At 40.2% G+C, this 60,948-nt stretch overlaps 2 protein-coding genes and 1 non-coding gene across 3 annotated transcripts; 2 read left to right on the forward strand and 1 right to left on the reverse strand.

Annotated features, from left to right (window-relative positions):
• The first annotated feature begins 510 nt into the window (after positions 1 to 510).
• Positions 511 to 10,529, forward strand: LOC133781421 (uncharacterized). The gene is made up of 14 exons (XM_062220395.1): positions 511 to 731; positions 1,104 to 1,628; positions 1,697 to 2,842; positions 2,924 to 3,251; positions 3,349 to 3,604; positions 3,702 to 3,918; positions 4,053 to 4,402; positions 4,489 to 4,911; positions 5,197 to 6,382; positions 6,548 to 6,895; positions 7,062 to 7,299; positions 7,385 to 9,867; positions 9,980 to 10,086; positions 10,194 to 10,529. Exons 1-14 carry the CDS (start codon positions 600 to 602, stop codon positions 10,459 to 10,461), a joined length of 8,007 nt encoding a protein of 2,668 aa, XP_062076379.1. The 5' UTR covers positions 511 to 599; the 3' UTR covers positions 10,462 to 10,529.
• Positions 10,530 to 33,220: 22,691 nt separating this feature from the next.
• LOC133787706 (small nucleolar RNA R71) lies at positions 33,221 to 33,327 on the reverse strand. The gene has a single exon (XR_009872709.1). It is a non-coding gene; the product is annotated as a small nucleolar RNA R71 (small nucleolar RNA).
• Positions 33,328 to 55,330: 22,003 nt separating this feature from the next.
• LOC133783621 (UPF0481 protein At3g47200-like) lies at positions 55,331 to 56,212 on the forward strand. Its single transcript, XM_062223270.1, has one exon. The coding sequence runs from the start codon at positions 55,331 to 55,333 to the stop codon at positions 56,210 to 56,212; it is 882 nt and encodes a 293-aa protein (XP_062079254.1).
• Positions 56,213 to 60,948: the final 4,736 nt, after the last annotated feature.

Here is a 60,948-nt window from a genome sequence, read left to right on the forward strand (position 1 = left end):
TGTTTTGGTGATGTATTTTGTAATACACTTTCTTTATAATATTTAGCTAAAACTTACAAAAATATCTTACATTAGCTCTTTTATATATATATATATATATATTTATAATAGCTATGCACAAACTCTAATTAATTTATATCTATATTTACATATCTTTTATATAATATTTTAACATTATTATTTTCCTATATAAGTTTTTTTTCTCATTTAGTATATATTTATTATTATTATTATTTTATTTTAAATAATAAAATATGTTTAAAGATATAGTATTTAAATGATGTAGATAAATATATAAAGAAGACGATGTATGATATAATGTAAAATTTTGAAGAAAAATAGAAAAATGTTTGTTTTAGAGGGGTATTTTAAAAGATTGATGAGAGGATTAATTGAGAGTGTTCTTATTGGCTATGCATTGATGGTTGATAGAAAAAAAGTCTATATGCAAAGTTATAAAGTTCTTGGAAATACAATACGCTACTTACTGCTTTCTCTTTTTCTTTTCTGCACAAAACCAATTCTATCTAGTTTACTCTCATCTGTAATATTTTTATATATTGAGTGGGTGAGTGAGTTATCTTATACCTATACTTGTGATGATGAAAGGAGAAGCTTCACAATCTCAGAATAATAATAAGAAATTATTATCTGCTGCTGATCGTTATATAGACACTCTGTTCTCTTGGTCTCTTGAAGATGTTTTCAATGAAAATCTTTTCATCAACAAGGTTTGTTTGTTTTGGTTTCATATATTATTTGCCTGATCATAGTTATACGTTTGGTGATCTATGTATGAGCTCTTTGTCTTATTTGTTTTAGGTTTTTGGGAAAATACAGAGTTTGATCAGAGTTCATTCTAAAGCTTTTTCCCACTGTCCCATTGTCCATTTTAAGCAAAAAGTTGAATGTGTACAGTTTGACTGCAATTGAAAAAAATGATTTTCTCAACTCTATTTGCAGAGTTTTGGGTGCTTCACTGCACCATTATTTGGCTTCTGAAGAGTAGTGTGGCTGCTCCAATCATTTTGTACACTTCCAAGAAGCTTTTTCATTCATAAAAACATCCATTAATTCATTCATTTTGATTTTATTTTTTGTAGATTGAAAGGATTCCCGACTCATTTCAATCAGTCAAGCATTATTTGGGGTCTTATGTGAACCCTTTATTGGAAGAAACACGAGCCGAACTGCACTCAACCATGGAAATCCTATATGGAGCGCCTTTCGCTGAGGTAACAGCTTTCGAAGAAGCTAAACCATATGGGAAGAACAAGTATAAACTTGGAGTTAATGACTGGAGAAACAAACACAGCAAAGGTGGCAAGGAGCCTTACAGGACTTTGCCTGGAGATTATTTTGTCTTAGCAAATGGCAAACCAGAAACTGTTTATGATCTCCAAAGGGTAGGAAGATCTTGGTCTTTTCTATCACTCATTGATCTCATTGGGGATGATAGTACGACATTCACAGTGAAGTCATCAGCAGAGCTTAGACATGATATTCATAAGAAGCCACTGTTCATCGTTTTCTTGGCAAATTTGACCCCTCTCAAAAGAATATGGGAAGCACTGCACATGTCGTGCAATGTGGAGTTTCTAGATAAAGTTCTATGCATTGATTCTGAGGTGAGTTTTTTTCTTTTTTCTTCACATACTAATGTGGAATATATACTGAAATTTCTTTGTGATAACAGGCTAAGAGAGAGTACTGCGATGGCTGTTTCAGATTAAGTAATGGAATATGGGATGAAAAATTGGTTAAGAAGTTACCTTTTGAGCTGAATATGTCCCAGACCAAAGCAGCTCTCTCTTGTCTTCATATGATCGATTGCAGGAGAAGATCTTCTTTGGAACTTATATGGGGTCCCCCGGGGACAGGGAAAACGAAAACTACCAGTACTCTTCTTGTCACCCTATTGAGAATGAACTATAAAACTCTTGTGTGTGCTCCCACGAATGTTGCAATTACTGAAGTAGCATCTCGTGTTCTGAAGATGGTATTGGATACATGTGGTGATGGCCCGTTCTGTTCATTGGGAAATATTCTTCTTTTTGGCACTAAGGAGAGACTGAACATTGGTTCAGATCTGAAAGTTATATACATGGATGACCGAGTTGAAAAGCTTGAAAAGTGCTTCAGATCATTTGGTTGGAGATATAGCTTGACTTCCATGATAGATCTTCTTGAAAATTCTGTTTCTCAGTACAATAACATTTTGGAAAGTGAGTCAACCAAAGACAGAAATGGTTGTGAAGTTGGCAAGAAAAAAGTTCCAGCATTTCTTCAGTATGTGAGAGAAACATTTAACATGGCTTTTTCAGAACTCAAAGAGTACTTCTCTATCATCTGTACACATACAGCGAAGAATTACATTTCGGGGAAACTATTTCAGCATATGGTCTCCCTTGTTGGCTCACTTGTTTCTTTTCAGTCATTGCTATGCAAAGAGAGAGTGGTTTCTGAAGTAGTGGAAAAACTATTTTCTTGTGCAGAAGTAAATGATGCTGATGATATATCATTGAGGCTCAGTATGAAGAGAAAGGAATGTGTTTCAAGTATGAGAACTCTTCGCGATTCCCTTAACAGGCTCGAATTTTCTTGGTTTAAGGACGAAAAAACAATAAGGAGATTCTGTTTGGAAAATGCTTCACTAATTCTTTGTACTGTATCAAGTTCTTATAAGCTGCATCGTTTGAAAATTAAGCCAGGGATTTTGATCATTGATGAAGCTGCACAACTGAAGGAGTGTGAATCAACCATACCTCTTCAACTTCCTGGTGTAAAGCATGCTATTCTTGTTGGTGATGAATGGCAATTACCAGCAACTGTCAAAAGCAAAGTAAGAACTTATTTATTGTTCTTATTACTAAATTACACAAATCCTAGCTAAGTTTTTACCTTTTGTATGTTTGTTGTATAGGTTTCTGAGAAAGCTGGCTTCGGAAGAAGTTTGTTTGAAAGGCTGAGTTCACAAAATCATCCAAAGCAACTCCTTAATATGCAATACAGAATGCACCCATCAATAAGCATTTTCCCAAATTCACTGTTCTATCGTAGCCAGCTATTGGATGCTGCTAGTGTTAAGATGAAAAGCTATGAAAGGAGTTATCTTCCAGGTCCAATGTTTGGTTCATATTCTTTTATAAATATAATTGGTGGAAGAGAGCAGAAGGATGGCGATGGACGCAGTCGAAAAAATTTGGTTGAGGTAGCTGTTATCATGAGAATACTACAAAAATTGTACCAAGGTATATAAATTTCAAGGTATTAAAGAAAAATATATAAATTTGCATGAAATTTATTATAATGAATAACTCATTTTTCTTTGTTTTGTATGTTTTTCAGCCTGGTTTAAGTCCAAATATGAGCTCAGTATCGGTATTGTGTCTCCATATGCTGCTCAAGTTGTTGAAATTCAAACCCAACTTGGGTATAGGTACAATGAAAAGAATGGCTTTCAAGTAAAGGTGAAGACAATTGATGGCTTTCAGGGTGGGGAAGAGGACATAATAATAATGTCTACTGTACGCTGCAGTGGTTCTCATTCACTGGATTTCATATCCAAACCACAGAGAATTAATGTTGCTCTAACAAGGGCTAGGTATGTATGACTAGGTGATGTAAAATCTTCAATTTTTCAGTAAGGTTATTATAACTTCATAGCAGCAAATAACTATCGATCCTTTTCATGATTTCAGGCACTGCCTCTGGATTTTGGGTGAGGAAAGAACTCTGGTTAAGAGTCTTACTGTTTGGACACCTATTGTCATTGATGCAAAAAATAGAAAATGCTTCTTTAATGCTGACAGAGATGATGATTTGGCCAAGGCTATAACAGAGGTCAAGAAAGAGTCCGGTCAATTTGATGATATGATCCATAATGATGGTATACTTTTCAAGCGTTCAAAGTGGAAGGTACTGCGTTTTCACATGCCTTTACTGCTACTCTGTCTCTTTTTGAGTCAATATAGTTTAACATAGTATTTACTCTATTTGGCTTCTACATCTATACTAAATGAGCTTCTTTTGTACATCTCCAAATATTGTAGGTTTTTTTCAGTGAAAAATTTCTAAAGACATTCAAAATCCTTGAAGTAGTTGAAGCGAAGAAACCAGTTATTAAACTTTTACTTAAGCTTTCTGATGGCTGGAGACCAAGGGGGTCTAGTGTATCACTCTGTGCAAACTCTTTGCAAATTATGAGTCATAAGGTTGAAGGTTTTTATGTGGTCAGCACTGTTGGCATAGCAAAAGAGCATTCAGAATACATACAAGTTTTGAAGATCTGGGATTTGTTGCCTTATCAAGAAATTCCAACGTTAAAAAACCAGCTTGATATTGTTTTTGACAAGTACACAGAAGAATTCATCAACAATTGCAATGAAAGGTGCTTGGAAGGGTATGCTAACTCCTTTAGTTTGTGTTTAAGTAGTAATACTTTTCTATTCTTTGATTTGGTTTGATTTTTCTGGTTTTTGTCCCTAGAAAATTGGATATACCAAAGAGCTGGCCGCTCTCTTCGAACATTGGTTGGTTTGAGGATCTCCATATGATGCCAATGAAATTCTACTCCCTATCAAATTGTGTAGTGAATCACATGCTGTCTGACCGCGATGGTAGAGAACTGGATCTCCCTTTTGAAGTACCAGACCAAGAAAGAGAGATAATCCTTTTCCCTACAAGTACATTTGTATTGGGACGGTCAGGTACTGGAAAAACTACTGTTTTGTCAATGAAGTTGTTCCAAAAAGAATATATGCATCGCCTGAAAATGGAAGGACTTTATGGAGCGAAAAGAAATAGGATTCGAAATGTTGATAAAAAGAATGTTGTTTTACGCCAGCTTTTTGTGACAGCAACTCCTAAGCTTTGCGATGCTGTCAAGCAATGCATTTCCTACTTGAGAAGGTGTGTAAAAACATTCAAATGACAATATTTTACACATTTTGTATGAAAAATATCAATACCAAAACAAATTCTTAGGGGCTCGAAAGTATTATTTCTAGGATCTTGATCTAATAAATACTAACATTATGATATAGAGAGTTTGAGTATTTTGCATGTAAATATGAATATTAAACCAATCAAATTTGATAGATAAATAATTTAAAAGCACATAGAAATTAAAGTAATCTTTACTTGTATGTGTTTTACTTTGCTGTAAATATAATGTTTCCATAAATTTTCTTGCAGTGGTAGTCCTTCAGCTGAAAGTGGTCTGATTGATGAGGAGAATATTGATAATGAAGACTCAGGATTAAATAACATCCCAGACTCCTTTCATGGCATTCCCCTTAATTCATATCCTCTTGTCATAACATTCCATAAGTTCTTGATGATGCTTGATGGAACACTGAGAAAATCTTATTTCCAAAGATTCCTTGACATAGATGAAGTTTCTCAGTGTCAAATACCCAATTCAAGATCAAATATATTTCATTCCTTGTTAAGGACCAAGGAAGTGGATTATAAGAGATTTTGTTCACAGTATTGGCCTTCTTTTGATTCCCAATTAACGAAAAAGCTTGATCCTTCTTGTGTCTTTACTCAGATAGTTTCTCATATCAAAGGCAGCCTGCAAGCCTTGGAAACAAATGATGGTAAACTCACAAGGAAGAGCTATGTAATGTTGTCAAATGGATGTGGCTCTAGTTTAAGGACGAAGGAAAGAGAGATGGTATATGATATATTTCAGATTTATGAAAAACTGAAGTTGGAAAGTGGTGAATTTGATTTGGCTGATTTTGTAAATGATCTTCATTTTCGACTCAGACAACAAGGATATGGTGGTGACAAAATGAATTTTGTATATATTGATGAGGTGCAAGACCTCACAATGAGTCAAGTTGCTTTGTTCAAGCATGTATGCAGTAACTTGGAAGAGGGTTTTGTTTTCTCTGGAGATGTTGCAAAACCAGCTGCTGGGGGAATCGGTTGCAGGATTCAAGATATGCGATCTGTTATTTGTAACAAGTTTTTTTTGAAGCAGCCCATGATGAACATGAAAGGAAAAGGAGGACATATCACCAACATGTTTAGTTTGACTCGAAACTTTCGTAGCCATGGTGGTATTCTAAAACTATCAGAAAGTGTTATTGAACTGATGTATCATTTCTTCCCTCTATCTATTGATATTATTGATCATGACACCTATATGGTCCCTGGTGAGGCTCCAATTTTACTTCAATCTGAGAAGAGTGAAAATGCAATCATAAAACTTTTTGGGAAAGGTGACAGCTTAAGCAAAAATGCCAATGGTTTTGGTGCGGAGCAGGCAATTTTGGTCAGAGATGAAACCGCTCGACAAAGTATACGGGACATTGTTGGAAAGCAAGCTCTTATCATAACAATACTTGAATGCAAGGACTTAGAGTTTCAGGTAACTGCTATATCTAATATGTCCTTGTATTATCTATGAAAGTATTGATTTTCTAGCACTATTTTTCCTGGTTTTTTTTTTCTAAATTGCCTAGCAGAAATTTCTTGTGAATTACTATAGTCTCTGTATGTTATTCTGGTGAAATAACATTATGACCCGTTGTAGGATGTACTGTTGTACAACTTTTTTGGATCGTCCCCTCTTAGAATGCAGTGGAGTGTTATATATAAGTACATGAATGAGCAAGATCTGTTAGACTCCACATCACTGCATTTCCCTCTTTTCAACGAGAGCAAACATAGGATTTTGTTGGCTGAGCTGAAACAATTACATGTTGCCATTGCTTGCACAAAGAATAGGCTGTGGATTTGTGATGACACAGAATTTTCCAAACCCATGTTTGACTATTGGATGAAGAAGAGCCTTGTGCAAGTTCAGCAGCTGGACGATTCACTTGCTCTGTCAATGCATGTCCCAAGCAGTCCACAAGAGTGGAAATCGAGGGGTCTAAAGGTTTGTTTGTTTGATGATGTGAATGTGTGTTATTCTTCTTATTGTCATTCATCATCTTTATAATCAAGACTTATGTTTTATCTATCACTGGTTGCTTTTTCATACATATGCAGAAAGCAATTTTCTCAATCATTTAAATTGAATAGTTTAGTATGCTTTTGGACAGATATACCATGCGCACAGCTATGAAATGGCTACACTTTGCTTTGAAAAAGCACATGACACACTTTGGAAAAGGAAGTCCAAAGTTGCTGATCTTCACACCACAGCTGACCGTATGCGTGCTTCCAATCCTGAAGTAGCTAAATCTCTCTTTAGAGAAGCTGCTGAGATATTCCAAACAGTGGGAAAGTTTGATTCTGCGGCGAGTTGTTATAGAAATTCAGGAGACTATGAGAAAGCAGGTATAGAAATTCCCATGCTCTTGCTTAATTCCCATGAGATTTAGTAATTTTATCTAAATGAATTGCCTATTATTGGTTGGTGCAGGTATAATTTATTTGGACAAATTTGGCGAGTTTGGGCTGCAGAGAGCTGGGGAATGCTTCTCCCTGGCAGGTCATTACCAGCAAGCTGCTGATGCCTATGCCAAGGGAAATTTGTTCTCAGAGTGTCTGAAAGTCTGTGCCAAAGGACTCTTATTTGAAAAGGGCTTGGAATACATACAATCCTGGAAACAGCAAGCCAAACAAGGCTTTGGTGTGACTGGTAGAGGCACAGAAATAGAAAAAACTGAACAAGAATTCTTGGAGAGTTGTGCTCTGTACTATTATAAGCTTGAAAACAAAAAATCTATGATGAGATTTGTTGAAGCTTTTAATTCCATGAATTCAATCCGTAAGTTCTTGCGGTCATTGGGTTGTTTTGATGAGCTTATGTCATTGGAAGAAAGATCAGGAAATTTTGTGGAAGCTGCAGAAATTGCAAAGCTCAGAGGAGATATACTAGCTGCAATAGATCTTTTTGAGAAAGCTGGGAAATTTAAAGAAGCAGCAACACTTATTCTTTCCCATGTTCTTTCCAACTCACTCTGGTCATCTGGTAAACAAAATGATAGTCTTCTTCTAACAAAAGCCAAGTCACTTGCCATGAATGAGACAAAAGATTTCTATGATTTTGTTTGCACAGAAGCTGATATTATTGCAAATAAGAAGAGTGTCCTTGCAGTGAGAAAATATGAAATGATTGCTTCTCAAAGACATAAGAGTGTCAGAGGAGAAATCCTATCTGTTTGGAGAGTTCTTGATGCTCATCTTGATACAAAGGTCATAGAGTATTTCTGGGAAGTACATGATGATCATCTGTTGCATTCACAACATCACATGATTTCTAAAATCTATGTTACAGTTGAGTCACTAGTCTATTTTTGGAATTTCTGGAAGGATAAAATTCTTAGAATTTTTGAATATCTTGGAAGTCTACAACAGACTAGGGTTGTTGATGAATTCACAAGTTATGGAGAGTTCTGTTTGGAATATTTAGGTGTTTTGAAGCAGCGTCACAATTCGGTCACAAACTATGTCTTGCTCCACTCTGATGCTCATTGGGCTAGAAATGTGGAGCAAATATATGATCGAAGTAATGGAAATTTAGTACTTTATATTGATGTTGACCAATTTGTATCTGCTGCTCAGGCTTATTGGTCTTCAGAAGTACTCTCTGTTGGTTTTAAGGTTCTGCACATTCTAGAAGCCATCCATACCTTTGTGTCTGATAAATATGATTCCTTTTCTAGGAAATGCAGGACTCTTAATCTTATCAATGAGGTTGCGCAATTTCTTTTAGAGTCCAAAAATCTGAATAGAACATGTCAAAATTCAGATGATCTCAAGAAATTGATAAGATTGTCAACTGATTTTTCAGGACACATATTCCCTTTAGATTGGCAGAAATCATTGGCAGAGAACCTTGTTTCTTTCAGAGGAACAGATGTTTGTAATAAGTTTCTGAAACAAATTATTGTTGAACACTGCAACTCGAGGAATAATCTGACTCACAGGCAAATTGGAAACATAGCAGTGTTCGTTCTCGGCTCTAGCAGGCTCAATGATGAACTATTTGAGATGATTATGAAAAGGATGGACCAGAACCTGCCATGGAAGGCATTCTTTGAGCTTCTGCACAGATCAAGAAGATCATACTTTCCAAACTCATCTATGATTTGTAGCTTTCATGGAGTTTTGGTGGATGCATACAATGCAAAATGTAAGAGAGAATGTGACCCAATATCTCCTGGTTTTTTCTTGTATCTTGTTGAACGTTTTGTGATTTGGTCATCTTCATATAAGGGCTACTTCATTGCAACAAAATCAGCATTTGTTGAATGGCTCATCTATGAAGAGATTGATTCCATGACCAAGTCAAGTTCCAATACCTCAGTTGGTTTTCAACTCTCATATCTAGAACTACTTCAGTTTGTGATCAATGTTTTCAAGGATTGCCTTTACGACGAGCAGTATATGATTGATTGGATCAACACATCTCCCTCAAGAGATAACGAGTCCTATTCATTACTTGTGTCTAGAATGGTTTTGATAATTTGTTTGCTTCATGCGAATTTCGGGATGAGTTCAGATTTACTTTCTGATTTGCTGGGAATGACTAGAATCACTAAACACTTGCCTTTAAAATTTTGTGTTGCTCTCAAGTCATATTTAGATAGCTTAGATCCAAATGTACTCGCCGAAGCATTTGAGCAGATTGGCAATTCTATGGTCGTTGCAAGTGTTGGGACACATGTCTCAAAGTCTTCATGTCCGGATGCTTTACATGTGGATGTGGGGGCCAATTGTTGCAAGAATGACATAGTAAGAACATTGTTTCCAAAAAGCATTGAAGTTTCTACAAGAAATTCCACAGTAGGGGAAAATCCACCAATGAATTTATGCTTTTGGGAAATATTTGAAGCCATTAACTTTGAAGGAAATGGAAGAGATCAAGAGAAGCTTACATCAAATGCTCAAACAATCAAGGTAACCTACTAGTTCTACACTAGTTTTGTTTCACATATGAGCATGTAAAGAAATTAGGATGCATTGCAGTGGTTTTTTTTCCCCCCTTATTTTCTTCAATCATCATTTTTAGGTGGAATTGGAAAAATACATTCCCCAACTCGAGGAAAAGATCTCATCTCGAGATATGGTCGACATGGTATATGAACTGAAGCAACTTTCTGTAGCATTGGATGCCAGGTTAGTTTTGGTTTTTACTATACTTTTTGTGTTTGTGATGAGTTTCCTTTTCTCTAGTGTATTTGATCTTGGGGAGCTATTCCTTTCTACTTCTGTTACCTTGTTAGGGACATATCTCTAGCGAAAGAACTTGCTAAGCAGGTGCAATCAAGAAAACTAAGAATGGAAGGTGTCTTGAATAAGTTTTTTCACAAGCATACCACAGATTGTGATCATGAAGGTGTTAAAACCAGTACATCTGAGAAAATTAGCAATTCAGACAAGGGTGAGCCAAAGGTTTCTGAAGGCAGTAACGAGTCGAAAAATTCTGAACCTAGTGCAGCTCCGGAAAGTAAAGCAAAACCAAAAGAAAAGGAAGGTTGTCACATTCTCTGATGCATGATATATGTTGAGCTTGAGTATATATGAACTCTGTAATATACAAATTGTGTGGACAGGTTTCTCTTTTGAAAACAGTTCGAGGGTCTTGCTGATTTTTTGAATCTCAGCTGAAGCTAACTCAGAACTCAGAGGAATCCAAGTAGTGGAACATACTTAAAGAATTGATATCAGTAGCTTTTGTGTGCACATTTTTTTTTATACAACGTTCTAATCTCTTTGCTAGAGGTGTTCGGTCTGTTGTTGTTTTTCTTTACTTTCGAACCTAACCAAACCAATCCATGCATCTACGTGCAGTTTAGTTTGGTTTGGAACCACCGTTTGGATCTAATCTTGTAATATTAATTTGACTTTACAATTGTCTCATTTTTTGCTTAATTTTTTTTTTGTTATTTCTCCAAAGAAATATAATCTCATACTATAACATTCATCTAAGTCTAGCATACTATCTAACTGATATTACTGACATCAGTAATTACAAAGTCTAATATGAGATTCCTCAGTTGACTTTAAATTAGTGCTAGATGATATGTTTTCTTGTTTCATTAGAAAGAAAGTGACCAACTCATCCTTATATCAAAAAGAGCTTTGTGCAAACACAAGAGAACACAAACGAAAACCATAAGACCTAGAAACTTGATAATAAGGAAGTTTTATAAGTAGTTGGAAGTATTACCTCACTTCGTACTTAGGAAGCTCTCCTAATCTGGAAACCAAACACACCTCATAAAATTTTATTAGAAAAAAGATGTGCATGATGTAGTCTGCCAATGCTAAAGATCCCTCATCAATAACAAGTAATACATTTTATAGTCAAAATCAATATATATTCAAACATGTAAACTATTCGGAATTTTCTGAAAATTTGCAGATGCTCTAAATAACTACAATATACACGGTCATAAAAAAAAATCGCGCCAAAAATTATTCACGGGTCGAGATCACTGAGAACCCCACTAGTAGGCTTAAAGTGAAGCATATATAGGAGAATTGTACTATATATATATATACACACGAAGAAAACTTCCAATTTTGTCATACATCAATCGTGGTCATGAAGTCCCATCCACTCACAATCAATCACCAATTCAGAACTAAATACAGAGTATTCTCAGATGCTTCTCAAATTTCTATTTTTGAGAGAATTGGGGAAGAAATTTCAATTTGCAAAGAAAAAACCTACTGTTGTATTTGACAGTGTATTGGAAAACAAAACATCAAGAAAAATGCAGTGCTCCCACTCTCATTCTTCTACACATCTAATCTGTAATAACCAAACCAATAAATATCAGTTGCATGTTTCTTCTTCTACAAATCTTCTTGAAATTCTATGGAATGACAATGCTTAGATTCACTTTAATTTGATTGGCTATGCTAGAGCTATCATACTAGTTAAGCTAGTTTGACACTCTAATTTGTAACAGTTTTTTAAAATCCAGATCCAGGGCCAAATAACATAAGTGGAACTCAAGTGATTATAAGTTCATATTGATATATAAGCAAGTCTCACCAAGAACTGCAGGGCCTTCATGATCCAAGTGATCTACAAAGAAAGATCCTTTCACTGGGTTTGTTGTATAATCATGCAAATTCACAAACAATGGCAACCTATTTGAGAGCTCAGATCAATTTAAATACATTGAAAGAAGATACAATACAATCGAGTGGATCATTTAGTCAAACAAATTAAAAACTTTATGGCACTTTTTAGTATATTTTTAATTTTAATGTACTCGTAGGGTAAGCTTAACAAGTCACTAATTAGAGAGTCATTCTATCAGGAAACTCCAGCAATAAGAACAACTTATGGCTAATAAAAAAATATAGAAAATCAGAAACAATCAATTTCAAATCAGTAAACAATGAATATATACCTCGATGATTTGATTACCATAATAAATTAGAAAACTTCCTGCAGACCAAAGCTGATATATTCTAAGGAATGTTGCAATATTTATATATATATATATATATAAAATATCATCATTTGCTATAGAAACAAATACCAAATCTGAGACAAAGAACATTTCAGGTCTTTACAGAACCAACTTCATAAATCCTAGCATAACTCCCAAACCAATATTATTGAACTCTAATAATATATTAAACATTATTCATTCAATGACATACAAAAAAAAAAAAAAAATTAGTCTTTAGTGTGAAGCTGCTATTTTATTTGCTTTGGATTGATCTTGAAAAGAAGAAGAAGAAAGAAAACGTGGAATTAAGGAAAGAATAAAGAAAAGAAAAGAGGGAAGGAAAGAATAAGTAGAAGAGAACAAATTAATGAATGAAAGATTACTCTTCATTCAAATGGCTTTTCTTACTTTATTTTCTGAAAAAAGATACTTGAACTGCCTTAATTGTTGCGTAGTTCTTTTGCTTTTCTATAAATTAAGATCGTAGCTAGGGAAATCCATGTAACTCATTGTTTTCTTCCCCTTATAGCATATAAATTATATATAAATAGTATTTTGGAGCTACAAATTCAATTGCCAGAGTACACTATGGGTCTTACTTGTTTTGAGGGTGGTTATCCTAAACCTGATGAGGTACAATTCCAATTCATCCAATTTAATTTTGAAGAAATTACATTTTATATGGGTTTTTTAATAAAGTTTGCAAAAATATGGTCTTTTTTTTTCAAAAAAAATTATTCTATGGCTTTTATGGGTTTGCAAAAAATTTCAGTTTTATGAGTTTAGTTTCCCATATTTTTGTATAAAAGATAGTTTATGTTATAGTTTTTGTTGTATCCAGTTTTCGAGCCATGATTAAATGTGACCTCGAAAGCTGGATTCGCAGCGAATGAACTCGTACAGTGTGAAGTATGCTCCAGGATTAAATATCGAGCCTGCAAAACTAAGACGACCTCGATTGTGGTGACCTCGAAATATTCACGATCTCGAAAGGTGGCCTCCGAGATCGATCTATCCTCAGGGATGACCTCGGATCAGGGGTTCCGAGCCTGACGCGCATACGACCTCGAAAGACATATGACCTCGGGAGATGTCGTTAGCTCGGGAGATGTCGTGAGACCTGGGAGAACAAAGCCTCGGAGATATAGGATAATAACTTTGAATATCTACAAGTGTTATCCACAAGAGACGCAGTCTACATTTATTACTGTAAATCCCCTAAAATTGTGGGATATTATTTGGTTAGTTATACGCTCCCTGGTCTTCAGGGGACGTTTCCTTTTATATCTGATTATAGGCATTTAAAGCCATTTAGTTTATTTACACAAAAAGAGTAACTATCCAAAATATGTGGGATAGTATTCTGCATCCTTCTTTATAAATAGAGAGGCCATGCACCATTGTAAAGGACCGAAATTCTGAACCTTGAGAGGAAACTCTGAAGAATTCATGCTTAAGGATTTTCAGAGATAATCTTGAGTTTAATAACAGAGACTCGTGGACTAGGCAGATTTAACTGCTGAACCACGTAAAAATCGTGTTTTGTGTTGTTATATTTTAATTGGTCATTATTGTTTGTTGTTTACGTGCTCTTCTTTCACTGTTGACGAAAAACGGCGTCAACAGTTTGGTGCTTTCATTGAGAGCCTTAAGCATTCATCCCTGAAAAAATCATGGCCACTAACAATCAGAACACACCTGAAGAAAATTACCCAAGACGTCCTGGAAAACAGCCAATGGAGAACCCGGATGTTGAAGAGAGAAGTGGGTCTTCTGATTCCCGGGGACCACCTCCTCCACCAAGAGATGAGGATATGTACTACAATCCTGAGCGTTACGTTCCTATTGTAGAACTTGAAAACCGGCAGTTGAAACAGCTATTGGCAGAGGCCAACAAACGGAATGAAGAGTTGGCAAGGATAGCTGCAGAGGCGCAGGTGGCTCAGCCCCCGCCTCCGCGCGAAAACCAAGTCCCTCCTCCAAGGGACGTGCATGTTCCTCCCCGTAGACCCTGTGGACGTCCACGAAAAGATGCTGCCACAAGGAGGCCGGCTAAACCTCCGGCACCAGCAAAGCCATCCGCTCCACCTAGGCCCCAGAGAAGTACTCGGGCTCGGGCTCCAGCTAACCCGCCGGTGGAAATGCATGCAGGAACTGAGAATAACCGAACCCCTGTAGAGGCTCGGACTCAGATACCTGGGAGCGCACCAAATGCGACCGACCCATCTCGGGCAAATTCTGGACCCTCCAGGCCATGACAAGGGTGGCAACCACCGTCGCCTATACGGTTCCCTTCATCGCCCATAAGATATCCTTCGCCCCCCCGCAGAAACGCTCAACCCGTTCGAGGTCAGGATGAAGGGCGTGTAGGGGGAAGGCAAGGAAACGAAGAGACTTTCCAGGAGCGGAGAGGCGCCCCATCTGAGAGAAGTCAGACGTCTCGGTCTCGCACTGCGGAGACGAGGCGACGTGGGAAGAATCCATCACGAAATAACCAAGCAACGAGTTTTACCAGTGAAGATTACCGGAGATACCAGGTCGGTCAGTAAGCATGACCGAGGTCGTAAGAATACTGGAAGCTGCAAGAATCGTCCCGACCTGCGAAATCACCTGAATCAGAGTCGGGGGAATGGAGATCAAACAAATCCGGACCTGAGGGACTGCTTGAATAGGCGTAGAGATCCCTTGCGGAGATGCGAGCCTGGAATCACGATCAATGACAGTCGATTCCAGACAGTACCTTCTGCGGACCCAGTCCAAGAAAGAATCGATCAGCTTGAAAAAGCCTTTAGGCTTTTGAAGAATGAACGAGGAAATGGTCGATATGAGGACTCTGACGAGGAGCTCGAGCCGTTTGCTCCCCATATTTCCAACATTCAATTTCCTCAAGGGTTTCAGATTCCTCACGTCCCAACGTTTGAAGGAAAGACCGACCCGTATAGTCACCTGAGCACGTTCAACACTATCATGAGAGCCAGTAACGTGGGTTACGAGCTCAGGTGCATGTTGTTTCCAACATCATTGGCAGGACCTGCTAAAAGTTGGTTCGAAAAGTATAAGAGACACTCAATAACTTCTTGGGAGCAGTTGTCAAAAGACTTTTAGAAGCAGTTCAGAGCAATGATGGGGGTCAGACCAGAGGCATCCACCTTAACTAATGTCCGACAACAGCCGGGCGAAACACTAAAAAGTTACCTAACAAGATTTAATCTGGAAGTCGCCCGAGCTCGGGACGTGGATGACAGTGGGCACCTAATGGCTATCCGAGCTGGTGTATTACCGGGAAGTTCCCTTTGGGACGACATGCAAGGGAAATCGGTAAGGTCAATAACCGAGTTTAACAGACGAGCGTAGAGGTTTGTCAATGTAGAGGAAGCGAGGTCGACGCTCAAAGCGACTTCCCAGTCCGAAACTACAACGATAAACATCAACTCTGCCTCAACCTCGGTGGACCTAGCAGCACCAAAGCCTGCCACGGAGAACCCCTCCAAGAGGAAAAAGAACGAAGGAAGTAACCCCGAAGCTGAGGGAGGAAAGAAAAAGAAAGGGGAGAGGTATTTCTCCGTGTAGAGGGTATACACCGAGCTCAATGAGTCTCGGGAAAACATATACCTGGCTAATGAAAGCCAGTTCCCCTTTAGGCGTCCGGACCCAATGAGAAATCAAAAATCCAAGAGGGATTCCAGTAAGTATTGACGGTTCCACAGAGACACCGGGCATACAACCGATGAATGTCGGCAATTGAAGGACGAGATCGCAGGATTGATTTCGAGAGGTTACTTCCGAAAATATGTCAAAAACCAGAGTACTGGTCAGACGGCCGCGAGCTAGAGTGTAGCCGCGCCTCCGGCGACACAAAACAATAACTCCCGAGCTCGGGAAGAAGACAGGCCCCCGCTGATAGATGGAGAGGATGTAATAACCATCTCGGGAGGGCCTCATCTCACAAGAGGGGGCAGGAATGCCCAAAAGAGATATGTTAACGAGCTGAAGATTGGGGACGGGTCTCCTTATGAACCCGAACCTAGGGCACCAAAAAGCCAGAGGATTGAAACACAACCAATAACCTTCACCGAGGAAGACCATGTCTAGTTCCCTCATCATGATCTGCTGGTCATTACTCTTCAACTGGCCAATAAAAGGGTCCACCGAGTTCTCATAGATAATGGGAGCTCAGTCAACATCCTTTATAAAGCAACCCTCGAAAAGATGGGACTCTCCCTTCGCGACCTGAAAGCATGTGCAACTACTTTGTACGACTTTTCAGGAGAAGGAACTGCCTGCATGGGATCCATTGAGCTCCCCGTGACCTTGGGAGACTACCCAATCTTGGTAACCAAGATAATGGAGTTCGTGGTAGTAGACTTACCATCTGCCTACAATGTGCTGCTCGGGAGACCCGCCCTGGTCGGGCTGGGGGCAGTTTCATCAGTAAGGCATCTGGCCCTTAAGTTCCCAACCCCCAGCGGATTCGGGACATTGAAAGGAGACCAATTGGCAGGGAGGGAATGCTACAACATCTCCTTGAGAGGAAAGAAACAGACGAGCGCACAAGCACTCGTCATCGTACAAAACAAAGACGGAACGGTCTTAGAGATTGACAAAGAGATTGATCCGAGGATTGAGGAGAAAGTTGACCTCGAACCTTTAGAGGAGCTCGAAGAAATTCAGCTCGGGGAAGCTGATCCCTCGAAGAAGGTGAAGGTCGGAAAACACCTCCAAGACGAGGCAAAATAGCAATTAATTTGTTTTTTGAAGAAAAACCAGGATGTCTTCGCGTGGTCGCACTCAGACATGGTGGGGATAAGCCCGAATGTAGCAAGCCACGCACTAAACATAGACAAAAGCTTTCCCTCGAAGCAACAAAAGCGAAGACAGCTGGACGAAGACAGAAAGAAGGCGCTAAAGGAGGAGGTTGACAGGTTAAAGGCAAACCGATTCATTAGGGATGCTTTTTACCCTGACTGGGTAGCCAATTCGGTGTTGGTCCCAAAGCCCAATGGGACGTGGAGAACCTGTATTGACTACTCAGATCTCAACAAAGCTTGCCCAAAAGACTGTTTTCCGTTACCGAGGATTGACCAGCTCGTGGATGCCACGGCGGGGCATGGCCTGATGTCATTCATGGATGCTTATTTTGGATATAACCAGATTCCCATGCATGCCCCCGACCAAGAACATACGAGCTTCATCACGGATAAAGGGCTATACTGCTATAATGCCATGCCATTCGGGCTCAAGAATGCTGGAGCCACATACCAGTGGCTCGTAAACATGATGTTTTCAGAACAAATAGGGAACAACATGGAGGTTTATGTTGATGACATGCTTGTCAAGTCTCAAATTAACAAGAACCATGTTGATGACCTCGAAGAGTGCTTCGGCGTGCTCAGGAAGTATAACATGAAGCTAAATCCTCAGAAGTGCACTTTTGGGGTATCTTCAGGAAAATTTCTGGGCTTTATTGTAAACTCTCGTGGAATCGAGGCTAATCCCGAAAAAATAAAGGCCCTGATTGACATGCCTTCACCTCGGAAGCACAAAGATGTCCAAAGCTTGACTGGCAGGATGGCAGCCCTAAGCAGATTCATCTCGAAATCAACGGATCGTGGTCTTCCATTTTTCAACTTATTGAGAGGAGGTAAGAAGTTTGAATGGACAGAGGAGTGCGAGCTGGCCTTTCAGGAGCTCAAAAAGCACCTAGCGGAACCACCCATCCTGTCAAAACCTGAATCAGGAGAAGTATTGTACCTATACCTCTCAACCACCGAACACGCGATAAGCGCAGTGCTTGTTCGAGAAGAAGAGAGGGTGCAGAGACCAGTTTACTACATCAGTAAAAGATTACTGGGGGCAGAGTCAAGATATCCATTGATGGAGAAACTCGCGCTCAGTCTAATTCATTCATCTCGTAAGCTCCGCCCCTACTTTCAGGCACATCCCATCCATGTGCTGACTGATCAACCACTTAGGCAAGTCCTGTCTAAACCAGAAGCTTTAGGTCGACTTCTTAAATGGGATGTTGAGCTCGGACAGTTCGAGATCACCTACCACCCGAGAACGACCATTAAGGCACAGGAATTGGCGGACTTTATAGTGGAATGTACTGGTATAGCCGACGACGAGGTAATAACCACGGCCCACGAGCTGTGGAAACTTTACGTCGACGGCTCATCAAACGAAAATGGAGCGGGGGCAGGGGTCATTCTGATTACCCCCGCAGGGAGTAGATTTCATTCCGCTTTAAGATTTGGCTTTAAAGCGTCGAATAACGAGGCCGAATATGAGGCTTTACTCGTGGGACTTCGTATAGCAAAGGAGCTCAAAGCTAAAGCTATACATTGCTACAGTGGCTCCCAGCTCGTGGTTAATCAAATCTTAGGAGAATACCAGGCTCGTGGCACTAGAATGGCAGCTTATCTGGAAAAGGAAAAATCCGCAATTGAGTATTTCGAGTTTTATGCAATCGAACAGGTTCCCCGAGAACGAAACTCAAATGCAAATGCCTTAGCTCGACTCGCCACATCCGCCGAAAATGAAGAGCTGAATGTTGTACCCATAGAACACCTATCAGCACCTAGCATTAACGAGCCAGAAGAGGAAGATGTGTGTATGATCGAAACAGAGCCGACCTGGATGACCCCGCTAGTTGATTATCTCGAAAATGGAGTTCTTCCAAAAGATCGGAACCAGGCTCGGAAGTTGATGTATCAACTTCCCCGTTACACCATTTTGGACGGAAAGCTATACAGAAGGGGATATTCCATGCCGCTACTTAGATGCGTAACCCCTCCTGAAGCCAAGAAAATCATTGAAGAAATTCATGAAGGGTTCTGCGGAGATCACACCGGAGGGCATAGCCTGTCCAAGAAGATCATACGCCAAGGATATTTCTGGCCTACCATTAAAATGGATTCTTTCGAGTACGTGAAAAAATGCGACAAATGCCAGAGATTCGCCATGATACCCTGAGCCCCACCATCCGAGCTGACCATGTTGACCTCCCCATGGCCTTTCGCGGTATGGGGCATCGACCTCATAGGCTCTCTCCTGACTGGTAAGGGCGAAGTAAAATATGCTGTGGTCGTCGTGGATTACTTCACAAAGTGGACGGAGGCTGAACCACTGGCGACCATAACTTCGAAAAAGATCCTTGATTTCGTAGTAAAAAGCATCGTGTGCCGGTATGGGGTGCCGAGGAAGATCGTATCCGACAACGGAACCCAGTTCGATTGCGACTTGTTCACCAAGTTTTGTGAAAAAAACGACATAATAAAGAGTTTTTCTTCAGTAGCTCACCCTCAAGCGAATGGCCAGGTCGAAGCCGTGAACAAAACTCTCAAGAGTTCTCTAAAGAAAAAGTTGGAGGAAGCAAAGGGACAATGGCCCGAAGAATTGCCCCAAGTCCTATGGGGATATAGAACCACAGCTCGAACATCAACAGGGCATACCCCGTTCTCTCTAGCATACGGCTGCGAGGCAATGTTGCCTATCGAGGTCAAAATCCCAACGATCCGAACTCAGATTTACGACCAAAGTTCAAACCATACTCAGCTCGAGGAAACCTTAGACCTGATTGAAGAAAAAAGAGAAGAGGCTCAGCTGAGAAATGCCGCCTACCAGCAACGAACTACCAAATATTTCAACAAGAGGGTTCGAGTTCGGAATGGGAGATCTGGTGTTGAGACGCGTATTTTTGGCAACTCGAGATCCAGCAGCTGAAGTGCTCGGGCCGAATTGGGAAGGACCATACCAGATAGAGTCAGTCATCCGTCCTGGTGTGTACAAACTTGCGAGATTAGATGGGAGCCTGGTACCGCGAGCATGGAATGGCGAACACCTTAGACCTTACTATCAGTAGTGTAGGAAAAGTGTTGCCTGTAACCATGAATTTCTATTTGTATTAGCTTGTCTGTTTTTGAATTTCATCAAATAAAAGATCTATTTCGTTCAATATGTTATTTCTTTTTATTTTTGCAATAACCTATGGTCACACTCATAGGATATTAAGGGGGCATCATTGGTACATATACCATCAGCTTAAAAAATAAAATAACATACGAAAAATAAAGTATTTGGATATAACCAAATGCGCGAGCTTAGATAGTTCGGACATAATCGAATTATCAAAAACATATAAAGTATATGGATATAACCAAATACGCGAGCTTAGAAAGTTCGGACATAACCGATTTGTCAAAAACAGAAAACGTTTGGAGTTAACCAGATGTGCAAACTTAACAGGTTTGGAACAAACCAGCCAAAAAACTAATCGACGATAAGTAGGAACCAAAACCTATTTCGAAATAAGTCGAGATCGAGGCTGGAATATCTTAAAAAAAAAATAGTTTCGAACTCTTAACCTTGGAGTACAAACCGAGGACGAGGAAAAGTAATTAAGCAAAAAAGATATAACCAAATCATTCACATTACATACCATATAAGTACTTTCGGGTTCATGGTTAAAGTAATATCCGACTTTGATAAATAATGAGGTCGGAAACGGATAATTTGAACAAACTATGCATGAATGCATCGAGTTTCGAGCCTAAATCCACAATATGTTTGTATGAATAAATAAACATAAATGATTCATCCATATAAAATGTGCAAAATATTTCGAACCAAGAAATGTAAAGCATATAAAAGAATGTCAAAAGAAATTGTATCAGCCCCATGGGCATAAATTAAAATTTACAAAAATAAGGGGACGCAGCCCCAATAAATGATTTCCCCAAGATCAGATTTAAGGAAGAGGAGTCTCCTTGGACTTCTCAGCATCAGTCGCACCGGACCCCTTAGGACGAATAGCATGACTATCCTTCTGAGCAGCCTCTCGAGCAGCTACACTTGCCTCAAGACGTGCGTTCCACCGATCAACATACTTGGCCTCGAGAGGACCCAGGAAGCTGGTGTCGAGGTCGGCATTGTCAGCCCAAATTTTGTACATGGCTTGGTCGACCGCTCTCTCCTTCTGCTCTTTAAACTCGTCCAGGAGGCGGGCCTTCTCTCTCTCCATGATGTCGAAGGTAGCAGATTTCTCCTCTTCGAGCTTAGCATTAGCCTTTTCAAGACGAGTCTTCGCCTGCTCAAGCTCGGCATTCGTCTTCTCCAGCTCCTCGAGACGGGTTTTCATTTTTTCAAGTTCGGAATTTGAGTCCTTGAGTTCGTCAGCCATCTTAAGCTGGAGATCCTTCGACTTTTGGGCCAGAGACATGCTCGCGTGCACCTCGTTGGTCAGCTTATAGTTAAGCTGTGCTGAAACGACAAGGGCCTGAAACACAAAGAACGAGTCAGATTGCGAACTGAGGCACAAATAATTTAAAGAGAGTTGCGAAGGCTACCGCGGCAGTGAGTTCGATACTCTTATCATAAAGAGTATTACAGTCCGAGGCCTTGTGCACGAGGTCCCAATGGTCGGCGCCGAAGCCTGAAAAGCTCTGACCCACTCGAGAGAGGACATCCGAGCTGAGCACAGCCCCTTGGACCCCAGCGGCGCCGTCAAGCATGAACTTTTCAATATGAGTTCGGGCCGTCGGCAGCTGAACCTTGGAGACAGGAGGTTTCTTCGGGGGCCGAACGACTGTTATTTGAGTTTCGGTCGGAGGAAGCGAGATGGGTGCGGTCGAGCCAGACGCACCAACCTGGACAATCGGTTCTGCGGTTGTGCTCGGAGTAGTCTGGGCTGTTGGGGTCGTCTCGTGACGTCTGGGGATCTTGGATGGTCGGTCGGACCTCCGCGGGATTCTCGGACGTTTACTCTTCTGAGCTCCGGCTCCCTCATCGCTGAAAAGCACAGCGTCGAGATTGAGATCCATGGCACCTGCGCAGTTCAAATCTAGGTTAGACATAATGATAATAAGCTTGGAATAAAAAAAAAAAAGGAATCAAGTGAAGAAAAGACCTAACTGGAACTCTCCCCCGAACTAGAGCTTGGGGACCATGAAATTCCCCCGTCTTCAGAAGAAGCAGGGGGAGTACCTTCCCTATAGGTGGGTGATAACCTCGAAATGTCCCTATAATCGTTGGTCCCGTACTGGACAGCTATCCCGTTCCACACCTCGTCCGAAGTATACATGGTGTCATATTTCCCGAGCCCACTATCAAACCTATGAACACAGTCGTCTACCCAACTCCATATGTAGAAGTGGTATCTATCCTGTGGGCATGAGACTAACCTATTGGGCTTATGTTTTAATAAGGTGGGGGACCACATTATCGAGGTGGGGAGGGTTTTACCTTCATCCGAATCTGAGCTCGAGGCTTCGTCGTTAGCCTCGATCCCCGACAGCGGACTCCGTATGCGAACTGGAAGCGACGGCCTCGCCTCTCTCCTCGGAGGGAGAGCGTCTGTGGGCAAAGGCACCTGCTCCCAGTGTTCATACTTTTTATTGGACCAGTCAGAGGTGGACTAGTCCTCCCCCAAAAGTCCGCACTTCCGGAGCCTGTCCTCGTGCAAAAGGTATAAGAGAGACCTCCTGCCATATGGGAGTTGGAGCAGGGTCTCTCTATGCTCCTTCATTGTCTCGTTAGGAGTGGGACGCTGAAAATTGGCTGAAAGACAAAACATATTTCAACTGAGTATGGATCTAAGGGCTAAAGTCCCAAGCATAGAAACAAAAATGACGATAATACTTACGAATCCGCCTGAACGAGTAGTGTCGAGACGGGGACAGACCGTCTGTCCAGAAGAAGGCCTTTTTGAAATCAGGCGGATGATTGGGAAGATCTTCAAAGACCTTCTTCTCTTTGGGATAGCTCGAGAGATAATAAAAGCCATCCCCTCCCCGAGCTCGGGAGGGGTTACTTTTAAGACAAAAGAGATATAAAATCTCTTGAGGCGAAGGTCCTTCCCACCCCAGCTCGTGGTATAAGGACCTCAGGGCACACAGCACCCTGTAAGAATTGGTGTTGAGTTGGAACGGGGCCAACCCAACGAAATCCGTGAAGTCCTTGAAAAAAGACTTCAAGGGCAACAGTGCTCCCGCCCTCATGTGTTCCTGGCTCTACGCCGCGTACTTCAGCTTGGCGTCACAGCCCCCAGGGGCGAAACAGCTTCGTTCATGGCCGGCCAGAGCTCGACACTTCAAAGAACCTGACAAACTGAGGCCATGGAAAGCCATGATGTCAGTTATCTGACTAGTTGTGGTAACCGAGCTCTAATAGAGTTCGGCCTCAAACATTTCTCTCCTCGGCTGCGAGGAAGAAGGTTCCCCCATCAGTGAAAACTGGAGTTCTCCTGGATTATACGCGATGGTGACCTTTAATGCAGGGTCGAGGGGAATCGGCCTAGGTCCCGAATTGGATTCTGGATAGAGGGCCTCCCGAAGAGTTCTCCTCTTCTTCTCAATAACCTCGTCTATCTGACGGCGATAGTGAGCTCGAATATCCTCCTGCTCGCGCGCAAGTTCGTACTCCCGTATCCGACGTTGATTCCGAGCGAACAACGTTTCTGGGCTCGGGGTTTTTGGCTCGTAAGGGATTGCCAGCAACGACCCCCACCGTCTTTCCAGATTCTGTGACATCTAGCGAGAAAGAAAAAATGGTGAGGGCCATGCATGCAAGAATTACGAGCTCGATGGGACGAGCTTGGACAGGCTATATATTAAGACCCTTATTGAAGAGTCAGGGCGTGCGTTCCACGAAAAAGAGAGGAGAGTGGATAATTTTTTTTGAAAATCCCGAAAATCAAGGGAAAAAAGAGTGGCGATTAACCAGAAAAGGCAGCCTTGGGTTTCGTGCATTTGTCAAAGACAAGGTTTTTTACCCGAAAGCTTAGTGTACAAGAAACGTCTCTTAAAAATTTCAAAACCCAGAAAATAGGAACCTTACTCAAACATCAAAACTGGGTGTAAACCAGTGATGTAAATTCATTATGGAAGTCTAAAAAGCATAAGAGCCTATCGGATAGAAATCTCCTATCGTATTATGCGAAGAAAATGAACAAGCACATTCCAAAGACACAGCAAGAACACTATGGACAGCAACTGGCAAAAGGGAAAATAAAAATTGCACACTTACACAATAATGGCGATTGCAGAGAGATCGTTGACTGAAGGAGAGGCTGCAAGTAAGAGCTCACGGTCTCGAACAAACCAGGGTTTCTTTGTTTCTTTGGCTGAGAAAACATGCACGGGACATAAGCTTTATAGGAAGGTCTCTGGTTTCATTTTCTTTCTTCTTTTCTTGCTCCTGGTGAACAAAAATAAAAAAGAAGATGATGAATGAGGTCTCACATATATAGCTGGAAAAAGGGAATTAATCCGGGGCGTTGAACGAAATCCTTGTAAAATCCAACGGTCAGGGGTCAATGACAAGATGGCGCCGAAAAGGTGGCAGGCGGATGATCGTGGGCATGTTTCCAAGGTACTCAAGTACCAAAAATGAGCAATACCCAGCTGACGCGTGTCCATTTTCAAGTGTATGACGGTACGGTTCCCAAAGAAAGTAGTTAAAAAGTTTCCTTCTCTTAGGATTCGAACAAATACTTTTGAGGGGGCAAGATGTTGTACCCAGTTTTCGAGCCATGATTAAATGTGACCTCGAAAGCTGGATTCGCAGCGAATGAACTCGTACAGTGTGAAGTATGCTCCAGGATTAAATATCGAGCCTGCAAAACTAAGACGACCTCGATTGTGGTGACCTCGAAATATTCACGATCTCGAAAGGCAGCCTCCGAGATCGATCTATCCTCAGGGATGACCTCGGATCAGGGGTTCCGAGCCTGACGCGCATACGACCTCGAAAGACATATGACCTCGGGAGATGTCGTTAGCTCGGACGATGACGTGAGACCTGGGAGAACAAAGCCTCGGAGATATAGGATAATAACTTTGAATATCTACAAGTGTTATCCACAAGAGACGCAGTCTACATTTATTACTGTAAATCCCCTAAAATTGTGGGATATTATTTGGTTAGTTATACGCTCCCTGGTCTTCAGGGGACGTTTCCTTTTATATCTGATTATAGGCATTTAAAGCCATTTAGTTTATTTACACAAAAAGAGTAACTACCCAAAATATGCGGGATAGTATTCTGCATCCTTCTCTATAAATAGAGAGGCCATGCACCATTGTAAAGGATCGAAATTCTGAACCTTGAGAGGAAACTCTGAAGAATTCATGCTTAAGGATTTTCAGAGATAATCTTGAGTTTAATAACAGAGACTCGTGGACTAGGCATATTTAACTGCTGAACCACGTAAAAATCGTGTTTTGTGTTGTTATATTTTAATTGGTCATTACTGTTTGTTGTTTACGTGCTCTTCTTTCACTGTTGACGAAAAACGGCGTCAACAGTTTTACTCTTAATCAAATTTCTAATATTTAATTAGTTAGCAATTGTGTTTCCATATTTTGGTTTTCTCCTTAATAAATTTTCCTATACAAATTAGGAAAAATATAATCCCCATAATTTTGCACAATAATGATATAAAAACTATATTTATGAAAAATTCCCTTTTAATTTTCTACTGTCGTAAAGTTTAATTAACGAAAGATATTATATTTAGTCTGTATACTTTTAGTGTGAAATATATATATAAATATATTATCATATTAATAGTTATATTTCTAGTTGTTAATTTTTAAATTATTATTTACTCAATCATTTATTAGCTTCAAAATATAAATTTTATTTTCAATTATTTTTCTATTTCACGAATTCAAATTCAGAAATTCAAGCAATTATATATCTTGTAATGTTATGACAGTTAAAAAAAGAGAAAAAAAAATATTTCATTTTTTTTTTATCATTTGGCACACTAGTTTGTGCCTAAGAACCTCAATATCCCGAGATTCCTGGCTTATTATAATAAATGCTTTACTATTTTCTTTTACCTTAAAGTATGTACTTTTTATAAATATTTTTCAAAAGAAAGCTTTCTATAAAAAAATTTGTAATCACTACCTAAAAAAATTTCATATATAAATATATATTTTGAAAAAATATTTATATGAATATAACATAATTATCATAATTTTTTCCATTCAAATAACAATGTTATTTACAAGTATATATTAGTTTTATGTTTTACTTTTACATTATATATTTTTTAGTTGGTGGGTAGGTAACCATTTGGTATCCAGTGTTTTTGCAAAGTATCATTTTGGTACTCTCTGTTTTTAATAATGCTCATATGGTACCCTGTATTTTAAAATCGTACATATTTGGTACCCTAAACTCAAATTTAATTAATAAAATTTTACCAATTTAATCAAACTGCTGTCAATTATGTAAGTTCTAAATTTAAATTTAATTACTTAATTACATATAACTGATGATAGTTTGATTATATTGACAGAATTTTATCTATCAAATATGAGTCTAGGGTATCAAATATGTATAATTTTAAAATACAGGGCACCATATGAGTATTATTGAAAACAGATAGTACCAAAATGATACTTTACAAAAACATAAGGTACCAAATGAGTAAATTCCCTATTTTTTATTGAAAAAAGAATTGACTGTAAATCCTGACTTAGTCATTTAATGGAATGTTTTGAAAGAATAATGTATGGAATAGGAAAAAGTATGAAATTCTATTTCAAAAGTAATTAGTCATACTCTTAGAAATGATATAATATTTTTGCAGACTTTTCCTGAGGAAATTTTGGATATCGAGTAGCCTTCAGACCACCCATTATCGAAAAATGACAATAAACAGGTACAATTGAATTTAATGAATATTTTTTCCTAATTTTATGTTTAAGTTTATATTTGTTATAGTTTTTGAATTTGGGAGTGACAACAAGAGATTATATATTATATCTTTAATGTAATAGTAAATATTATACGTGGATTTTAAATTTAAGTTTCTTGCTAGTTTAAAAAAAAAGTAATTTGTTGTTAATTCAATCTAGATTATATTATATGTTTAATATGATATTATTCTAATAAGTGAGTTTAAGTTTAATTAAATTTTATTTAAGTTATAAAACGTATGCTGTTATTATTTTTAAATAATTATCATTGTAAAATATCTGAAAAATATGATATTTTAATTTGTTTAATTATTTATTATTTTTTAAAAAGTATCATTATAAAATATCTCAAATATATATATATTTAATTTTTTAATTATTTATTTTATTTAAGTTTAAGTGTTTCCAAATGACGGTTAAATATAAAAATATTTCATTTAACATTAAAAAAAATAAAAAAACCTTTAAAACTAAGAATTTCCATTATTATCTACACACTTATCATTATATAGAAGATATATATTTTGCTCACAAGATCATTGTAACATATGTTATAGTGATTAATTTGATTTTCATATTAAGTTTTTTTTTTTTACCAAGTTCCTTTTATGGGGTAGTTTTAGCCCATGCTTTAACGAGACTACTGTTGATTCAATTGTTGTTTATTTTGTCTATTAATTTTTTGGTGGAAGTTTAGATAGTAGAATAGAATGGAAAATTTCAAAAGAAGGATGACTGTTATGGAACGTTTAGATAGTTTACTAAAAACTTAATGAGCTAGTAAACTGATACTAAGCTAATCATTTTTTAAAGAGAAATTGGTGAAAATAGCCTCTTTTTTTTAAGTGGTTTTGCATTCTGGCCTACTTTTGATAATTTTTTACAAAATAGCCTCTGTCTAAAATTCGACTAGTTGTCTAAAATTTTTGACCACCTGTCTAAATTTTTCGACCACCTGTCTAAATTTTTGACTACCTGTCTAAATTATGAGAGACTATTTTGCAAATAATGATTAAAACTAGACTAGAGTGCAAAATGGCTTTAAAAAATAGGCTATTTTGCCAAAAAACCCTTTTTTTAAAATTATTTTGAAATTAGAATCAAAACTTCCATCCCCATGTGTGAGGTAAAAGTTAATATTTATTTTTAAAGATGTAAGAATTTATTATCTCAAAGTTAATTGATTTTATTTTTAGAAATCTATATATTTAATTCCAAAATTAATAAAATCTAAAATTAGAAATTTATTTATTGATGGAATGCTTAACCTTTTATTGTAAGTTACACAAAATATAGGGCCTGTTGACGCGGTTCTTCGGCAACAGGAAATTAAGAGAAGAAGAGAAAGGGATTAGTGCTGAAAGTAGAACCGTCATAGATATGAAATCTTAAGGAAAGAACTAGGTGACTCAAGACACGTTTTTAAGTGGTTCGAAGGTTAAAATCCTTCTACTCCACTAGTCAATATTATTGATACTCTCTGGGTATTTGGTTTACAAAGTATATATTTCTTCAAAGACTATTTTTTCCAACCCCTATCAACTCCCAGGGTCTCCATATTTATAGGAGGAGGCACCTGGAAGTTGGTAGGGAGGTCATCCCGTGACCTTACCATTTGTCATATCAACTCTGTGACATTCATGATTAATTCCTAAACCTGACACATAAGTGTGGTCTAATCAGCATGGAAGGAGATAATGGACCGCACGGCCCAACCCGTCCGTGGGTGTCTGAATACGCACGTTCCTGCTGAGTGTCCGAGAAGTCAGGGGGATATCAGGCACGTGATGTCAGATATATGCACGTTTATCTTGCGTGTGTTGACTTCCCATAGGGTCAGAGCTTCCTGAGCAGCTCGTGACATGAGCAGTTCGTAACCCGAGCTGCTCCCGTGGTGTGGCCTTCAGATGTCACTCTCAGCCTCTGGGGCAACAAATGCGAGCTGGAAACAGGACCCCCTCGAGCTGAGAAGGTCCGTCCTAGAAATAGGATCTCCGGCCTGCGGGCGCCTCGGACTAAACCTGATTAGTCCGAGGCTCGTCCTGCTAAGCAGCCCGTGGGAAAACCAGGGCGTACATCTGCCCCCCAAGCTCCTGCTCGTGGTATATGACATCATATATAGGAGACCACAGTAGGGGCTTTTAGACTTCCCCCACAACCCTTCGCATTCCATTCTTTTCGCAGGCGTCTGATACGTGGAACGTCGTGGGTGGCGACGGTACACTCTACGAGAACCGCATTAAATGGCCTAGCCTACTGTCCAGCCGTCGTTTCACATTTTGAGTGGAGGGTCTCCCAAGAGCCTTTTACACGTGATCCTTCCCTTGTATAAAAAGGGGTGGCCACCCCACGCACGGGCCACCTTATCATTCAAAAAATTCTCAAATTTCCTTCTTCTTTCTCTGACCTTCCAAAGAACGAAACCCTCATCTCAGCTGTTCTCATCTTCTCCGTTCACGAAGCTTAAGCGTACGAGTTTCTTCAAAGCCTCGGAAGCCACTGTACCAACGAAGCTCCTACCAGCGCAGCAATCTCGCTCACCATCCAGCCATACACTGTAAGTTTTTCTGACCCTGTTCATTTTGAAAGCATGCCACTGTAGCTTAGGTAAAATTTTTTACTGTAGCCACATGCAGGGGTTTTCTGGGTTGCGTGGATATGGAGGGTGACAGCCCTTCTTAGATTAGGGCACGCCTGTTGCAGGAAATCGTTTTAGAATATGGGTTTCAAGGTGCTTCTTCAGGTACAATTTCTGGGTAGGACCTTTAGGAATTTTGGGTGCAAAACCGGGTAGCTTAGGGAATATGCCTCAAAAGCGGTTTTGCAATGTTCTGTCTGTTGAAACTTTCCCCCCAAGGCAAATTTTTACTCTGAGCCCCCTGACACACGAATTCCGAGTAATCTGGGATCTGTTGAGGGCGTAGGCGCGTGTTCATTGAACCGCGTGGTACCACTCTCCGCGGGCTGGGCTTACCTCAGCTCGTGTAACTAATACTTGCCCCATCCTCCTGCTTGGGTCGCCTTTTCTAAAGTGTTTTCTTTTGTTCGATAGGCGACCAGATGGCCCCGAAGAGGAACCTGCCCCAGAAGAACGTGGGAAGCTCGGCCTCCCAACAAGATAAAGGAAAGGCGGTGATGCCCAGCTCGCCGATTCCCCACTTTGGGCCGGCCGTGGAGAAACATGCCGAGGTGGCCCCTGACGCATTTTTCGAGGCGGAGAGAATCGTCTCGAAGATAACCGAGCAGGCAAAGATCACCAAAATCTTCATCAATCATAACATTCCCCTGGGGAGGGCCTCCGTGATTGCTCGACCTGCCGCAGAGGGCGAGCGGAGCTGCACGCCGCTCGACGAGTCGTTCGCGGCCTGGAGTGGAGAACACTTCAAGGCAGGGGCCTTCCTCCCCCTGGACCAGTACTTCGCCGACTTCCTGAATTATGTGGGGTTGGCCCCATTTTAGCTCCCTCCCAACTCCTACCGTCTGCTGGCGGGGTTGAGGTATTTATTTCAAAAGCACGAGTGGGAGGTCCCCACTCCTGCTGATATTCTATACTTCTTTTGCCTCAAAGCCAGCCCGGACCAGCGGGGGCGAGGCGACGGGTTCTATTACTTAACCTGTTTCCCTAATACAGCGGCGGTCATCGAGCTGCCGAGCCATCCGAATGACTTCAAGGACCAGTTTTTCATGTCAACTGGGTTCCGCAACTGCGATCATCATTACTTTAATCGCCCTCGTAAGTGATCCTTGACCTTAGCCCGCCTTTTAAGGGTTATCTTATTTTAGCTCCCTCCTTACTCCACTTCTGACTTCAACCAATCTTGCAGCCATCTACGCGAGGACCGAAAAGTCCGCGACCCTCGGGGTTCAATATGACACACTGGCGAGCTTGCCCCCCATTGAGAAATACTACCGCGTGCTCATGACGGATGAGACGATGGTATTCTGCAAGCTGATTTTCCCAAATCAGACTTTGAATTTGAAGAGGCCCCGGGGGCCGCCCCCAGCTCGCGACAACAGACCGATCGTCGCGGAGGAGATCGCAGACGACGAGGGTGAGGAAGAGGGTGACGAAGTTCCTCTCGTGAGGAGTAGGAAGAGGACCTTGGAGGTCGCCCAGATGATGGACGAGGAGAGGGTCCAATCCGGAGCAGCCGCGGGTCCCTCCGGCCAAGGTAATCCTTACTTATTTAAGAATGTAGATAGGGCCACTGCAGACCCCCGACTGGTTAGGTTCAATCCTAGGCAGCTCGTTCATAAGCGTACAAAATATACGCTTATTAATAACATTTTCAGATTGATTTGGTTGTTTTTCTCAAGAGAAAGTTTCTATTTAATCTGTTTGGTGAATTTGTGCAGTGTGTCGCAATAATTCTGATTTGTTCGAGAATGTTGATAAATGTTTGTTTTAGTAGCTGAAAATTGGCTAACCTTTGGAAATATTGTACAGGCGATATATCGCCTGTCTTGGGCGATATATCGCCACTTATGGAATTCCAAAATTTTGGCTTTGCAGAAACGACATCAGAAACTTGCGTTTTTATCGAGAACATTCGCCAGGCGATATATCGCCTGTATTGGGCGATATATCGGCACGAGGACATTTTTGGAAATTTTCATGGAAATTCGTAGGTTTTTGGATTTTTGTAAAAAGAATAAAAAGAAGATCGAAAGGGGACAGAGAGGAAGCATTCTGACGGCAAAGGGAAAGAAACAGAGAAGAATCCACGTTTATTTCGTTTGTGTTTATTTTTATGTTTTTGAATTTTAGATTGTGTGATGAAGTTTAATATTATGAACTAAATTCTTATTTAGAGTATTTTAATGTAGTCACTGGATATTCTATTCGTCTTTAATGCAATTTCTATGAATCTTTGAATTTATGGTTATCTATTGTTCTTATGTTTAATGCTTGTAATTGATTGGCCATCTGTGGCATGATTATTGGTTTTAATTCAATATCTGAAAAGTGAGAATTGGAATAGCTTTAGACAATAGACATAGATTTCAATTTAGAACGAAAGTATCAAATTGGTTTGTGTAGCAATTAGGTTTTTGTTCTTAATGCGGTTTATGTGTTGAATTTATCACAGACATGTAGAGAATTCACAGGTAAACTGAATATTTTATATCTTGAGAAAGAATAGAATTGTCATTAGTAAACTTGCTAGAACCATAGATCAAAGAAACATATTAGTTGTATTATTGATTGAATAGAATTGAAGGTTGATGAAATTAGAATACTCTAATCTTTCGCTTATATTAAATTTCGTTAATTAAATTGTGCTTTCTTAGTTTATTATTAATTGTTAATTGTCATTAAAATTTCATTAGTCAAATAGAAATAAAAGTTTGCTATTGGTAATTATTAGATCAATTCCCTGACGGAACGATAATCTATTTCCACTACTATTACTTGTTTATTCGATTGCGTATACTTGCGCAGTAGTAAAAATTCGCAACAAGTTTTGGCACCGTTGCCGGGGAATTGATATTCTATTAATATCAAAATAGTTAATTTTTATTCTAATTTGGTTGTTTTTATTATTTGAACTAATCCAAGTTGTCGCATTCTGTTTTAATAGGTGAATCTTTTGTATGCGACGTGAAGGATCTGCAAATCTTGTTCCTGTTAATCCTGAAATCGAAAGATCCTGCAGACAAAACAGAAGGAAAAAGAGGTTGGAAGCATCAATGGCTGCCAACCAAAGAGACGGGGTTAACAACAATGATGGTCAGAATCATATCGCTCAGGACCAAAATGTGCGAGCATTAAGAGATTATGTGCTCCCTGCTGTCACAGGAGTGCACTCGTGCATTAGGCCGCCGACTATTACTGCCAATAACTTTGAGATTAAGCCGGCGATGATACAAATGGTCCAGACCTCTGTTCATTTTGGTGGTCTCCCCAATGAGGATCCTAACTTGCACATAGTGAATTTCCTTGAGCTATGTGCAACGTTTAAGTTTAATGGGGTGAGCGATGATGCAATAAGGCTGAGATTGTTCCCTTTTTCACTAAGGGACAGGGCAAAAATTTGGCTTATTTCTCTACAGGCCAACTCAATCAACACATGGGAGGAACTAGCTCAGAAGTTTCTCTCAAAGTTCTTTCCTCCTGCAAAAGCTGCGAAGTTGAGGGGAGAAATCAATAACTTCTATCAGAATGAGGGAGAGTCATTGTACGATGCATGGGAAAGATTCAAAGACCTGCTCAGGAAATGCCCTCATCACGGTATAGAGAAGTGGATGTTAGTCCATAATTTTTATAATGGGCTTTGCGGTACTACTCGCACTATAATAGATGCAGCAGCAGGCGGTGCTTTCATGAGTAAAGGGGCTGATGAGGCATATGAATTGTTAGAGGAGATGGCTATGAACAATTATCAGTGGCCTGTCGAACGAGACACTTCACAGAGAAAAGTAGCCGGGGTACATGAATTAGATGCTATAACTGCTTTAACTGCTCAGGTTGCTTCATTGACAAAGCAGTTGCAACAAAACAAGATCTCAGCTCAAGCCCAGGCTATACAGATGCAATCAGGGTGTGAAATATGTGGAGGGCCTCATTTATATGAACAGTGTACAGCGGCCAACATGTGTGGTAATATGCCAGTTAATCAGGCTCAGGTACAGGCAGTTGGTACTTTTCAGAGGCCTTATCAGAATCCGTTCTCCAATACTTATAATCCTGGGTGGAGAAATCACCCGAATTTCTCATGGAGAAATAATCAGGGCCAACAGTCACAGTTTCAAGGGCCATACCAGCAGCACATGCCACAACAGCCTATGAATCAAGCCTCATCATCACACCAGCCTAGACCGCAAGATCAACCAGAAAAGCCTAATGAATTGCAAGCAGCCTTGTTGACCCTCACTAATACTCAGACTCAATTCATGACTGAGACAAGATCCTCTATTCGAAACCTTGAGACACAAGTGGGTCAGTTGGCCAACATGCTTAATAACAGACCGCAAGGGAATTTGCCTAGTAATACTGTGGTAAATCCTAAAGAGAATTGTCAAGCAATTTCGTTGAGGAATGGTAAGCAAGTGGAGCAGCCCAGTGTACAAAAGTCAGTGGTTCGGAATGAAGAGTTGGGTGAGAAATCAGATAATAAAGCGAATGGGGTTACTGAAGACCACCAGGGTTCAAACAATAGTCCCCCAAACAAGTGTCCTCCCGTTGTTGATAGTCAGCCAGTTCAAGTTCCATATCCTCAGAGGCTTAGAAAAACTACACTGGATAAACAGTTTTCTAAGTTTTTAGAGGTATTCAAAAAGCTGCACATCAATATTCCATTTGCTGAGGCATTAGAGCAGATGCCTAGTTATGTCAAATTTATGAAAGAGATTCTGTCAAAGAAAAGAAAGATGGAGGAGTATGAGACGGTGGCGCTCACTGAAGAGTGCAGTGCGATATTGCAGAGGAAGTTGCCCCAAAAGTTGAGAGATCCGGGGAGCTTTACTATACCGTGTACAATTGGAAAGTTTGAATGTAAGCATGCTTTGTGTGATTTGGGGGCGAGTATAAATCTGATGCCTTTGTCTGTATTCAGAAGACTTGGTTTGGGGGAGGTTAGTCCTTCAACAGTCACTCTACAATTAGCAGATCGATCAGTGAAACACCCCAGAGGAATCATAGAGGATGTTCTTGTGAAGGTGGATAAATTCATTTTTCCGGCAGATTTCATAGTTCTGGATATGGAGGAGGATATGGATGTACCAATCATTCTGGGCAGGCCATTTTTAGCTACTGGGCAGGCTTTGATTGATGTTCAGAAAGGTGAGCTGACACTGCGAGTTCAGGGCGAAGAAGTGGTATTCAACGTGTTTAAGGCCTTAAAGTTTGCAAATGTCAATGACAACTGTTTCAGAGTTGACCTGGTAGAGAAAGCGGTGGCTGAAATTAATCTCACAGAGGATTCACTTCAGAAGAGCTTGACAATTGGGGATATAGATGCTGAGTTAGACAGTGAGGTCCAAGAGAGTGTACAGTGGTTGAATTCTAAAGGGCCAATTTATAATCGAAAATATGAAGATTTGGGCCAAGGACCTGAGAGACCATTACCATCAGTTCAGAGACCTCCAGAGTTGGAATTGAAATCATTGCCAGCACATCTTCGATATGCTTTCCTGGGTGAGAAGGAGACTTTACCAGTTATTGTGTCTTCTTCTCTTTCTAATGAGGAGATGGAAAAATTGTTAAGGGTGTTGAGAACCCATAAGTTGGCAATTGGATGGACATTAGTAGATATTCAGGGGATAAGTCCATCCACAGTTATGCACAAGATCTTGATGGAAGATGACAGTAAGCCCTCTATTGAAGCACAACGTCGATTGAATCCAGCAATGAAAGAGGTGGTAAGGAAGGAGATCTTGAAGTGGTTAGATGCTGGGGTGATTTATCTTATTTCAGACAGCAGTTGGGTGAGTCCAGTTCAGGTAGTCCCTAAGAAAGGAGGGATTACAGTGGTGAAGAATGACAATAACGAACTTATCCCGACGCGTACAGTTACTGGTTGGAGGATTTGTATAGATTATCGTAAACTGAATAAAGCAACCAGAAAAGATCACTTTCCACTGCCGTTCCTTGATCAGATGTTAGATAGATTGGCTGGACACCAGTATTACTGTTTTCTGGATGGCTATTCAGGGTACCATCAAATAGCCATTGCTCCTGAGGATCAAGAAAAGACGACCTTCACCTGCCCATATGGTACTTTTGCATTCCGTCGTATGCCATTTGGTCTGTGCAATGCCCCTGCCACTTTTCAACGGTGTATGATGGCTATTTTTTCTGATATGGTGGAACGGAGCATTGAGATCTTTATGGATGATTTCTCTGTGATGGGGTCTTCTTTTGACAATTGTTTAATGAATTTGGAGGCTGTGCTGAGAAGATGTGAAGAGGCGAATCTAGTCTTGAATTGGGAAAAATGCCATTTCATGGTAAATGAAGGCATAGTACTTGGGCATAAGGTGTCTAAGAATGGTATTGAGGTCGATAGGGCTAAGATTGCTACTATTGAGAATTTGCCGCCTCCAGTTTCAGTTAAGGGAGTGAGAAGTTTCCTTGGTCATGCGGGGTTTTATAGAAGATTTATAAAGGACTTCTCCAGGATTTCTAAGCCACTCTCAGCTTTGTTGATGAATGGGGTGCCATTTGAGTTTGATGAGAAGTGTCTTGAAGCTTTCAGGATACTAAAGCAGAAGTTGGTGTCGGCACCTATAGTAATTTCACCGGATTGGGACCAGCCGTTTGAGTTAATGTGCGACGCAAGTGATTTTGCAGTGGGTGCGGTTCTGGGGCAGCGTGTTGACAAAGTATTTCGGACTATTTATTATGCCAGCAGAACACTAAATGGCGCTCAGTTGAATTATGCCACCACTGAGAAGGAGCTTCTTGCCATTGTCTATGCATTCGACAAATTCAGGCCGTATTTGATGGGGAACAAAGTTATTGTGTACACTGATCATTCCGCAATCAGGCATCTTATTGCTAAGAAAGATGCTAAACCCAGACTTATTCGTTGGGTGCTTCTTTTACAAGAGTTTGATATGGAGGTTCGGGATAAGAAGGGTACAGAGAATTTGGTGGCGGATCACTTATCAAGACTCGAGTTGGGGGATAAGTCAGAACTTGCTACAGGAGAGATTAATGAGAGTTTCCCAGATGAACAATTATTTGCAATGGAGGATGAGTTTGTGCCATGGTTTGCGGATTATGTGAATTATTTGGCAGCCAACGTAGTGCCACCGGAATTTGTTGGGCAGAGACTGAAAAAGTTTTATCATGATGTGAAGAACTACTACTGGGATGATCCTTTCTTATTTAAACAAGGTCCGGATTTGATTATCAGAAGATGTGTGCCGGAAAGAGAAATGAAGGACATCTTGTTTCATTGCCATGCATCGCCGACTGGTGGACATTTTGGGGGAGCAAGGACTGCTGCAAAGGTCCTTGAATGTGGATTTTATTGGCCTACTCTGTATAAAGATAACTATGACTATGTGAAACGGTGTGATCGTTGTCAAAGGGTAGGTAATATCTCAAGACGTCATGAAATGCCTCTCACTAATATATTGGAGGTTGAATTATTCGATGTTTGGGGTATTGACTTTATGGGACCCTACCCACCGTCGTTCGGTAATTTGTATATTTTATTGGCGGTGGATTATGTAAGTAAGTGGGTTGAAGCAGTTGCTACTTCAACTAATGATGCTCAGGTGGTGGTCAAGTTTCTGAAAAAGAATATTTTCTCTCGTTTTGGCACACCTCGAGCGATTATAAGTGATGAAGGGACTCATTTCGCCAATAATATTTTTGATTCCTTAATGGAGAAGTATGGAATTAAGCACAAGATGGCATTGGGATATCATCCGCAGTCAAATGGGCAAGCGGAAGTGTCAAATCGTGAGATTAAGCTGATTTTAGAGAAGACGGTGCAAGTTAATAGAAATGATTGGTCGAATAAGCTTGATGATGCGTTATGGGCTTATCGGACGGCTTTTAAAACGCCAATTGGTACTTCTCCCTACCGTCTTGTATATGGTAAAGCTTGTCACTTGCCATTTGAATTGGAGCATAGGGCACAGTGGGCGTTAAAGAAGTTGAATTTCAATCCGGCCGCTTCGAAAGCATTAAGGTTAGCTCAACTGAATGAGTTAGATGAATTGCGCCATGATTCCTACGAGAATGCAAGAATCTACAAAGAGAAGACAAAGAAATGGCATGACAATAATATTGTCAATCGGACTTTTCAAGTGGGTGATAAGGTGCTGCTATTCAATTCCCGTCTCAAGTTATTTCCGGGAAAATTAAAGTCTCGATGGTCGGGGCCATTCAATGTTACAAAAGTTTTTCCATATGGGGCTTTGGAGATTCAACAAGGTGATTCTTCGCCGTTTAAAGTTAATGGACAGCGGGTGAAGCATTACTATGGAGGCGAAATTGAGACGAAGGTCAATATTACTCTGGTGGATTCTTGAAGGAAAGTAAGCAGCGTCCGGCTAAATGACGTTAACGACAGCGCTTTTGAGAGGCACCTCATTATTTTGTAATTTATTTTCGTTTTCGTTTTCGTTTGACATTATTATTTTTAATTTCTTTTAGTTTAGTAGAACCGTGAAAAACGTGAAAAAAAGTTTAAAAAAAAAAAAAAAAAATTGTTGAAAAAAAGTTGATGAATTTGAACAGTGTATGGGCGATATATCGCCTAAACCAGGAGATATATCGCCTGGACAACCGATTTGGAGGGGATTTTGGTTTTAAAGTTGGAAATTTTTTCAGTCCCAGGAGATATATCGCCTATCAATGGCGATATATCGGCATCAGTAAATGAGGAGGCGACATATCGGGAGTGGTCCAGGCGAAATATCGCCATACAAGTCAGAGATGCCGTTTTTGGTATAACATGTGGCGATATATCGCCTCATTATTGCGATATATCGGCTAAAGGAATTGTGGCTGCGCTATATCGGGGCTGGAAGAGGCGAAGTATCGGCATGCAAGTCAGAGGCATAGTTCGGCAAATAGCTTGTGGCGATATATCGCCACTTACAGGCGATATATCGCCTGGATGAATTTTTTTGAAAAAAAAAAACAGTCACGTGGGGCGCACATGACCCACTTATATCAGTTATATCAGTCCTAAAACCCACATATTCGACCCCATCTTCCAGAACCGAAACCCTCATTCAAATCCTTCCCAAATTTCACTAAATTTTCCTCTCAAGCACAACACTCTCTCAATCATCTCCATCAAGCACTCAAGGGGCCGATTATTGACGTGATTCATCACCGTTCTGTCATCATCTTCCCATATTCAAGGTACACTCTTGAGTTTTTGTGTGTTTGGTGGTCTATTGAGGAAATTTGAAGAAGTTGATGTTATTTTGGGGCATTGGACGAATTTTTGATATCTATTGCAAGATTGGCTTCTGTGTACTGTTTTTATTATATTGGGAGCATATTCTATACAGTTGGGGAAGATTGTGGGTTGTTTGAGTATTGTAGGCCAATTTTTCTTGATCGCACACTAGGTGTTCGACAAAATTCCTCAGTGAACGGTTTTGGACTATTTTGGATATTCTAGTGTGTTTTTGAGTTGATTTTGGGTTCTCAGTGTATTCAGAGACTATACCTTGTATTTTTGTGCTTCAATTCCTCTATGGCTCCCAAGAAAGCAAAAACCATGTCTACCGTCCAAAGAGCCAATGTCAATTTTTCCCATACCTTTGTTAATCCCACTGCGCAAAATAAATTCGAGGAATGGATAGTAAAGAATAAAACAGTGATAGTAGAGTCTCACTTTAGGCCCAGTGAATTGGATGGCATACTCCCACAAATGATTATCAATCGGAATTGGAAGCAATTATGTGAGCCAAAACTTTTGGCTAATATTAGTTTGGTAAGGGAGTTTTATGCCAACGCTTTTGTTGAGCGGGATGACCACACAGTATTAGTTCGGGGTAAGAAGGTCTGCTACTCTCCACAAGTCATAAACCAGTTCTACGGCCTAAATGATCCTTGGGATGATGATTATCGTGCAGGGGCCGCAGAAAAGGATTACGATTTGCTTCTAAGGGAAATGACGAAGCCTGGTTCCACTTACAAGATGGGGAGTGACATGATTACTCCAAGATCAATTAGGGCTACATGTTTGAGTCCATATGGGCGGTTGTGGAACAGATTCGTCATCAGTACTCTCATGCCTTCCACTCAACAAATGGAGGTGACCACTGAACGTCTTTACTTGCTCTATTGTATCTGTTCGGGCAAGTCGATTAATGTTGGGCGGCTTATTGCTGAGAGTATCAGTTACATAGCGCGAGGGGCCACATCTGGTGGTCATGGGCATGCTTCATTAATTACCAGTCTCTGTAAGGATCAAAGAGTCCCAATGAACATTAATGAAGTATGTGAACAGTCTCCAATCATTAGTCATCAATCGGTGTTACATCAGGATGAGAATTATGGGGGTGTTCCTCGACCCACTGGTTTGGGATACGAGCCTGGTGATCCGAGTCTGTTGTCCTTGCCACCGACCGATGAGCAGCCTGAGACCACAAGGCCGAAGAGAAAGGGGCGGAAACCATCAACTTCTAGAGCTACTGAAGGCTCTAGTTCGCGGCAGTATAGTACCATGAAACAAGACATTGAGGAGTTGAAGAGACAACAACAGCTGTTGTTGCATGGTCAGGCGGATATTCGAGATCGTCAATTCCACATGACGAATTACATGGCCGATTTTTGTGGGGCATTTGCGCGCTATACGGGCTTCAATGATTTTCCACAATGCCCTCCAGAATTGCGCCAGCCATATCAGCCGCCTCCAGATTCAGATGATGAAGAGTAACTGTTCGGTTGTCAGGTTTTTTCTAGTTATTTTATTTTAGTTCAGGTCCTTTGGATTTTGTGAAACAGTGAGGGCACTGTTTATTTCAAGTTTGGGGGACTATTTACTTTTCTTTTGATTTTTTTTTTTATTTCTATTTTTAATGTTGGATGACTGTACGAAACTGTTATTGACTGAGACAGGTGGGCTTCAATGATGATATATGCTAATTCCTTGATGTTGTTAGACTGATGCTTTTGATATGTAGACTATGTGCTTAACCTGTTGGTAATTGATCTGAGTATTGTCATTTGTGTAGTATATGTGTTTTATTTAATTTATGCTTTACATTATATAATTTTATAAGTATTGTGGGAATTGGTATGTACGGTGGATGTTGAAATAAGCTAGAACTTGCTCAGTTGATTTGTTGAGACGAAATGCTAAATGAAGTATTAAGTAGAGATGATTTAGGCAATTTTCTTTGTAAACGTTTGAGCCTTTCTAGCTAACCCATAAAAAAATTTATCCTTAGTTACCCTTTTTGAGCCTAAAGCTTTGTTTTTTTTTGTTCTTGATTATACTATTGAGCCTAAATTTTCCTAACCTCATTATTTTACCTCTTCCTTTGTTATCATAAGCATATAAATTGTGGGAAAGTAGAATGGAAAATAGTGAGGTATTGGTATGATTTGAATGTAGTATGGTTGTACAAAAAAAAGAAGAGAGAGAGAGAAGTTTTTGAGATTATGAAAAAAAAAAAAAAAAAACAAATCACTTTGTCACACTCCTTGATTGTATTTATATAGAAAATATTAAGTTTGGGGGAGTGTGATTTGAAAAAAAAAAAAAGTGATAAGTATAGAAAAAAATGATACAAAAAGAAAAGAAGAAAATGATGAAAGTGTTGTAATCTCTCTCTCTCTCTAATTGTATAAAAGGGTGATTTTTGGTGTGGTGAAGAGAAAGTTGGCTAGTTTTGAGGTTTATATGCTTATGGTAATTTCGAGCCTAAATGACTATTTATCTACCTTTACCTAAGCCTAATGTTATGAGCCTATAAAAGTCCTTTTGATCTACTTGATACAGATTTTATATTAGTGGAGACAAGTTAATTGAGCAAGCTTATGGTGAATTTTGATGGGTTTGTGGTATGAATGAATGTTGATACTTGTAAAATTATATTTTGTATGGTATTTGTTAAATGAAATATGTATTTGTATGAATGACAGTATTTGGAGAAATTATTGATATGTTGAAATTCTAGTCACATGATCTGAAGCATTGGTTGAGCGATTGAAGAGGAATTGGAATTTTTGAGAAAAATTATGCCCCTTGTCTAAGTTTAAATTTTTCTGTGAAGTTAAGTCATCCAATAGTTTTTTTTTAGTTTTGGATTGTTTCTTTGTTCTTTCTTTTGTTTGCTTGAGGACAAGCAATCAGTCAAGTTTGGGGGTGTGATAAGCGTACAAAATATACGCTTATTAATAACATTTTCAGATTGATTTGGTTGTTTTTCTCAAGAGAAATTTTCTATTTAATCTGTTTGGTGAATTTGTGCAGTGTGTCGCAATAATTCTGATTTGTTCGAGAATGTTGATAAATGTTTGTTTTAGTAGCTGAAAATTGGCTAACCTTTGGAAATATTGTACAGGCGATATATCGCCTGTCTTGGGCGATATATCGCCACTTATGGAATTCCAAAATTTTGGCTTTGCAGAAACGACATCAGAAACTTGCGTTTTTATCGAGAACATTCGCCAGGCGATATATCGCCTGTATTGGGCGATATATCGGCACGAGGGCATTTTTGGAAATTTTCATGGAAATTCGTAGGTTTTTGGATTTTTGTAAAAAGAATAAAAAGAAGATCGAAAGGGGACAGAGAGGAAGCATTCTGACGGCAAAGGGAAAGAAACAGAGAAGAATCCACGTTTATTTCGTTTGTGTTTATTTTTATGTTTTTGAATTTTAGATTGTGTGATGAAGTTTAATATTATGAACTAAATTCTTATTTAGAGTATTTTAATGTAGTCACTGGATATTCTATTCGTCTTTAATGCAATTTCTATGAATCTTTGAATTTATGGTTATCTATTGTTCTTATGTTTAATGCTTGTAATTGATTGGTCATCTGTTGCATGATTATTGGTTTTAATTCAATATCTGAAAAGTGAGAATTGGAATAGCTTTAGACAATAGACATAGATTTCAATTTAGAACGAAAGTATCAAATTGGTTTGTGTAGCAATTAGGTTTTTGTTCTTAATGCGGTTTATGTGTTGAATTTATCACAGACATGTAGAGAATTCACAGGAAAACTGAATATTTTATATCTTGAGAAAGAATAGAATTGTCATTAGTAAACTTGCTAGAACCATAGATCAAAGAAACATAATAGTTGTATTATTGATTGAATAGAATTGAAGGTTGATGAAATTAGAATACTCTAATCTTTCGCTTATATTAAATTTCGTTAATTAAATTGTGCTTTCTTAGTTTATTATTAATTGTTAATTGTCATTAAAATTTCATTAGTCAAATAGAAATAAAAGTTTGCTATTGGTAATTATTAGATCAATTCCCTGACGGAACGATAATCTATTTCCACTACTATTACTTGTTTATTCGATTGCGTATACTTGCGCAGTAGTAAAAATTCGCAACACTCGTCCATCGTCACCATAGGAATCCGGACCTGGATACGCTCCTACTCCATTGTGTTGACCGGCTCGTGCTGGACAACCAAGAGAGTCGGCCTTGGGGTACCGTAGTAGTAGATAACACCCTAGCTTTTAGGTCGATCCTTTTTGAGGAGTATGGGACCAACTTACGCACGTGGCCGGCGCTCCAGAGGGGCATCTATGCTCCGGGGATTAGGCAGTATGTAGAAGAGTCCAGCCCCGAGTCAGAACCGGACCTAGAACCTGCGCCAGTTCGTGAGATAATCGTCTTAGGCTCTTCTAGCTTGGGGGGTAGGGCTCCCTTAGCATTCGCTTACTTATTGCCTTTGAACTTCTGCTTATATTTCTGCATGATTGCTACCTTGTAATAACCATGTTTTTTGTTCTTGGCGGAAGAGATGTCTCAGCCCGGAGGTACTCTGCGGGGCGTGGTCTTCGGCGGGAACCCCCCAGCGGGGCCAAGGTTGAAAAGGCTTCGAGAGTCCAAGAGCTCGGCTAGGACCTCCACCAAATCCTCGGCTAAGGAGAAGGAGAAAGCCCCTCCATCCCAGGTCGCGGGGGCGATCCTTCCTGTCACCAGGACAGGACCCATGCCCTCGCCACCCCAATGATCTCCATTAGCCGTCCAGGACGGGGTAATGGAGATCGGGACTCCGGGCGCGGCAGCCCCGGATGTGCGCATCCCGGTCGATCCCCAGGATCTGGAGAAGATGCCAGAAGCATTCCGGGGGACGGTGTATGAGTCGGCGAGCTATGCCGTCAGCCATTTCTACAAGCTCAAGGAGAAGGAGCTCCGGGCCATCGAAACAACGAGCCCGGTCCGAGTTATAGAGTCTTCGATGGATATGACCCTAACGGTAAACTGCCCCATTCTTTTAAAGCTTTAACACTCACACGCCGCCTTTTTTCTTCCAGTTAGTTAATTTATCCTTCCTTTCTTGCAGGGCATTGCTGCCGCATACAGAGGTATCGCTAGGGCCAAGGCTCAGCTCGAGGGTATGGAGGCTTAGCGCCAGACCGCCCTTCAGGAGGCTCAGGAGGCGAAAGACGCGCTGGCGGCCTCTAAAGTTGAGCTAGAGAAGATCCGCTCCGAGAACCAAGAGCTTAAAAACTTCCTGGCCGCGTCGCGGACGGATCTCGAGGTAGCGAAGACCGAGGCCCAGGCCGCCATGGAAGCCGAGCGGGCCGTCTCGGAGCAGTCCTTGCAAGACCTGTTCTATCACTGCTGGTCCCACAATCCGGATGCGGACTTTTCTTTCATGCCGCCGAACCTCTGGGCATTTTTGCTGCCGAAGCTCCAAGCCCGCCTAAATAAAGAGGTACCTCCCTCGGAGACTGGAGAGGCCTCTTTCGCGGCGGAGCAGGACGAGACCGCGACCTCTAAAGGGCCAACTGAGGGGGCTTAGGATACTTTGAGCATTTTGAACTATTTTATTTTCCATTGTAATTTTTTCATGAGGTGTTTCCACCTCGAGACGATTTGCTAAGCAATTTTAACATATATATATATTTTATGCTTTTGGCTACAATTCATCTCTTTATTTTTATGAACTTAGTTCGGGTTAACTGTTATTTATATCCCGGGCTTTTAAAGAAGAGCCATGATCAAAATTAAAGTTAACCCCTAAGTTTTATGACCTGGTTAAAACCAGGAACTTATTTTGAAAACTTAGTTCGCGTCAACTTTTATCCATATCCCGGGCTCTTTAAGGAAGAACCACGGTCAATAAATTTTAGTTAACTCCTAAGTTTTATGACCTGGTTAAAACCAGGAACTTATTTTGAAAACTTAGTTTGCGTCAACTTTTATCCATATCCCGGGCTCTTTAAGGAAGAACCACGATCAATTAATTTTAGTTAACTCCTAAGTTTTATGACCTGGTTAAAACCAGAAACTTATTTTGAAAACTTAGTTCGCGTCAACTTTTATTCATATCCCGGGCTCTTTAAGGAAGAACCACGGTCAATAAATTTTAGTTAACTTCTAAGTTTTATGACCTGGTTAAAACCAGGAACTTATTTTGAAAACTTAGTTCGCGTCAACTTTTATCCATATCCCGGGCTCTTTAAGGAAGAACCACGGTCAATAAATTTTAGTTAACTTCTAAGTTTTATGACCTGGTTAAAACCAGGATTGGACTTAGTTCGTGATAACCCTTATCCATAGATAAAAATTAACACCTAAGTCGTTAAGGAGACCTGGTTGTATCCAGGTACCATATGCCCCCCAAGTAACTGGGAAAGGGTCTTTCGTGGTTACTTTAAAATCACACTTGCAAATAAAGAGAAACATTTGATTTTTATTTATACATGGAAGGTGACCTTCTAGGCCTTACAAGTGGATCATTGATAGTATTTCTTTAGGTGGATGGCATTCCAAGTCCGCGGGACCGCCCCTCCATCAAGTCGCGCCAACTTATAAGTTCCCTCCTTGATGACTTCGACGACCTGGTATGGTCCTTCCCAGTTTGGTCCCAAAACCCCATCTTTGGGATCTTTCCCGGCCAGGAAAACTCTCCTTAAGACCAAATCGCCGACGCTAAAGGCACGTCTTTTGACCTTAGTGTTGAAGTAGCGGGTGATCTTCTGTTGATAATGGGCGAGCTGGAGTTGTGAATCTTCTCGTCTTTCATCCACTAAGTCTATGGCATAGGAGTTCATGGTTCTTGTCTTGGTCGTAGGACTGGACCCTATGTGACAGAACTTTAACCTCCACGGGGAGGACTGCTTCACTCCCAAAGGTTAGGGAGAAAGGAGTGTGACCCGTGGGAGTCCGATGTGAGGTCCGATATGCCCACAGGACTTGGGGGAGCTGTTCTGGCCAGATCCCCTTTGCCTCATCTAGCCTCTTCTTGAGGCTCGCCTTCAGAGTTTTGTTGACAGCCTCGACCTGGCCGTTCGCCTGGGGATAGGCCACGGACGAGAAGCTTTTCACAATTCCGTGCCTTTCGCAAAATTCGGTGAACAGATCGCTGTCAAATTGAGTGCCGTTGTCGGAGACGATCTTCTTAGGTAGGCCAAATCGACATATGATGCTTTTAACCACGAAGTCTAGCACCTTTTTCGATGTTATTGTCGCCAACGGCTCTGCTTCGACCCACTTGGTGAAGTAGTCAATGGCTACTACGGCGTAACGGACCCCGTCCTTTCCGGTAGGCAGGGCGCCTACTAGATCTATCCCCCAAGCGGCAAATGGCCAGGGAGACGAAATCATTTTTAGCTCGACTGGAGGAGCTCGGGCAACCGCAGCGAATCGCTGACACTTGTCGCACCTTTTTACATATGAGATCGAGTCTTTGGACAGAGTCAGCCAGTAATAACCTTGCCGGAGAACCTTTAAGGCCAGGCTTTGCCCCCCAGTGTGGTCTCCGCAGAATCCTTCATGAACTTCTTGCAGGATGGCCTTCGCTTCACTTGGAAGAACGCACCGGAGGAGAGGTAGGGAATACCCACGTCCGTACAGCACCCCTTCGATTAGCGTATATCTCGGAGCTTGATAAAGGACTCGCTATGCGTCGTTGCGCCCTTCGGGTAACTTGCCCTCGACGAGATACTCAATAATGGGAGTCATCCAGGTCGGCCTGATGACAATCATTTCAATTTCTGCCCGATCCCCGTCTATGCTAGGCTTCTCCAAGAACTCAACTGGCACCAACCCCAGGGTTTCTGTCTCTCCCGAGGTGGCGAGCTTGGCGAGAGCATCTGCGTTGGCGTTCTGCTCCCGAGGTATCTGTTTGATTGACCCTCGCCCAAACGCAGACAGCTCGGACTTTACCTTGGCCAAATAGGCGGCCATCTTGGGACCCCGCGCCTGATATTCGCCTAGAACCTGATTCACCACGAGCTGGGAATCGCTGAAGCATTGGACAGAGCTCACCTTTAGCTCACTAGCTATCCTAAGTCCAGCCAACATAGCCTCGTACTCTGCCTCGTTGTTAGACGCCTTGAACCCAAACCTTAGCGCCGAGTGGAATCTATGTCCCTCTGGGGATATCAGAATGATTCCGGCCCCGGAGCCGTTCTCGTTAGATGAGCCATCAATGAAGATCTTCCACGACGAGGGTGGGGAGGCGACCTGAGGTGAGTCTTCTGATGGAATCTCCTGGAATCCCGTGCATTCCGCCACGAAGTCGGCCAAGGCCTGACATTTTATGGTGGTTCGGGGAGTATAGAAAACCTCGAACTGACTGAGTTCGACCGCCCACTTTAGCAAGCGTCCCGATGCTTCAGGCTTTTGCAAAACCTGCCTTAAAGGCTGATCGGTCATGACGTGTATAGAGTGGGACTGGAAGTATGGCCTGAGCTTTCGCGAGGCCGTGATTAGGCAGAACGCCAGTTTTTCCATCATTGGGTATCTTGATTCAGCTCCGATGAGTCTCTTGCTGACGTAATAGACCGGTTTCTGAGCCTGGTCCTCTTCTCGCACCAAAACGGCACTAGCCGCGTCCTCAGTGACGTCCATGTAGAGGAAAAGAGGTTCTCCTACCTTGGGTTTTGATAGCACAGGCGGTTCAGCCAAATGCGCTTTTAGGTCGAGGAATGCGCTTTCGCACTCTACTGTCCATTCGAACTTCTTGTTTCCCCGGAGCAGGTTGTAGAAGGGCAAACACTTATCGGTCGATTTGGAAATGAACCGGTTCAGTGCTGCCACTCTTCCTGTAAGGCCTTGGACATCTTTCCGCGACCTGGGGGAAGGAAGCTCAAGCAGTGACCTGATCTTGTCGGGGTTTGCCTCGATTCCTCGGGTATTGACTATGAAACCCAAGAATTTCCCCGATGCGACACCGAAAGTGCATTTCTGAGGATTGAGCCTCATGCCATATTCTCGCAGTATGTTAAAACATTCTTCCAGGTCGGCGACGTGGTTGCTGGCAATCTTTGACTTGACAAGCATATCATCGACGTACACCTCCATGTTTTTCCCGATCTGGTCCGCGAACATTCTGTTTACTAGCCTTTGGTAGGTAGCTTCGGCATTCTTCAGGACAAACGGCATGACCTTATAGCAATAGACATTAGTCGGGGTCATGAAGCTGGTATGCTCCTGGTCTGCCGGATTCATCGCGATTTGATTGTAGCCTGAGTACGCATCCATGAAGGACATGAGCTCGTGCCCCGCCGTGGCATCCACCAGCTGATCGATCCTCGGCAACGGGAAGCAATCCTTGGGGCAGGCTTTATTCAGGTCGGAGAAGTCAATACAGGTCCGCCACTTCCCGTTGGGCTTTGGAACTAACACGGGATTGGCAACCCAAATGGGAAATTTGGCTTCGCGGATAAAGCCACACTTTTTGAGCCGGGCCACTTCTTCTTCAAGGGCTTCGGCTCGGGTTGTCCCTAAACGTCTCTGCTTTTGAGACTTGGCAGGGACGCTTTTATCCAGGTGGAGCGTGTGCATGATGACGCTTGGACTGATCCCTATCATGTCCTCGTGCGACCATGCGAATACGTCCAGGTTTTTCTGCAGAAACGTAGTCAGCTCCTCCTTTCTTTTGTCACAGAGGTTCTTCTCGAGCTTAACCGTCCGTGATGGGTTTTGTTTATCGATGCTTACCTCCTCGAGCTCCTTAATAGCTTGGAGCTCGGACCTGTCCTCGCCTACACGGGGGTCAATGTCCTCGCTTAGGGCGAGCTTTTCGCCTTCAGAAATCTGAGGTTTTTCAATCTCAGGAGCCGCCTTGGGTCCTTGAGATTCCTCTTCATCCTGAATGGCCATCGTCATCTGCCCGGGTTTAGATTTTCCCTTCATGGAAATGCTGTAGCATTCCCTGGCAGCGAGCTGATCGCCCTTGATAGTACAGACCCCTGTTGAAGTAGGGAACTTCATGGCGAGGTGCCGGACGGAAGTGATAGCCTCGAAAGCAATGAGCGTAGGTCGGCCCAAAATGGCATTGTAGGCAGTGGAGCAATCAATGACCACGAATTCGAGTAGTTTGGACACTGTTCGGGACTCGTCTCCCAGGGTGATCACCAGTTCGATCGTCCCTATCGCTGCTGATCCTTCTCCTGAAAAACCATATAGCATCATCGAGGTTGCCTTCAGCTCGGAGACGGTCAGACCCATTTTTTCTAAGGTGGACCGGAATAGGAGGTTTACCGAGCTCCCATTGTCCACCAACACTCTCCTTACTTTCCGGTTGGCGAGCTGGACTGCTACGACCAAGGGATCGTTATGAGGGAATTGGACATGGCCTGCGTCTTCCTCCGTGAAAGTTATCGGTTGTTTCTCTAATCGTTGCTGTTTTGATTGACGCTGTTCCGGGGCGAAATCCGCTCCGTTGTGGGCCTTCAATTCATTCACATACCTCTTCTGGGCGCCTCTACTCGTGCCAGCCATGTGTGGTCCTCCAGAGATGGTGGATATCTCGCCCTCGACCACGGGGGGAAGGACGTCCTGAACTACCCGAGGTCCGGGCTGACTGGCTGGGACCTCCGGAACGGGTCGACTTGCCGGGACCCTGTTCCGCGAGTATTGCGCCAATGGACCTGCTCGGATGAAAGTCTCGATTTCATCTTTGAGGTGCCTGCAGTCGTCGGTATTGTGCCCGACGTCGTTATGAAAACGGCAGAATTTGGAAGCGTCCCTCTTTCCCTTAGGGTGTTTCAATGGCTCCGGCCTCTTCCAGGGGACCCGAGTAGCGTTGGCCAGGAAAATATTTTCCCTGGTCTGGGTGAGCTCGGTATATGTTGTGAACACGGGCTTGAATTTATCCACAGAGTTATTCTTCTTTTGACCGTGCTGGTTGTTTTCACCATTCCCTTTTCTTTTGCCACCACCGGGCTGGTTATTCTGCGCAACGTCGGGAATCGCCACTACGATCTCTGTCCCCGTCCCAGCGGGCTTCTCAGGGACCTGGCTGGTCCCTGCGGCTGAAGCTTCAGCTTCTTCCAAGTTTATCCACTCTTGGGCTCTGTTAAGGAATTCGCTAACCGAGCTGACTCCCCTCCTTTGAATATCTTTCCACAAGTCTCCACCGACCAGGATTCCGGTCCTCATGGCCATGAGTTTGGAGCTATCGTCAGCGTCCCTGGCTCGAGCAGCGACATTTGCAAATCTGCTCAAGTAGGCTTTCAGCGTCTCACCAGGCTGCTGTCTCACGTTAGCTAGGGAGTCGGCCTGGACTCGGGCGACCTGGGAGGCTCGGAATGTCCTTTTGAAGTCAGCCGAAAATGTCTTCCAGGAGCTGATTGACTGCCTTTTACTCTGCTTGAACCACTGCCTGGCGGGCCCAGTTAGGGTGGAAGGAAAGATCAAGCAACGAAGCTCCGGTCCGATGTTATGGGCCATCATCAGGGTGTTGAACATCCCTAAATGGTCAGACGGGTCCCCGTCCCCGTTGAACTTTGACAAGTGGGGCATACGAAAGCCAGAAGGGTATGCCGTTGCTGCTATATTGGGGGCGAAGAGTTCCATCTCGTCCCCTGAATCATATTCGTCTTTTTCTTTTTCCGATAGGAGCTTCTTCATCAGCTCCTCCATCTGAGTTAGGCGCTCTAGGGTTTTGTCCTGAGATCCTGGGTTATCCCGGGGCTGTTCAACAGCTCCGGACCCGCTGTACATATTAGGTGGGTTGTTGCCCCTCCTATCTTGAGATAGGTTATTTGGGACATTTCCACCGTTACGTACTTCGGATCGGACCCCCACTGAGCGGGCCTGGCTACCATCCCTAACTCGATCCTCTCTGTGAGAATTGAGGCGATCTCGAAGGTCGCCTCCCTGGGTAGTATGGTGACTTTGTGCTGAACTTAGTCGCTGGCGCAGGTCTCCTCCCGAGAGATCACTCCGTCCACTACCGGTCCAGTGACTCCTGCTGGACAGGCTCGGGGTGCGTCTTTGGCGGCTCCGACCTGATCCTTCCCCCGGCACCCTGCTGCGCCAGGAGAGCCCAGCTGACGGCGGGTCTCTCCTACTATTTCCGTAGGTCGAGATGTCTCGGACGGGCTGAGGAGACGAATATCTGATGGGAGAAGGAGGATGCCTGACTGGGGAGGCGATCCTAGTGCCGTCCGGACGGACTAAATTTGGTGGGGGCCTCTTGGCCCTGCCAGCTTGCTGGTCCCGCGCTGGGCGAGCTGGACGAGGAACTGGACGTTCTTCGGGGACGGGCTGACGTCTCTGGCTCTCCTCGGCCCTTCTTCGGGAATTTCCTCGATCTCTTCTGGGCGTCCTCGAGGAAGGCTGAGATCTAGGGGTTGACGTCCTAACCGAACGGCTGTACTGCTGCTGTCTGGTCCGAGGCATTTCCCTGAAGTTCGCCTCTTGATGGTGTGATGAAGGGGTGGAGTTGGCTGCAGGAAGTCTACCCGAACGGCTATGCCTGGACCGATTACTCCGGCGAGACTTAGGAGCCTCGCCTTGCCTCTCTCCAACGTTAACGTTGGTTGTGAGAGGGGGTAGTCGGCTCAGAATATCCTGGATTTGCTGACCAGCTGCTGCTAACTGGCTCCTCAGCTGAGCATTCTCCATCTCCACCGCAGTGTAATAACATGGATTCGGATTAGGCGGCCGGGGCGCTGAACTACCAGTGTCGTCTTGGCCCGCCGGCTGCTTCCCTGGCCTCTGCTGGACTTCAGGAACTTGCTCATCAGGGATGGCAACCTGGTGGGCCTCCTGCCCATCATGCTGTTCTGTTTCGTTGCCATGCCTGGATCGAGTGGTCACCATAGTTGGATGTTTGCGGTAATACTAATCGAACTTGCTCTCAACGAAAGCACCAAACTGTTGACGCGGTTCTTCGGCAACAGGAAATTAAGAGAAGAAGAGAAAGGGATTAGTGCTGAAAGTAGAACCGTCACAGATATGAAATCTTAAGGAAAGAACTAGGTGACTCAAGACACGTTTTTAAGTGGTTCGAAGGTTAAAATCCTTCTACTCCACTAGTCAATATTATTGATACTCTCTGGGTATTTGGTTTACAAAGTATATATTTCTTCAAAGACTATTTTTTCCAACCCCTATCAACTCCCAGGGTCTCCATATTTATAGGAGGAGGCACCTGGAAGTTGGTAGGGAGGTCATCCCGTGACCTTACCATTTGTCATATCAACTCTGTGACATTCATGATTAATTCCTAAACCTGACACATAAGTGTGGTCTAATCAGCATGGAAGGAGATAATGGGCCGCACGGCCCAACCCGTCCGTGGGTGTCTGAATACGCACGTTCCTGCTGAGTGTCCGAGAAGTCAGGGGGATATCAGGCACGTGATGTCAGATATATGCACGTTTATCTTGCATGTGCTGACTTCCCATAGGGTCAGAACTTCCTGAGCAGCTCGTGACATGAGCAGTTCGTAACCCGAGCTGCTCCCGTGGTGTGGCCTTCGGATGTCACTCTCAGCCTCTGGGGCAACAAATGCGAGCTGGAAACAGGACCCCCTCGAGCTGAGAAGGTCCGTCCTGGAAATAGGATCTCCGGCCTGCGGGCGCCTCGGACTAAACCTGATTAGTCCGAGGCTCGTCCTGCTAATCAGCCCGTGGGAAAACCAGGGCGTACAGGGCCTGATTGGTTCGTGATTGAAAAATTGCATTTCTAAAATAAAATCTGAATTTATAGTTTGAAAATAGGGAATTTTTCAAAAATATGGCTTTTATATCATTAATGTACAAAAATATGGAAGTTATACTTTTCTTAATTTGTATGGAAACTTTATTAAAGAAAAAGTTAAAGTATGGGAAACACAATTAGTAGCTAACTAAAGTATAGAAATGTCACATTTTTTTTATCATAGTTATGTTTTCTTTGATTTTGAAGGTAATTTTTTTTTATTTTTTTCCATCATTTTTTTATTATTTATTTATTTTCCTTACTTGTTTTTTCTTCCATTTTTTCCTTTTTTTTTTCTACCAATTTTTTCTTTCATCTTTTTTTCTTTCAATTTTTTCATTATTATTCTTCTTCTTTTTTTTTTTCATTTTTATTCATTTATCTATCTTTTTTTCTTTCATTTGTATTGTTTTTTTCTTATTTTTTCAGTTTTTTTCATTCTATTTTTTCTTCATTTATTTATTTATTATTTTCTCCTTCCATTTTTTTTTCTTTTTTCACACATATGATCTTTTTCTTTTCTTTTTTTTTTCTTCTTCCATTTTTTTTCTACAAATTTTTTCATTCATATTTTTTTTCCTTTCATTTTTCCATTATTTTTCTTCTTCTTCTTTTCATTCTTATTTATTCATCTATTTTTTTTTCATTCATCATTTCTTTTGTTTTTTTTTTCATTTTTGTACTTATTATTTTCTCATTCTATTTTTTCTTCTTTTTTTTTACACATATATTTTAACATTACATAATTATTCTACTATTTTTTTATTTATTATCTTTTATTATTGTAATTTTTTTTATAGTTTTTTCCACTATATGTAAAAAAAATTCAAATCAATTTTTTCAGCATTTTCTTTTTACTGTAACACTTATAGGAATACCAAAATTTGCAAAGAAAACTAATAAAAATATGAAAACGTGAATGAGTAACTGGTTACCTTCACATTCTTTGTATGTATATTTCTGAGGGTAACTGGTTACTTTCACGTTCTGGTGTGTGTATATTTATGGTTTCTTTATGGTAACTAGTTACTTATGTTAGTAAAATCATAGTTACTTCTTCTTCCTTTTTTAATGAAGTGTTCTTCCATTTTTCCCTTCAAATTTGATGTTTCTTTTCATATTTAATATGAGTAACTCGTCACCCCTCCTAGGTTACTGGTTACCCCTCTTATGGCAGAAAGTTACTCATCTCAGGATAACTGGTTACCCATCCTGGTGCATGTTATTTAACTTAACTCTAGGATTTTTTTTAAGATCAATCAAGTAACTGGTTACCCTACCCAGGATTTGAAAAAAAAACGTACAATCTAAAAAAAAAAATGTTTATAATAAATAAATAATAATTTTAAAAACAATTCATATTAAAAAAATTTGCAAAACAACCAAAGAAAAATTTAATATAAAAACAATATAAAAAAACAAATAACCTAAAAAAATAATAATCAAATTACAAACATACCCTTCCAAATTTGATTAAGAGTAAAACTATGGCATAAACCAACTTTTATACAAAAATATGGGAAAATAAACCCATAAAAGTGAAAATTCTTAAAAAAAGCCATAGATTAACTTTTTGTTGAAAAAAAAGCAATATTTTTGCACACTCTATTAAAAATCCCATATAAAATGTAATTTCCTCTTGAAAATATGTTTTTGAAAATGTGATTGGTTCAGCATCTAAAAACTGTTTTTGGGTTTTAAAAAACTGAATATATGATTGGTATGGAATCTAAAAATATAAAAAAGTGACAGATTTGTAGAATTTTAGGATACAATGATTTGAAATAAGAGAAAACGTGATTTTCTTGTTTTTGATTTTATAACACAAAATTAGAATACTGATTTGAATTTTATTTTCAAAAATATCTTACCAATCACTTATTCTTGTAGGTCCCACTGTTTTCAAGTTTTTAAAATGATAAAATTAGATTTGGATACTCTACCAATCACAACTCTCTCACGATAACTTACCATTGAAAATTGGTCTTTTACAATATATAGGAAAATGACTACCTATTGGTACTTTTAGTATGAATAATTAAGTTGGAACTAATTATTTTTTCATGACGACGTATAATGTAGTTACACAAGATTTCTCACACAAATTTATAGAATATTTAAGATAATTTAGGATGTTGAAATCATTATTGCAAATAACTTATTGCATGCACGTATAAATATCGAAACAAGCACGTGTGTAATAAGCAATTTGAATCATGATTTCGACATCCTAAATTATTTGGAATTTCTTGAAAATGTGTAGAAGTTCTCATGCACATTATACACTGTCATGTAAAATACAAATAGAGTTGGAACTTATAAATGTACAGAAAATACTAAAAGCATTTATAGAAAGTGATTAAAAATAGTCACTACTATAGTGATACATATATATATATATTCTAGATAAAAAGTTTATATTTAACCGATTTTCTTGATTTTAATGATTTTTTTTATAACTTTAATGATATTTTTTATAATAATATTTAAAATAAATAGTATTTTTGTTTCTTGAACTTATGGCACTATCAGATTGTGCCCCTAAAAAACACGGTGTATTTGTCATTATTTTATATAGAGAAATAAATGAAACGATATTATTTTGTACTCTAATTTATAATTTTTTTTAAAGCTAAAATTTCAGGAACCTATCATTTGTAAAGTCCCAAAAATGCTCCGTAATGTAGATGATGAAAAACATTACACTCCTCAGTTAGTTTCCATTGGCCCTTTTCATCATGGCCAAGAAAGCTTGAAGGAAATGCAATTTCACAAGGAGAATTATTATTTGAAAAACTTTCTTAATGAACGTTCTACAAAGAAGAAAGAGGAAATCTCACAGTTCATTCAAGAACATTTTGAAAATATGATCAGGTCTAAATATGTTGGTCCCATAGAGCTTGATGACAATGAGTTCAAAGATATTATTCTCACTGATGCTTGCTTCATATTTGAACTCTTTTCCTTAACGTGTGAAGGAAAAAGGCCAGGAGATTACATATTCTCAACTCCATTATTATTATATTGGACAAAGAAGGACTTGGTAATGTTTGAGAACCAGATTCCATTATCTTTTCTTCAGAACCTATACGACTTTACCAACCCTAAGCCTGGCCACTCACGGTCGTTTCTGGAGCTTTCCATGAAATTCTTTCAACTTAAAATTCCTTCAGACCACTTGGATGGAATAAAACACTTCACTGACTTGTACAGAAGGTCTTGGCTCCCAAAAGAAAATTTTAAGAGTGATTATCGTACAAATTTCTACGATCTTAGATACACTGCAACAAAGCTAGACAAAGCCGGTGTTGATTTTGCTCCTCCACCACCCAAAGAAGACTCAACACCGCTAACAAGAGTTAAGGTTTCGAGGCAGGGATGGCGGTGGTGCAAATTCATACCATGTTTGAATTCCCTCAAGCTTCAACTTCCTGTTTTGAAGATACAGAATAACACAGAATGCATTTTGCTAAATGTGATGGCAATGGAACAATGTCAACCTGATCCGCAGTCCAAGACTCCCATCTGTAGCTACATTTTGGCTAATGGATAAACTTATAAATACCGAGGAGGACGTGGAACTATTAGTTGAGAATAAAGTCATTTCTCATTGTCTTGAAAGTAATATGGCTGTGGGGAACATGATCAACAAACTTCCCAAGAATATATATGTGGAAAATTTCATCTACAATGACGAATGCAAACCACTTAACGAATTCTATGAGTGTTGGTACAACCGTGCTAAGGAAACTCTCAAAAGGGTTTACTTTAAGGATCTTTGGACGGCCAGTTCCACTTGTGTTGCAAGTTTGGTAGTCCTTTTCACAGCTATCTCAGCCATCGAGTCGTTCAAGTCGATGCAAGGAAATTAAGAATCCTTTCTCTCGCCACTAAATTATCCAATTTTCTTGTTATTCTTACTGTAACGACCCAACTACTTCTAAGACATTGGACCATTAAAACTACTAGACACAATTACTACTAATGGAGAAAACAAACATAAGAAATAATCATAATTTTATTAAAACCCCAAAATAGATATTGTATCAAATACAAAATAACATAAAAGCATAAAATAAAATGTCATAGGGTATGGGAACCATTGTTTACAAAACATAAAAACGTAACTTTTAAATACTAATTACGGAAATTACATAAAAAAACATATTTAAAAGACTAAACATAAATAACTTGGTCCTCGATCGACACGCAATCCATTCATCCTCAACACACAAGCCAACCTACCAAGAATCCTTCCGCTTTCCATGTTCATTTTCATGCATCACACTAAAATAAAAGAGTGAGCCTAATGCCCAGCAAGGAAAATCTACTAACAATCACATATCATAACATAAGACTATATCATAAACATATACTATAAAATGTATGATTATAACAACATATATCATATAGGACTATAACAATAATGACCATCATAAATTATTGGGGCTTGTTAGCTAAGCAAGTCATGTGCCCATAAATTTGTGGGGCTTGCTAGCTAAGCAAGTCATATGCCCAATATAACTTCTTGGGGCTTCCTTATCTAAGCAAGTCATATGCCCAATCATAAATTCTTGGGGCTTGCTTATCTAAGCAAGTCGAATGCCCAAGCTACTAAAAACATATTCTTGGGGCTTGTTGTTTAAACAAGTCATATGCCCAAGGACTACAAAACATACTATACATATACTTATCATAACATAAATATATCATAACATAAGCATAAACATAAACATATAAAATCTATCATATTTTCCTTACCAAAAGCTGGGATATTTGGGAACAAGAACGGGATTAGAATACTCCTATAAACCAATAGTAGAAAAGGTGAGAATCTAAAAGAATAAAGATGAATATGAAAACTAAACCATCAAGAAGAAACTTGCTAAGAAGGACCTTAAGTTTCAAGAACTTAAATACCTAATCAAGAATCATAACACAAGAGTTAGGATCTGAATAAAAGAAACTAAATAAAACTAAAGGATTATAAAGAACTGAACTTAGGAATAGGAATACCTTGATTGATCTTATGGATTGATCTAAACCTTAATACTGAAATCACACTATTTCTCACTTCCCAAGTGTTCTCTATAGTAATACTAGCACCTTAGAGGCTCTGATTGAATACTTGAAGAATGAAGAAAATGGTTGAGCTCTAGGTCCTATTTATAGAGTTGGAGGAGTGAAACTATCCTATTAAAAAAACTTAAATTCTTAAATAAATATGATTATGACAAGTATCATGCTCTTAATGGTTTTGGAAGAAACTAGAGTTTCTAGATCTTTCTTTTATTTAAACTTAAATCCTTAAATAAACATGATTATGACAAGTGTCATGCTCTTAATGGTTCTATCTAAACTTTAGGTTATAATAAATATATTTATAGGAACATCAATATTAATCAAACCTTATGTTATAATTAATATTCTTAAACTATAGGTTAAACTTATAAAATTCATAACTATTTCTACAAGTTTCCAACTAATTCTCAACTACTGCTGCTGCTGCTATCTAGCTAGTTAAGTAAATATTCAGGGACTCTACATGTACTTTGTTATATAATCAGATTTCTTTGGTATTATGAAGAAGTTATCTATTATATATATTAATTTAACTCTTGTATTTAGCCTGTAAAGGCACCAAAAGGATTGATGTGTAGGGGGAAAGATCGGGTAAAGCTGTGCAATCCCACACCGCCTGGGGAAGGTTAAGTGTGATGATTCTAAGACTGTGTAGGTATGGGACTACACAGTTGAAGATGGCTTAATTGGATTGATGGGTACTACCTATGCCAACAAGATGCATCTTCTTTTCGGTAGCCCATCACTTGAGAACTCTAAAGTTAAGTGTGCTTGACTTGGAGCAATCTTATGATGGGTGACCTCCTGGGAAGTTTTCCCAGGAAGCATGCGAGTGAGGACAAAACATGTTGGAAAGACTCGTGTTGTTTTGTAGGGCCAGTCATCATTATAGAAAAGCAGCCATAGTGACGTGAGACATTACAAAAAAATAACTAAAAAATGAATTAGAACTTAGATATAAGCATAAGAGAACGTAAATGAGAAATATATCACTAAAAACCAAAAAAAAAAAACTTACCTAAACTAAGTTGAGGAGCACTGGAGGCAGAGAGAAACTGAGATCCTCTAAAACATTTTTTGAAAAAATGAGAAAAGGGGAAGAGAAAGGATCATGGTTTTCTTGTTTGTACACAAAACCTACATCGACGAGTTAACAAGTTTTCGCTAATGATCTCTAAACGACAATGTTTCATTTTTTGTACATATTCTTTATGTAATTACTAATCATTAATAATAAATAACACTACACCAAGTACCCATTTCCATAACACTTAAATATAATACTAATAAAAAAGTATTATGCTAGAGTACTATGTTGGGCCACTTTATGAAAAAGGCGGTAATAATTTCACCATCCCGCCACTTGCATTTTTTTCATTAAAATTTGTGAGACCATGATAACTCTACAAAATAGAGTCATTTTACCACTTTTTATGTGCTAATTGTTGCTTAATTCTTGAGTTTTTAATTGATTTATTCAGTTTTTAAGTAATTTTGAATTTATTAGGTTTATTTTGATTTTATATATTTTTGTGTGTTTTTATAGTTATTTTGTTGTAGTTAATTATTTAAGTTGTTGTGTTTAGGGAAGTAAAAAAATGTGTGTTTTATTGAAACTAAATGTTAAATTAAATTAAGTTGTAATTAATATTTTCAAATAATTAATATGGTTTATCTTACAATTGAAAATATTTTATCATGACTTAATTTATATTATTTTGTGTAGGTAATATGTTGCATTTTTGTGCTTGAAAAGAATTAAAACTGAAAAAGAGAAGAAAAATGTGGCATTTTTGTAACCCATTCGGCCCACCACCAGCCAGGCCCGAAGTCACTAGCCACGTTCAGCCACCCAGCCTCCCTGAAGCTCCAGCCCACCACGCACCAAGCAAGCCACGTGGCAGCATCACCTTGACTCCAAGCTCAGCAGCTCACGCATCACACCCAACGAGCATCACTTGATGCAATCTCCTTCCAGCCGCCTGGCTCCTCAGCAAAGCAAGCCCAATTTGCCCAGGTCCATTCTCACCTTCTAGCCCGCCAGCTGCTCTCCCAATTCACCTCCGGGCCCAATCAGGCCCACCACGCCAAGCTGCCAACACAGCCACCAAAATGCCAAAAATCATATTTTTCCTTCCCAATGTTTTTTTTCTTATCACTCAAATATCAATTAACTCTTCCCTATTTTTTTTACCTAAGTAAACATTCCTAATTCATTTTTTTACCCTAGCTTTTCACTAATCTTTTACCCAACCAAACATTTCATCTTTCCAATACTCTTACACTTACTCTATTTATCCTACCACTTCCCAACACAATTAAATTAATCAATTTATTTATTTTAATTTGATTAATTTAATCTCCATATTTTGCCTATAAATAGAATATTGTAAGACCATTTGGGGGAGGTCTTCTTCATCTTTTCAACCTCTTCTACACTTCATATTTTTCTCTCTTCTTTTCACTATTTTCTCTCTACCATTTTCATCTTTTGAAGAGCATGTCAAGTATGTTATTTTGTAATTTTTATTTCAATCTAGTTATGAGCTTCTAATATTTTTCAAATATTATTAAGATGATGATGAAGCAAAATGTAACTAGATAGTATTTTTTATTGTATATTGATTTCCCATTTATGCAACATTGTTTATGGATTTTTCTATCAAAGATATGCATTTTTAATCTATTATTGATTGTTAAAGCATATTACACTTAGCTCTTTATTATGCAAAAATATGATATTCTTTGATTAAATGTTTTTTATTGTATATTGATTTCCCATTTATGCAACATTGGTGCATGTTTGTGATTAATTGTTAAGGCCACATCACAATGTGGATTTGTTCGAGCCATTCGGCATGAGACGATCTTGAGTGCAAAGTAGCGGTTTAGTCATGACGAGATTGAGCTTGGGGCTCGGGGTGAGTCTCGGGGTGATTAGAGCGTTGCCGAGAGTTAACGGGTAACGAGATATGGATTATTGGTGTTTGAGAATTTTGAGAATAGCGGGAATTGGAGGGTGTTAATTATGATTAGCGAAATAGGCGAGAAAGGATGATTTTTCCCTTGGTGGCTGTTAAGGCTTTTATTTAGACTTGAGGGAATTTAGGTCTTTTCACCCTTAAGGATTTATATCAGCCATTTAAGGTTGTAGAAAGTTGTAGAAAATAGAGTATTGCTCTTCTTCTCCTCCCGATGGTTTTTTCC

Source organism: Humulus lupulus, chromosome 6 (assembly GCF_963169125.1).
Source record: "Humulus lupulus chromosome 6, drHumLupu1.1, whole genome shotgun sequence".
Lineage (NCBI taxonomy): Eukaryota > Viridiplantae > Streptophyta > Magnoliopsida > Rosales > Cannabaceae > Humulus > Humulus lupulus.

What these genes read in the sequence shown, in the direction of transcription:
- LOC133781421 (XM_062220395.1), top strand. Translation starts at nt 600, where the DNA reads ATGATGAAAGGAGAAGCTTCACAATCTCAGAATAATAATAAGAAATTA. An exon ending in TCAAGCGTTCAAAGTGGAAG is followed by an intron (nt 3,919 to 4,052) that starts GTACTGCGTTTT and finishes CAAATATTGTAG; the next exon opens with GTTTTTTTCAGTGAAAAATT. An exon ending in GCAAGGACTTAGAGTTTCAG is followed by an intron (nt 6,383 to 6,547) that starts GTAACTGCTATA and finishes GACCCGTTGTAG; the next exon opens with GATGTACTGTTGTACAACTT.
- LOC133783621 (XM_062223270.1), top strand. Translation starts at nt 55,331, where the DNA reads ATGCTCCGTAATGTAGATGATGAAAAACATTACACTCCTCAGTTAGTT.